This window comes from Aptenodytes patagonicus, chromosome 1 (genome assembly GCF_965638725.1).
Source record: "Aptenodytes patagonicus chromosome 1, bAptPat1.pri.cur, whole genome shotgun sequence".
NCBI classification, from domain to species: Eukaryota; Metazoa; Chordata; class Aves; order Sphenisciformes; family Spheniscidae; genus Aptenodytes; species Aptenodytes patagonicus.
In genome coordinates, this window is record NC_134949.1 from 90,950,371 (window position 1) to 91,011,318 (window position 60,948).

Genomic DNA, 60,948 nt, shown 5'->3' on the forward strand with positions numbered 1-60,948 from the left:
TAGATCCATCCACCAAACTAGGAGCCAGTTTTCAAGCAGTTCAACATCCCAGGCTGTTTTGATCCAGAGCTGTGGGTTAGCCTCTGCTTTATTGCTGGCCACTGCGTTACGGGAGCAGAAACTCTCACTAATTACTGACTGAGAGTATAAAGTTGCACCCTTCAGCAAGTACTCAGAAGCAAGGAGGTCACTATCATCCAGTCCTGGAGTGGATGATACAGTATGACGTGAGGCTCCACACGTGCTGCACCACAGCTGTTCTTGCCTGCTTGTCCCAAAAGCCAGTTAATGATACGGTTCATCATATAACAGGATCCCTGTTTGACATCCCTGCAGCACAGAACTTTGAATAAATGCCTACAAAAAGTAGAAATATCCATTTAGTCTCTGGATTAGCTCGTCCAACGATGCTGAGTCTATTGTGTCTCAAGGTCTCTTTTGGGAGAGCAACAGCACGGCTGGTAAGCAGCAGCAAGTCTGCTCGTTGTGGTCATGTTACGTCAACTGTCTCATCATGATTCTGCTGCCCTTGTCTGGGGCCCTTGCAAAAAAGATGGCTGCCTCACTCCAGCTCCATTTTTACTGGTGTTGTGAGAAGGTGCTCCTTATTTCTTCACTGTATGCATCTATCTGACAAGTCTATTTGACAACAGTCTTCCGTAGTGGTAGGGCTAACCCCACCATTTGTAACTTTGCCTCCTGTCATAAGGATGCATAATAGCAACTCCTGTGTCCCTGAATCACATATTACTTATTATATCTTGGCTTTTTGTATGTTAGAGTTCCCAGGGACTCTGATTCCCAGCATTTTTGTCAGCATTTTTCTTGTTTGTCAGTTTCCTATTGACCACGTGACAACCCACACTATTGTGGTACCACTTTGAACTGTAACAGTGCTGAGCATCCAGCCAAAACTGGCTCTGTGTCCTTCTTCAGTAAGTACTTTACTAGCCAATCCAATAGATTGGGGAGTACAGACGTTTTGGTGCCAGGTATATTGCATCCAAGAAAAATTGCTTTCGTGCACATGGAATCCTCATGATTGCTGACAGCTGTTTTTTGAATGGGACCTTTATACCTTTCCAGAGTCTGCAGTCTTTACGGGATGAGTTTTTGCTTCAGAGTCTTGTTCTCTTCAGCCTCCATAAACCTTAGGCACAGTTGGTGCCCAACACCTCTGATTCCTCATTTTGGGCATCTCACAGTTGTATTTGCCTGCCTTCCTGTTGGGATAACAGGAAGATGACTGGCACATTCGATGTGCTGTAACCTTGCTGCCATCCTCCTCTTACCACAGCCTGTTATCTGCTGTGGAGATTATCTGTGCTGGTGCCCCGTTGAAGTTCAGGCCTGAAATAAACAGCATCTTCCTCAATGTCTACAAATTTGATTACTCTAAGTCATACCCTTGGTGCTCAATACAGACCAGCCTTTCAACCCTTGCTCTATTTTTTCTCCCTGTGGTTTCACACAGACCCATATTTCTGTTCATATTTCAATTGCGGTAATCTTACCATATCACTCATGGTAACCCTACTATTTCTGTTACTTATCTCTAGATATTTGACAAGCTTCATCAGCTTCCTTGATGCCACTGGCCTCCTGATGCCAGCGTGAAACACCTTTGGCTCTTCTCTCTGATTTTTTCAGTTCCTGAATACCTTTGATGTATCCCTTTGAACATATTTTTCTTGCCTACCTGGCTGTGTTAACTTCTCTTTCAGGCACACCATTTCCATCATAAGAAACATACAGTTTTGCTTATTCAGCTGGAAACTCCAGCTTTTTCCAAAGTTGCTCCAAGCCATCAGTCATCTGTTCTTCCCCATATCAAAATACCACCTCTGCAGACCTAAGTATCTTTATACCACCAGCCTTGCTATTGTTTTCCTGGGAGGGGGGTAAGATGTAAAACACAGCCTGAATGACAGTTAAAGGAAGGGATGTTTCCCGGAAAGGGTGTTGAACACATGCCAACGTGCACTCTGTTTTTCTAAAGCCTTGTGCCGGAAGCCTGCTGATACATCAAGTTCAGGTAATAAATTTGAGGATCACAAAAAGTATCTCTGATGGCCCGCAGTAAAAAGTATTCCCTTTAGTTTATTTGTTTCACATCAGGAACTAAAGGAAGAATTTTATGTATTTCACCTATGACAGTGAATATATTTACTTCATTGACTTTCTCCTTGCTCAGTGACTCCTGAAGCTGTAAGTCTACCCAACTACAATTCTGGCCATTGGTGAAATGCAGAAGAAACTTCCCTGTGTGTGCCTCTCTGCTGTATTCCCACGATCTGTGCTCCGCGCTCTTTCTTGCGGTACTCGGCACCAAAGCAGCCCCACATGGTTAAGCACATTGCAAGGAAAACGCAGCTCAGGACTGCACACTCCTTTGCTCCGTAGGGATGGGTCATGCACAGTGGTCATGCATGCCAAGGATGGGCAGACAATCTGGCTGTTAAACTCTGACAAAACTCTATCGGGCAAGTGCAAATGAGATTTACCCTGGTTTTCTTTGGAGGCTCACAATCTGGCCAAACTGGGGCAGTTCTTCAGGATATGACAGAAGTCATATCCCCTGCAGTGGAGACCCTTTCGAGCCAAATTTCTAGTCGCTGCTCCACAGAAGCTTTAGATCTTCTCAAAGAAAGTCAAATTGCGAGTCAATTTTAAACTACAGATACATCTGTTTCTTTTTCTCTAGCCTCGTTCTGAGAAACTGCCTTTGAACTGCTTCAGATTAAACTCAGCTCTCCCAATCCAAACCACCAGAGACATCCACCACGGCAGATCTCAACCTTAAGGGTTACATTTGGCTAGGTTGTAAGAGACTGGGAACAGATTCTTATAATGCAACCAGCCTTGTCGAAAGCGTTGTCAAAAACTGCGTTTTCTTGTTTTCTACAAATAGCTGTTGCAGAAAGCAAATAGAGGAGCTGAAAGCAACCACCTATTGATCTATATCTATCTGCAATGCTAAGGGCCCTATTTCTGCCACAGTCACTTTTCTCTCTTCAGTAAACCAGCTACTACCACGATCCCTTCTCCTTTCAACCTTTGCATACACCCACCAGAGCATTAATCCCTAGAAATCACCTCTTGCGGTTGCTTGACGGATGAATCCAGCAGAGGCACGTCCCGCTAATACATCAGTAGCGTGCCGTTAGGCCAGGCTCAAGGGGTCTGCTTTTGAATGATAGACAAGAGAGCGGCCATAGCATGCACTCTACGTGTGAGATGGATCCCCTGTGAGACGAGGTGTAGAGAGGAGAGGGGATGTGCGGCTCATGCAAATTTTCTACATCAGATTAGCCCCCGGCTAACCTGTGCGCAGGTTGCTCCCAATTGCTAGGATTCAAAAAGAATGGGACACAAAGGAGCAGCGCTGGCCGGTCCTACGATTCCCACACCTTGTTTAGTTCTGCCCTGGAGAAGAATAACTGATGACCGCTGGAACCGAACGACTCCTGTCTGAAAGGAGAATGTGCCTGCCTCGCTTGGAGCAGGAGATGCCAGGGGAGGATTTCATCCATAAGGAAACAGCTCCACCTGTGTGATTGAAACAAGATGTGAGACACTTAGAAACATTTCTAAAGCTTACGTGAGCATAACCACTGCTTATACTCAATGCTTTTTTAATGTATTTATTGGCATTTCCATTGGCGTGAACAGATCAGCTTCAGCTTGTTCACTGTTTTTGATCTGTTTCATTTCTTTTGGCTCCCTCTCTTTGAGCCAGTGGGAGTCAGGCACCCCGCAGTTAGGCACCCGCACGCACGTCAATAAACTTGCTGGATTGGTAGGGGATGACGGACACATTTGGTGGGTTCTGCTGTGCGTCACTTCTGAAAACGAGGTAAAGCCACTACCACAGCACTAGAAATCTCACTTGAAATTACTGTTTCTGAAAATTTTGGCCAGGACCAGATTCTGTGTTTTGCAAAACTCTCTCTTCTCCTCCCCAAGACTGATTCTATTACTTTCCTGTGTTTATTGCAACCTGGGTGCAATCGGTTCTCATGGTGAATATCCCTTTAACAGTCCTACACCAATTACTCGTGTGCTACCTGCTCAATGGAAAAGAATCAGTGAATCTCATTTCTTCACTCGCCAAAGATTCCCCTGCTTTCCTTTCCATCGTTACATTTCTGGAAGCTCTTTTCCTCCTTTTTATTTTAGTCCTGGGTGTCCCCTGAGCTCCGTGATTGCATTTACAACAGACACAACGACATTATGAAGCATTAAACTAATGGCATTTGAGACCATTTTTCTCCCGTAAACCATTACGACATCCCTGGAACGGCTGGCAGAGGGCTGAGCACCAGTGCCGCCATCCAGGGCTGCATCCCTCTCTGCCACTCGGTACCCGCTTTGGGATTCGAGGTGCCATCTCTCGTGCTGCTCTCGCTGTAACAGTCCCCAAGAAAGCTGTTTTGATCTTCAGATGAGTTGTTTGGCACGACCATAATGACAAATACGTGAATGGGGGGTTAACCATGAATTGCAAAGTACCCATCGAATCCCCAAGGTGGAGAGGAATATATCTTCCTTCACACCCTTTTGATGTATAGTTAATTACACGAATCTGGAACTGTTACCATGTGCAAACACAGTGAAAATTGACTTTCTAAGCCATCCCTGGCCCCTCTGCATATGTCGCTCACTCTAGCCCAATACCGTGCTCTGTCGATACACACACAAATATATAATCAGTGCTGTTTTAGACTCTTTTTTGATAATCCAGCTTTATAAAATGTTAGAGGGATAGAACGGAATGTAGCATCCTTCAGGCCTGATGCAGTTTTTTTAAAAAGAAGAAAAAAACCCACTTATTTTATATTGGTTGTTCTTTCTCTTGCCTGAATAAAAGCTTTAGCACAGCTTGAAAGGGTTGCATGTGCTGAAATGTAGCCCAAGGATATGTGTTATTATCCATCCCCTCTTGACCAGCAGGGTCTCGGCTCTCTCTCCCTTTCAGCCTTTTGTTTGAACAGATGGGATTGGGGAACGAAGGGAAAGAAAGGCAGTCTGTTCTCATTAACTCTCCCAGTACACAAACACAAACCTGAGCACAAGGGGACCTACAGAACAGGACTGCTTCCACTCCATACACATCCACTGAGACCATATGTACCCGCACACAAAGGCAGACAGAAGACCCACATCGAGCCAGCTACTAGGCATTTACCAAGGATGACTCCTCACCAACTAATTAAAAATATTTTTTTTTTCCAAAAGCCCTCATAGGTCATTTCCTTTTTATTCAGCTGCACAATTTAAAAAATAACCTTCAACCTATGTGGTGTTGAGGCTGTTTTAAAAGAATGATTGTCATCAAATCAGCCTAAATCCTGAGCTGGGAGCATTTGTTGTGTCTTGGTCTGACATAAGCTATGTGAAGAGGTTTCAGGCTGAAACCTGCCAGACCAGGGACGAGGTTCACCCCACCCAGCCTCCTGGCAAGGGCCAAGGCTGCTTCTGGAAAAGGTGCTCAAAAACCTGCTGTCGGCCATGATGGACTACCTGTCTTTTGAGAACATCTCACAAACTCGGCGGCCAGGGTAGGCTGTAACACTTCAAAGCTGAGTTCTTCTGTTTCCATCATGGCTCATGCGTATTTTCCCATATTTACTGATAGAGCTCTTGGAAGCACCATTTAAACAAATATTTGATGCTTTTTTTGAATCGTGCATGGTCATTGGCCTCAGTGATCTCCTGTGGCAGTGAATGCCTGCATGGGCAGCATGTGGGGAAACATCTCCTTCCACCAAAGGTTGACTCCTCACTTTGGAGAAGGACAAGCAGCTCCAAGCTCTGCAGTCTGGTGGCTCACCACCCCGTGGCAGCTGAGTGGAGGTGACTGCCCGCAGCCCGTGACAAACCCAAAGCCACTTGAACTAGCTTGGCTTGCAAAGACAGGGAGGTGAGGTGGGTTCCTCAGCACCCTGCTGCACGCCACACATCCATCACGGATGTGGGGCACACACAGATGGCTACCGTGGCGCAGCTGACACATGGCAACTCATTAAGCCGACGTACTGCGGCCGCACGCCGGGCTCAGACAATGTTCAGAGCCACGGCAGAGCGGGTCTCTGCCCGAGCACAGCAAGCTCTTCCAGATACAAAGCTTCTCCTGCTTTCTTCCCTGGGTAGCGACCCCCACCGCAAGCGCTGAAAGGGTTTTTGGACAACTCGGGTCTTGCCGCCTCCTCCTTCCTCTCCAGGTCAGCTCCTGGCTCTGTTTGTGCTCACCTGCCCTCCCCAGTTCTAACGGGGTCAGGCCTGAAGGGAAGACGTGCCAGACGTCTGCAACTGCCTAACAAGGAGCCCCCAGATCAGAAGCATGACAGGCAGTTGGCCGCTCTGAAACAAGCACTGGCGAAAACGAGTAGAGTCAGGAACCAATTCCCCAAATAGGCTCCTTGGTTAAAGCCCTCGACTGATCTTTGTATTTGATCATATTTCCCCAGGAGCCTCACTATACCCTAACGAATATCATGTCTTTATTGAGCTGTCGGGTAACAAGGTGAGCGAAGCTCGAGAGTGGCTGTCTTCCAGCCGCAGTAGGCTGCTGTGAGCTGGAGACATGGCAGGCTCTTTCCTCAAGTGTATAAGGAAACACCCATGGATTATATGTCCAGCATCAGGTAGATCTATATTTCATTACAGCCTCAGGCATTTGACATGTAGTCTCAAGAAAAGAGAGCTGTCATTTTTTCCCCAGGTATTGTGAGCGTAGGGAACACAGACCAGAAAATGAAGTGGTTCTCCCCGCAGGGCTGTTTGCAGGAAGATCACAGGGGGGCCAAGGTGGAGAAGCATTTGTGCCTCTGCTCGCAAGCTCTCACGTGCTCTCTGGGCATGCAGAGGCAGGTTTCCATAGCCGCACACCTCCTTTGAACATCATCGCACCGACACAGGCGCTTCAGGTTATTGCCAGCAGATCAGCGGCTGGCACCTTCTGCCAATTTTTTTCCATGCACGGTTGCCCAGTTTCCACAATAAGAGCAGCAGGGGCAGGGCCCAAATGCAGCCCCCCCTGCTACCCAACTCGCACAGAGTGAGCTAAAGGCTTACAGGCAGCTCTGCGGGCAGTGGGTCCAGGTTGCACGTGAGCTATACCGTGAAGGTGGAGGCCCCCGCGCTAGCTCCATGGCAAGCCACCTCAGGCCCAACTGCTCTTATTAGCTGAAGCACAGCTTGTGTCCTGAAGCAGTACAGTCACTTCAGCGTGGTGCAGAGCACAGATAATAAACCTTGATCATCCCAAACCGGCAGCAAGCAGGCGCCGCGCAGCCCTCCTCGGATCACTGTCAGTGAAGGCAGTGCAAGCAGCATGGCGAAAGGAGCCAGGGCCTGGACACATCACTTGGTACAAAACAATGTCCAGCAGGAACCCCTGTCTGACTCTGCAGCACACCTCCCAGTGCTCCCAGCCCAGGACTGGGGTGACAGCGCACCAGTACCTGCAGTTAGCAACATTCCCCCTAAGGTCTGCCCGCACCTCACAAGCAATGAACATCAGCTTTAATTGCACAGCACTTTAGAGAGGCAACGGTTAGCAGAAGAGAGCAAACCACCAACCACCATTTTCAGCAGCCTGGAAGAACAACATCATTATCACTAGGCTGACGCTTTGCCCGTTAACACATCCGCATGGCACCAGGAAGAGAATATAGATCCTGCTCTTACAACCCCAGTCAGCCAACCAAGGAACACAGGCCCCCAAGCCTTCTGAAGCAAAACACTTGAAGTTTGGTCTCGGCAAACATAATATGGCTCAGCAGCTTTCACTCTTTCCAGCGAGGAATGGCAATACTTTCAGCCATTCAGTAAACAAACTGTTTACAAGGAAAGAAAATTTTAAAACCTGAACAATCCAGAAAATCAAAACTTAACAGTCAGAAGGTGACCAAGGGTCAGCTGAAGTCTAGGAGTATCAAGGTTCCCTAGTTTTCCTCTGTGGTTTTGGCAGAGGCAGTTCTACCTGTTCAACTTTGCTTTCACCCCATACCAGAAAAGCAGCCTGGAATTTGAAGTTTCCAATCTAACAAAAACCCTTTGCAAAGAAACGAGTTTCAGATCAATGAAAATATTTTGCTTCACCTTAAAAAAAAAAATGCCTAAGTGACAAGCTGCTTGAAAATGAAATATTGAAGCAGAGCATTTCAATAACTTGGAGGTGTTCCACCTTTACATTACCTGTGGGGGGAACAGTGCTTGCGTACAATCAAAAGGAGCTCCCAGTGCAGCTGCAAAGATAGCAAACGGCTTGGGCTGTGAGTTGTCCTGCTTCAGTTATGCTGTCGTAGGAAGATTGATCAAACTCCTCTCTGTGGGTATTTCCAAGATGTCCCAAAGCTATAAAGGTGAGCCTGATAAGTACAAAGCGATCCTACTCCTGGTACCTATACCTTTTCCCTATGCCGCTGCTACTAGCCAAGCTTGGAAACAGGATGCTGAAGGACAGCTCTTTGGTCCAATAAAGTTGTCACAAAATTGCATATGATGTTTTGCTCCGTCATGTACAAGAGAGTCTTTTTCAGACCATCTGTGCCTCAGAGCGCAGGGTAGCACTGTGCTGCTACCTGAGCTTGCAGTGCCATGGGAGAGATCAGCCTGTGCCAGGCTGTGTCCTGGTGCCACCAGACAACCACTGCTTGAGCTCCACCCTTTGACACTTGCTCGGGTTGGCAGCTGCCAGCGGCTGGATGAGCCCTGCCATACCCCATCTCTCCCATAATTTCAGATGCCTTGAACAGAAAATGGACAAACACCAGGGTACTGCCACCAGTGGGGCTCAGGGGGCCAAATCCCAAATGCCAGCTAGCAGTGGGGGGCCCACCAATCCCACCAGGAGCGCTCCTTGGGCCTGTATGATCTGTCAGTGTAGATATACCTGTTTATACCCATCTGAAAAGGACCAAAGGGTTACATGTGGAGGCCAAGCAGAGTGCCCTCATTGCAAATAACGTCATCCACATTCTGGACTACATTAGGAGGAAGGTGGCCAGCAGATTGAGAGAAGTTATTATCCCAATCTGCTCAGTGCTGGTGAGGCTGTGCCTACATATTTTGTCCTGTTTGGAGTCCTCCGGCTCCAGAGGGATGTCGAAAAACTTGGCAGCATCAACTGAGATGGCGAGGGGCCTGGAGCACGTAATCTGTGAGAAAAGGTTATAGGAGATGGGCTTGTACACTGGTGAAGAGAGACTACTAGGCAATATAATAGTAGCCTACACTTATTTCAAAGGGAGCTCCAAGGATGATGGAGATGAACTCTTATGCAGCCCTAGTCACCCACAGGCTGGGGAGACGATGCGGAGAGGCTGGAGGGAGAGTTCAATGTGACAGCTCCTAAAAACAGGCGGAGCCATTCAGGAGCCAGAGCCGCTGCAGGCAGAATGCGACTGCCCTCTCTCCTAAGGTTTCCTGGGATCAATAGCCAGAGGTCTCAGTTCAGGCCAAGGGTCAAGTGTTTTCATTGAGCTTCAGCAGTTGAGATAACTCCTCTGTGCAACAGAGGCTGCTCCAGAAATATCTCAGCTGTGTGGGGATGCTTTTAAACCGGTCCTAGCTCTAGTTTTGCACTATTTCCCTCCATCTCCCTGCATAATTCCCCTCCAAACGAATGTGGCACCATGACCATCCTAATCCATCTACAGTGTTTAAACTTCGATCACAGCGAATACAAAGGGGCTGGAGACAGCAAGTAAAACACCGTATGTTAATTAGCTTTGAAAATTGCACAAGTCCAAAGGCAAAATTTCCCTTCATCTGAACTCTGCAGAACTGCTGATACGGATGGAGCTCTGAATCTTGCATCTGACTGATCCCAGTGCTCCTATGTGGCAATCCCCTGTTGATGGGGGAGGATGGGCTGGCTGCTGGACTGCAACTGCTAGCTGCTGCCGGTTCCCAGTACTTCAGCTGTGTCCAGCCTGCCACTCGCTCTGTTGTCTCTGAAATAGCTGAAGCTGGGATGTTCAACTTGAAGGGACCTTCAGCGTTGCTGCTAGAACCAGTTTCTACCTGATAGCTCACTCTTGCTCCCAGTTACACGGAAAACCAAGGCAGCCAGTGTAGCTCTGACACAGACTGGCACAGACTGAGGCTTAGCTGCCAAGCTGTGAAAGAAAAGGGAAACTGGGGTGGGTAAGGAAGGCCAGATGAAGATGGGCTCCACCTCGCTCCTTGCTCCAGCGCCCAACTCCATGTCATCAGTAGTCACAAGAGCTCAGCTCCCCAGCAGCTACCTCTACAGCTGCGTGTTCAAGCCTTGCGTGTGAATGTGATTTAGGGTCCTCAAGAAAAACATGGTCCTTTGCTCTCAGATGGTGGGTGCACAGGGAGGACAGCAGAGAGGACAAGCAGCCCATCTTGCAATCCAAAATGAAATAAGAGGTCTCGGCAGTGGCAGCACTGGCAGGAGGAGCAGCAGCCCCTCCGTGCTGTCTGGACTATTTCCCCAAAGGGACGGCAAGGCCTGTGTAATCAGGCTCAGCTGGTAATCAGGCAAAGTCCAGACTAGCATAAAGACTAAATTATCCCCTAGTCCTTCCAGCTCAGGGGAAAGGATATTGATAGGGGAGGCGAGGACGGCTGCTGGACTGCAGCTGCCAGCAGCAGCCCACGCAGACAAACATCTTTCCACCTAACCTGCCCCTCGCCCCATTGTCATTCAAACAGCCGGCGCCTGGCGGGCAAAGGCCGCATGCAAATCCCGAGTGCCCTGCTCAGCCGCACACCAGCATAGCTGCGGGCACCCTGCGGCCCTCGGGGGGGAAATAACGCCATCTGCGCCTGCGAGCGCTGACGGAGAGCTGCCTGAAGACCCCAGCTTTCTCCTTTCTCCGGTTCTCTGTCTACAACAAGGGGGAGCGATGCCAGGCTGGCTGAGTCGGCATGAAACGTGGGCCCAGCAGACTAGGCTAAACCTGAGTCCAACTGGCCGCGTAACCTTGTTTCCATCAGTGCTGGAAAAGCGTGCAATATCCCACCGTGGGAAAGGTAAGGGCCTGCCTCGCTGCTGGATTCAACCTTGGGAGGCAGCTTTACCACACCTTTAAGCCCCGTTAGACCCATCCCTACCTGTTCAAAAATCACAGCCCTCAAAGTTACATGATCATCTTTAAATCACAAGATTTAAATTAAAAAAATAGGTTTCTGTGTGTGCTTTGGGTTGGGAGGGGAGCGAGCTTTTTTACACTCCGGTTTCTGAGCGTTTAAAACCCTGCCATGGATCATGACTTCAAGCTGCCCTCTGCAACTGCTGGGTTGGAGGAAACCCTGCGTTTTAAAAACGGAAAGCCAAGATCCACACTTCACACTAGCGGTCACCTCCAAGGTCCTCTGACTCTCGGCCACCCCTTCTCACACTGCAGCCGCCCCGCTGGCTGCGCAAATGCTGTTTGTGGGGACCACGCTGGGGCCCAGACCTCCGAGAAGGTCCTGGTTAAAATCCCACCCAACGAAACAAAGAGAAGGTCCTTCCTGAACCGGACCCGTTCTCCGATCCGGACCGTGGTTTAGCCCGGTGAAAGGCTGCCAGCACAGCTGAGGGAGCAGCCGTCACACAAACGGCGCTACGGGCCGGGCAGCTCCGGGCTGGCAAGGCAGGCGAGGAAGGACACGGCCCGCCACATGCGCCGCCGCCGCCGCCGCTGCTCCTCCCAGGCACGGGTTGACCCGCCGGCCCTCGCCGCACCCAAATTGGCGACTTCTAATTAATGAAGTCTCTTCTGGGGTGCCTTTTTGCGGCCGCTCAAGGCTGTACCCTCTCGCAGACCCGGTGCCCACTCGCAGAGGTCTAAATTAGGACCCAAACGGCCCAAACGCACGGCGGGGCGGGTTCGTGCCGCCGGCGGGCCGGGCTGCCGAGGCGGAGCGCGGGCTGCAGGCAGCCCCACGCGCGGGGCGGCGGCGCCACCTGGCGGCCGGCGGCGGCGCGGGGCGTCCCGGCGCTTCCGCGGGGGGCGGCGGCGCTTCCCGCGGCCGCGGGCGGGGCGGGGGGGGTGGTCTGCGGGGACGCGGGGGGCACGGGAGCGGCGGGTCAAGGGCCTTACGCTGCCGGAAAGGAGGGAGGGGGAAAATCGATGGCGTCTCTTTGTTCAGCAGCGATTTCCTGAGAGAAAGCGTATTTGTATTGCTGCATGGGTGAGAGCTCCCTGCGCAGCTGTCCGGGGGACTTTTGCATCGTTGGACAATTTAATCTAAAACTGATGGAATGGGGGGGGTCTCGAAAACGTGAAATAATGCCTACAGGCTTCGCGAGGAAGGGTGGCCGGGCACAGGTAGAAGGTGTGTTATTGGCCGTGTTACTGCGCTGCTCTGCGAGCTCAGCCCTTACTTGAGGTGATGTAGTCCACTCAGAAATGTGCATCTAGACAGACGTCTTCACGAAGCAGGGGTTTGTGTACATTGCCCCATGAGAAATCGGTGTCTACGTGTATGCTGACCAGGAACACCGCTTCGGCATCCTCATCCGTGTCCCTCACCATTTACTGCAGCAACTAAGGCAGCAACTCTCTCTGTCCTGTGCTTGTGCAGCACCTAGTGCCAGGTGTCTGCTCTCCGACCTGGGCTCCTCGAAGCTCTGGGAATGCAAGTGAGAGAGACTTATTTGCTGTTTTCCTGTTTAAGGAAGAAAACCCTATGGGTGATTTTCGGAACATGCCAAGGGCAGAGAAGTCAAGGACAGCAGGCTGCAGGGAGCAACAGGGCAACCTCACTTGGAGGACGCGGTCATCCCATCACCTACTTTGTCTGTGTCAGAGGAGACGGAGAGATCAGTCCCTGTCTCCTGCAGTGGCAGGCACACCACCATGCAGGTGACACGGGAGGCTATATCCCACCACCTAGGAGACTGGAGAGCCACCAGCTTCTGACAACTGAAGCAGAGTCACTTTTGAGCTTCAGAGTTTGGGTCCTAATTTAGACCTCTGCAAGTGGGCACTGGGTCTGCGAGAGGGTACAGCCTTGAACGGCCACAAAAAGGCACCCCAGACGAGACTTCATTAATTAGAAATCACCAATGTGTATATAGCTGGTAGTTTGCGAAAAACTGTTGATGACTGGATGTATACTTCTGACCAGCCTAGCCTGCCCATCACAAATCAGCCACTAATAGAAAAGAGAGAAGAATCCTGTTATAATTGCACTGTATCATTTGACAAGCTCTATCTAGCTAAATCTTGAAAGACCTTCAGGAGTTGGGCTCCGATCCAGGAAAACAGTGACCCACATGCGTAACTTCTAGCGCAAGGGCAGACCTAATGGGATGCAAAATTAAGCACAGGCCTAAGTGTTTTCGCTGGGTTCAGGGCTATACAGGCTAACACTTCAGAGAAGGTTAACATCTCGCAGCATGTCAGCATCAGCGGGGAGACGGATGGAGTGCTGCTTCCTAATTTTACTTATGCTAATAAATTCCTCACCCGTGTCCACTAATTTACAGGCAAAAAAAGCCAACCTACTGGGTAGCTGTAGATAGCAGCTGGTCATCGTGTTTGGTTCACTAGAGTTCAATAAGCGAAGCCTCTCGGGGCCTGAGGACCGTGGGCGTGTTCGCGCACTCCTGCACCCTCTCCCTGGGTATCGGGCTCACCGGGTTTCCTTCACAACGTTCCCAGTGGATGGGGGGAGTTTAGGGCCCGATACTCAAACAGTGGTCAAGCAGTGGTCTCCCAGCTCTCATCTGAGACACAGATTAAGTACAGAAAGGAAATTTTGGATAAAAATAAAAATAGTGCAATTAAAAATGTCAAAAGAAATATTTTCACTGTTTTATCTGAACAGTTCTGTCAAATTAAAACATAATTGTAAAGTCCTTTATGATATAGGATCTGTGCTTTCTGCCACTGGAGAGTTTTAGCTGGGTATTTTTCAATTAGCGCTTCAATTAATGTCATTGAGGGTCTGCCTGAGATATTCTTAGGTAGTCTTCCCCTTTTTGGCATGTGCAGTTATTTGGGTTCACGCTGACAGCGTAAATGATGCTGTTCAGCGACATACTTCTGTGTATGTTCACAACACATGGAAGTCAAGAGGACTTACTTAAGTCTTAAGTACTTGGGGTCTTCAGGAGATTTGAAAAATGTTAAATGAATCATTGAATCAGGCCCTGTCCTGAGTCATTTAGTTGCCTAAACCTCTGCTTTGTGGGTCTGATCTGGACAAACAGTAATCAGAACAAACTGTAGGAGCAACAAAAAAATAAAAGTTTCTCATCTTCACAAGACTAGCCTTAAATATGGAATTGCCTGTTTAAACCCTGAAAATCTGCTACTTGCAAATGAAATAGTGATCCAGAAATAACTGCAGCCTGAAATGGGTCTTTAAAAGGGCATTGCGTTCATAAATCTGCAGGGTTTAACTCAGACAAAATGGTAATATAAGTGGTCCAGAAAATGTCACTTTATGGCAAGGCAGGCATTTGTATCTTTGTCAAAACGTCCCAGATAGCATAAGGAAAGCTCCATAATCCTCCTGGGAATCTTTCCCTCTGTACTAGATTGAAATGGAAAGAAAGAAAAAAACAAACCACACAGAAAAAAAGGAAAGAAAAAAAAAAAAGACAAGAAAAAGGTCTTGACCAAGGAAGAATGGTTATATTTAGTAATTTAAAGCTACCTTTGTTTCCTGCTGTTGGCTGGTAAGAACTGAACACAAACTGCTGTGCTAGATCATTTTAGATCCTCTTTTCACATATGACATTTGCCTAACTGCACTAACAGTAACTCCAGCTCAAATTACTCTGTCCCTGCCCTGTATATCCACACCTGCTAATCTGGGGAGCTTTGTAGGAGCTTAGCTGCAGCCTTCAGCGTGCAGATGCTACACACAGCCCTGACGTGCAGCTCCCGAGAGGCGGAAGAGCCGAGTTTGCAGTGCTGGTTCCTGACACCGCGCACGTGCTGTGAGACAGAAGAGGACGAAGAACACCATCAACGTACAACCTCACTTCTTACCTAAAACCTGTCACATCCTCCAAGCTGACTTGTATCTCCTGCCCACCAAAATAACCCCCCATTCAGGGGTCTCCAGCCTTCACTAGGGCCACAGCGTTCAGTAAGGGACCTGTTGAGAGCAACGTCATAGTTTGCTCTCCCTGTCAAACCATGAGGAATATCTGAATGTTGGCCACAGGCTGGCATCTGGTGGTCTAATCTTCTCTTTGGTACAACTCTGCTTGGAGTGTGCCATGTTGTACAGCTGGCAGCCGAACAAGTAAGTTGGAAGTCATCTTTGATGAACTTAGAGGAGAAGGGTCCAAGCCATACCCAGTGCAGCAGCCATGCCCTAGTTTTTGAGATCCTCCTTACCAGCAGTGCCAACTAAAATGCACCTGAAGAAGAAAATTCTTCACCTGCCTGGAGACAGCCTGTCTCCCACGGGGATGTAGTGGCTCACACTTTCCCTGCACTACTAGAGAAAGCCACACACCTCCCAGAGCTTACACTAGAAATGAGGCACCGTATCTCCTACACACCCTCTTTGCCCCGTCCCCTTTCCCCCCTGAGACCGTTCTGCCGTGCCCCCCAACCAGCCACTCCCAGGTCCCATCTGCCGGTGGCTGGGAGGCCCCTTGGCACGTGGGGATGGAAACAGGAGCACACTCTCTGGAATGACTCCCCACGCCTGGGGGGAGAGCTGACCTCTGCAAGCTGGCACGCCGCAGTGGAGGCAAGCGTTATAAATACGAGCGAACTCAGCAGCCCTTTATGGAAGCCATGGCCCAGGCTGCAGCCTGGGGGTGCTGCCAGGTGGTGCTTAGCTAGAAATCCCAGGTTAGAAGGAAAGCAAAGCCATGCTCTGGCACAACACCCTGCTGGCCCCGGGCCTGGAGAGACACAGCTACTGCCTTTTCTCCAGGAGAGTGCTGGCTGCATGTTTTTAGGCGTGTTGGGCTTATTTTTTTGTGTGTCTCAGGGCAGGGCTGGTGCAGGAGGCTGCTGCTGGCGTCTCTTCCTTCTAGCAGGGCTCCTCTGAGCATTCAGCTTCAGCAGGTGGAGCCTCAGCCTCCACTTCCCAGCCTCCCACCATGAGGCTCAGAAGTGCTCTGTCCCAGGATGAGGAGACTCTTCAGCAACACAGGCCAGTGCCTCTTCAAGTGTGAGTGAAAATTTCTAAGGAGAGGTGCAAAAAGATTCAAAAGGAGCTGTGAAATGTTTCCTCTGGCCAAAAAGCTGCTAGCCACCCTTAATTGCAGGTAGCAGCTCATTTTCAGTGAGGCAGAAACATGCTGCTTCCCACCATCAGCTGCAACAGCAGTTTTCAGCCATCCCTAGAGCGAGGCGAGGTCTCCATCTTTTTGTTAACTTCAACCATATCATCATACAGTTTGTGATTTTCAGGTCCTTCTTTGGCTCTTGATGGCAGGTTTCATGCTATTACTCAAGCATTTCAGCTTCCATTTTTAAACAGAGAAGCTTTAATAGAGAAGCTTTTCCCTCTTTTGTGGCTACAGGTAGAAGCTTGAGCACAGGCACCCAGAAGCTGCCGTGCTGGGAGAAATATCACAAGCAAGACACTTCTCAGATCTCCTGGTTTCTAGGCTGACTTAACGATCTGAGGGAAGGGGATACCTGAGTCATTACTTCTGAATGCTTGGGAACACTGTGTAACTGTACTCCAGCTACATACCAATATCCATAGTGGGTTTGCTGCCAGTAGGGCTTGTTCACATGGAAGAATTTGAATTAAAAAATTGCCCGACATTAAAAAAAAAAAGGCATGCCCAAAGCATGCATAAAGGACTGCCTGTAAGACATTGGTACTGCCTGGAAAGATATTCACCCTAGAAATGCGTGTGCCTGATGGGTGCCAACAGACTTTTTAGAGAGATTCAGGGCTGGCCCAGACTGTACAAAGTCCCATTAGAGAAGAGGGAGGTCAAAATGGAGCAGAAATTCAAGAGAAGCAAATCCTTTCTGTCCCCTTACAAAATTAAGGAGCGTGCTAAGCTTGTCCAGCTCATCATCCGAAAGGAATGAGGTTCCCAGTGGCACAGTGAGCTCACCCCAGCACTTCCCGGCCCTGCCAGCTGCGCCCCGCCAGGCGTCACAGTCCAGGGCCGCTGCGGGCAGAGGGGGGAAGGTTTTGAGAGGCAGCACAGGAGGACGGGAGCAAAGGAGAGCTGAGCTGCCACTCCAGTGCAACAGGTGTAAATCTGCTGGGCACAGCTCCGTCAGCAGCAGCCGGCGCCACGCCGCTAAATTAAACACCCCTCCAATCATCAAGATGTTATTAAATACGCTGGTGCTCTCATGGCTAGGAGAAACCCGAGGTGCAAGTGGCATCCCAGACCTAGCCACCCCAACCCTGCCTGGTGCAGGATCCTTGTTTTAGACCCTGGCCCTGGAGGGCTGGGTGGAAGCAGCGCTGGTGGCTAATGCGTGCAAGGGCGCATGCAGGCAGGGACACAGACATATGCTCGGACATACCGATCATGGCCAAAGCTAGGCAGGAGTGATCTCACCTCCAAGAAAAAGGCAGGGGACCGATGGAAATGGCCAGACTGTATGTGCCCCAAGGGTTTCCAGAAGGGAACGCACTGTGTCAGACCATGTGGTTTATTTCTTTTACTTTATTATTAGTACTATTATACTAATTATAATTTATATTTATAATTAGTATTATAATTATTACTACATTATTAGTAATTGCTGGGGTGCCTGGGCCAGAGCTCAGCCTGCGCCCATTCACACCCCGGCTCTCGGGGGACCATCACAGGCCCATGCTTTCACACTGGCGCAGGGCTTGGCTCTGGATCACCAGGTCTTCATGGAGATCACCGAGAGCTCAGCTCTCAGCATCTCTCAGGGGAACATGCCTGGCCAGGTCTCTGAACCAGCTCTCCTGAAAATTCAGCCAGCAGCAGTTGTGTCCCCTTCTCCAGCTCTTCAGCATACCAAAATCTTCAGGAGCCCGGACCTGGCCCAGGCTCCCTGCCTGCCTAAAGCACTAATTCCCATCAGTCTAGTGTCTAAGCATCTTGCAACGTCATATGTTCCCCGGACCCCGCCGGCACGGTTCAGATGGAGAACTGAGACATGTAGGGATTTTTCCAAAGCCCCATGGGAAGCCTGTGGCAGTGGAAAACTCGAATGTCCATCTCCTACCCACAGCCACCTCCTGTCCCTCCTGAAGCACCTGTCCGCACCTTTCTCCCAGGGGGGAGATTATGCCTCTGTCTCAGGGGCAACTGCTTTAACTCGTCAGTTGTGACATCACAGCACAGGAAGGTGACACAGAACCAGGCAGGGTGGCAGTGACATGTCATGGGATTTGTCCTAGGGGAGAGTTTTTCAGTGTGTGGCACTGGAGTTTTTCTGAAGTAGTGTGTGTTAAAGGTATCTGGGGAAAAAAGGACCTCTCATCAGTCAGCTTAAAATTGTTATGCAGGGATCTGCACTGACACCAGAATGATTTTAGGAGTTTGTACATCAAAAAAAGGTTGAAAGCCCCAGCGCCAAATGCATGTCAGACCCCTCCTTGCTCCCAGGTCCCGCAGAAGAGAAGGTGGGCAGGAGCCCACTGCAGTCAGCAGCGTGGCTGGGTCTTGGCTCGGGCTGCTTTGTGTGGTGTGATCGGCAGAGCTCTGGGTCACGTCTGTAGGGTCCTGGCTCATTGCGATTACTGGCAAGGTGAAGATTTTACTAACCAGGCTATGGCTAAGTCACATCTCCCTGTTTTCGGGTTAGATAAAGCCAGAAGGCCAGATACTTGCTCAAAAGTCTCTTCCAGACACTAATTATTTGCTCAAACAAGGCTGCCTTCCTGTGGCTCCGAAAAGGCATTGCCTATCATCGGACCCAAACAGCCACAAACAGAGCTCCCCTGTGCCTGGCCCTGCAGAGGCAATGTCCTGCAAACGGCAGGCATGGGCTCCCGTTAAAGGCTCAGTGAATAAACCCGGGTCTGGCTTCTTTGGGCAGGGTGCCAGTTACTCCATCCTAGGAGAGAGGAGTTTTTGCAGCAAAAGCACAGGGAGCGATGGGACACCTAAGTGTAGCCCTGCATGCTTACCAAATATGATCAGGGCCTGCAGCTTATGAAATGGTCTTTCCTGGAACATTTTCAGATTAGGGTTTTTTTTACCATCTCTCTGCCCAGTCATTAGTAGGATCCAGGCTTCTTCTAACATGTCTAACACAATGCAGGTACAACCAGGCACAAAGCTGTTGCCCCAGCTAGGGTTCCTATAATGCCAATTTTAAGCTCTTCTTTCTTTAAAAATATCTGGGTGTATCAGAGGTAGCATCTGTTTGCTGGCTCCTGTATAACCACAGAAACAATGCAGAAAATCCTTGCATCCCAGTGCTACCTGCAGGAAGGCCCCCCCAGGGGAGCCCCTCTGCCCTTTCCAGGGTGGATTGCGTGTGGATATCGTACCCTGCTCCCACAGGCGGGCAGAGCTGCTAGCCCAGCCGGGAGGGGTAGGCAAGTCACTGCCTCTGTGTCCTGCTGCAGGCAAGCTGTAGCCTTTTCCAGTCCACCTGATGGGTCCCCCAGCCACCGCAGCAGGTTGCCTTCAGATGTCCCTTGTCAGACCTCTGCATGAAGAAGCAGCCTTGTCTGCTTCCAGCTTTTCTCCTTATGCTTTTCATTTTCACTTTATTGCTCTCCTTCACACCCATTTCCATCCATGCCAATGGGCCCATTTCCATTTGGCCCCAAGTGATGTCTAAGTTAAATCCTTTCCTGCTGTGTAGGGTTTATAAGCCCATTAGGAGGTAGCTATCCCAATCCTTCTGGGACAGTGCCGGTTTTGACCTTCTAAAGTACTTTCTGGCCTGTATAAGACACAGGTGCCGGACCAGCTCCCAAAGACAGAGAGGTGCAATGGTCCCCATAAGGTGGCACAGAGCAACTTTGCTCTGGGGGACGTGATGTCTAAAAACGACAAGACTTTTTTGAAATGTCTGCGTGGCTGAGAGTGAGTCAGGACTCCTGAGTCATCTCATTGACCTTCCCTTTACAACTTCTATATAATTTCATATAAGTGCTTTTGTCTGTGCTGCGTTTTATTTTCCTCATCAAAAACAGTGTCTGTGTGTCAGAAAACGGAAGGGTTTATAGCATCTTCTTATCACACGGCAGGTCTCAGGACACTTCAGTCAAAACATACAAAGCGCCATCCGGTGCTGCAAAGATCTCTGGCAGTTTAAAACAGGAAAAAAAGGGAGGGATTGCAAATTATACAACTTCTCTGCCTTGTACTTGCCATCACTGACATGACTTCATTGGAATACAGGCAATGTAAAGCACCATGAAGGACTTGTCACCTTTCAGGGCTGAAGGGATGGGAGAGAGAACTAGGTTTTCTCGCACTGCAGAGCTTTCCTCGAGATGATAGTGATCCCCTCGGTCTCCTTAGAAAGGTTCAGTGTGTCTCTGAGGCTCCCACCCTAATGACAGCAGTAAGCTGCAAATTATTATGAGCTGTGACCTTGCTCGGCTAGTTGGTGGCAAAAGGCATATTTTCTGAATATGCCTATCTTGCAAAACATACAAGGTCTTAGAAGCTTGAAAAGAGATTAGCTAAAGCAGAACCTTAAATCCTGAAGCCCTGGAAAAAAGGCTCACAAGCATTTGGATCAGCGGTGGCTGGGGACCTCTTTCACCACGTGAGATAGAAAGGACAATGAAGGTGAGAACGGCAGTGTGGCGTGCGGCTGCAGCGGCCAGGACGGAGAAGCAGCAAGTGTATATCCGTAATTTATAATACAAGTAGGAAAAAAATTCAACGAGAAGGAGATTTTTATTTATCCTACATCCCCACCCTGCATTTCTGCAAGCCTGAAGTGAAGGGCTGAGATTGTACAGCTTTGAGCACTTGTATTACCGTCGCTGGCTACCTATCCTCACAAAATTCAAAGAAACAAAGTAAATCCTACTTCAATGCATGTCAGGGGTGGTTTTGCAACCTAATTCCCTGGAGCCAGGATTTTGCTCAATGAATATACCCCAACGGGCCTAGAAGAATGGATCAAGCCATAGCAAGCTTTTCCCTTCATTCTCTCTTTCTTTGCCTGAAGTTTTGGGGCCAGTTCTGAAGGTGGTTTGAACAATGTGGGCACCTGACCAGGTCGGCGGGCATGGAACCCTATCATCTCATTTCTTAGAGAGCTTTCAGGTGGATGGCCCTGGGATGGTTAGCCAGGGAAAAGCATTGTACTGGTTTCTTGAGGCAGGACTAAGAGATGCAGTAGCAGAATGGCTGAAGGAGTCAATGGTTAAGGACTCAGAGTTGGAAGGTTGAGGCCTGCGATCAACTTATATCAGAGACTAACAGATGCCAGCTTTGCCAAGGAATGAGCTATTTGAGCTTAGGGGCAAGGACCCCAGGACACAGTGCTGACCATAACATTCCCTTGCATGGCACTGGCCACAGAAACAGATGTGTTGCAACCATGGGCAGCTAAATGGGATCAGGAAGACCTTGGACTATGCAGAAAGATAGCACAAAGTATTTGTAGTGAACCTGTGAATGCAAAATCCAAGACTTCACAGAGAAGCTCTTTGTCCCCCTCATCCTCCCCTCCTATGGGGAACTGCTATTGTTCCTACCCTATGGGGGAGGATCTGGCACACAGAGAAACCTTTTGTTAGTGTCCCGTAGAAATGGGCCTTTGGCAAAACTCAGGTTCCCCAAATCCATGAGGTCTACACACCGTCCTTCTCTGGACAGTGAGCCTGCCCCAAAATTCTCAATCTAAAACATTATCTGAGCGTGGATGGACAGCTTTGAACTCCCAAGGAGATTTGCGCCTGGGGCCAAGATGGGCATGTTTCAGTGTGCTGCTATCGGGACCCAGAGAGATGATGAAGAAAAAGACAAAATACCTAGGGCCTTTGTCAGGGTGTGGGAGAGTCTGTTTCAGTCCCAGCTCTGCTACTGGCACCCTACCGGCCCCTGGAGAAAAAAGCAGCTTTGTATCAGACTCAAGTACTTCTGTTCTGAACATCCCAAAACATGTGAATCCAGGATTTCAGATCTGTATCGGCAGGGTTACAAGGAGAACATCTGCTTTGACTAAAGTTCATTAGAATTAAGAAATTCAGGTGGTTGAGGCAGTTGTTCAGATTTTGAGGAATTCGTCCTGACTGTCTCCACGGGCTCATCCCTTTCTAAGTCAAACACACAAGTTCTGCCTCCTGGGAAGTGTACAGACATTTAAACCACATCTGACTTAGTGAACAAGGTATCTTGAATTTCAAATAGATGCAGCTAGAGCTGAAAGACCACAGAAAATGTCCACTGGATTTAGCACTAACAGTCCGACTGAGGTTTTGAGAGGAGAGACAAAGAGGTGGACTCTTCAGTGACCATGACATCCAGTGCTGGTCTGCTGGAGGAATTCCATTCAGAGCAGAGGTGAAGCCTAACAGTCACAGATCTTTGCTACTCATGCCATGGGCAGATAAAATAGATGTGTCTGGGGCTAACAAGGCAACACTTTTTGTGACTAAAAAGCCTTTTTATTCCTTTTTTTGATAGCAAAAAGAGGAGAAAATGAAAATTGGGTTGTGTCTATTTTTAGGCAGATTAAAAAGTTATTCCGACTAGAGAGAAAGCGCCTCAAAAATAGCTTAAGCGATATGAAAGTGGAGCAATTGCTGAAGATCTACAAGAATAAAAGGAGGGCAGGAGCCTGGGAAGCCAATTTTGAAGTAGCTGTGAACATTTCATTTTTACAGCCCTGTCTGATGTGTGTCTGCTTTAAAACATACTCTGACGCCAGCGGAAGCCTGCTCCTGCACCCCAAATCCATGGGGTCCTTCAAAGGCAACCAGCCAGCCTGATGTATGCCTGGTCATCCCACAAGCTCAGTTCCATGTTTTACAGCCTAAACATTCAGCAAAAGCCTAGCCAGCCATTGCCACCCACTGTGACACGTCTTGCGTCTCCCACTAAAAGCAATCAGATGTATCCAGGTTTGTCACGTCTCCCTCTAGAAATGACCGCCCCTGAAGGGTGCCTCAGTAGGGAGTGTATTTCTGAGGCTGTCTTGCTCTGGCTTCTACCCACATTCCTCAGGCTTCATCATTAGGACTTCAAGTTGCAGGCAAATGCTGAACTTCTGAAAAGGCATGAGCAGAAACTCAGAGGAGGCTTTGGAAATAAGACAGACTTGGAAACTATTGCCCACAGAGTTTCAGTCAGTATGTCGTGGGCTGTTCAGGTTGGAAGTGAACGCTGAGGGGGACATGTGCTCCTAAGTCACCCAGGAGATGGGTATAATTGCTAAGTAATGCTTGCCTTTCACCCCAAATATTGAAATATCCCAGCCATACAATGGGAACAACTGGTTGGGGCGAGAGTTGTGTGCACCAAGAAGGGACATCATCTCCTCAGTGTGGAAGGAGCAAGGCTGTGATGGGGCAACATGCAAGGAGGAGCATGCACTTGTCTGCACGTCACTTCAGCGGAGGGGGGGAGACCTGTCCCCCCCTGTCAAGCTCTTCTCTGCCAGCCCCTCAGCGTGCCTTCTCCAGTGGATCCGCGTCAGCCCCGGTGCTGGCTTGCAGCCAGCTGGCCTGCCTCCACCTGCCTGTCGCTGCCAGTCATGGGGCAGCGGTGACACCCCGGTCAGAGGAGGGGAAGAAGTGAAAGACTGTGCCACCGAACCATTCTCCCCCAGCAGCATGGCGCAGGCGACGCAGCAAAGCGGCAGCCAGTGCTGAGCTCCCGGGGAAGGGGGAACCAGTCACTGTTCCCGAGAAATGAAGAGAAGGAATATGTGGGACTGCTTGCTGTGAAATGCAACAGGGTTGTGTGAAACCCCCCCTCCGGACCAACAGGCAGGTCCCAGGAAGGGAGGCCAGCAGCCATGGTGGCATCTGTCCGTCATCTTGAGGAGAGCCCTGCCTCCTGCCCCAAGACACTGGCCTGGGCACGTGCCTCCTGCCCTTCGTCCCCCTTAGTACGATAGGGTTTTAACCACTCGCCAGCAAGGTATGGGGCTCAGGGACTGCTCTGGCCATGGGGAGGTTGCAACATAAGCTGCCCTCTGCTTTGGGATTACAGGTCCAAGAGCCAGCAATTCTCCTGGTACCCTGCAAGCAGAGAAGGTGCTTCAGAAAAGAACTTGAATGTCAGCCGGCAGCTCTGGCTGATGCCCCAGGCAGGAGGAGGAGGGAGTCCCATGAGCGCTCACCTCCTTTGCTGCTGAGGAAACGGGACTTTTCCTCTAGTGGTGCAGGTGAGTCCCTGAAACCGTTTAATCCGAGATCTGTTATCCAAAGCTTAATCACTGTGATGCCCAAGGGGTTACAAAGAGATATACCCTTATTAAAAAATGCAGTAAATACCTTCTATTTTTGTTAAGTCCTAGTAGGACAGGCTGTGCCTTGGTTCCCTCTACAAGTGAAGTCTGTCCCTTCACAAACCCTGCCTGCGTATTCCCAGCATCGACATCTTCCACTCCCTCCCTCTCGCTTGCTCCCTCTCTTTCAGATGATGCAGAGTGCCAGCAAGTCCCTCAATGGTGTCATATCTGTCCTTTTTATTCATTGCAGGGTTTATTTTTAGCCTGAAACAACTGCTTCCTAAAAATGGAGTTCCTAATGACACGGGAGCTGGACACAGCTATGTAAGGTATCCAGGGCTTGGCCTGACAGCTTCTCCTGTCTGTCTCTTTGTTGTGAGCCCAGGACAGCAGAGTTTGCTGCTCCCCACCAGCCTTGCAGAGTTTGGGCTGATCACTAGGAAGGGAGCAGAAAGAGAAACTCGGTTCGAACTTCACCTGGAGCCTTTGGTCTCCCCCTCTTCCCAAATTAAGAAGGAGAGGGACGTTTACCTGCCCTCTGCTGCACTACAAGGGCTCCCCTATGAAGGCGACTTGCTGGATCCTGGCAGGTTTTTACCTGCTTTTCTGCTGCAAAGCAGAAGAGGGACTGAATTTCCCCACCTACGATGGGAAAGACCGAGTGATTGACCTGAACGAGAAGAACTACAAGCAGGCCTTGAAGAAGTACGACATGCTCTGCCTGCTCTTCCACGAGCCTGTGAGCTCTGACAAGGTCTCCCAGAAGCAGTTCCAGATGACAGAGATGGTCCTGGAGGTAAGCACCGCTGCATGTCCCAGCAGGGGTCAATACCACAGTATTTGGAGCTGTGGAGAGGAGCCACGGGATGGGACAGTCAAAGGGTCTTATGCAGGGGGGGATTGAGCACCCAAAAGCTTGGGTTTGTTTACTTGGTTTTGAGTTAGCCCCTGAGTTCTGCGAAGCCCAGGAAAAAGCCTCTTTTGTGCTCCTCTGAGTTGTTTGCTGGGAAATAGTCTTTCTGGGTTGCGTGTCAGAAACCCAGGCAATAGCGAGTAACCTCGCAAACCTCAGCAACGTGAACTCAGCTCATTTGAACTTTCCCAAATCTCAGCACAGACCTGAGTCCGTAGCTTGAAATTTTTAGATCCTTTCTCATTCTGTGCAAGCCAGTATCCCCCTTGTATTCTGGATTCAGTCCCATTTTCTATCCCACTAGGAGCAATCAGCCAAGAAGCCTTACCAAACTGTGCTGCAAACGGGCGTCCTAGCTCCCCATCCCAAAAGCTCTCCACTGGTGCAGCATTAAATCCCTTTTTGGTTTTCTGACACTTGGTTGCCTGCTTGGAATCAGTCTGTAGCTGCTTGTTAATGCAACAATTCACTTTTGTGCTGGAAAAAGAGTGTTGTTAATTCTTTGGTGAAAGAATGATTAATTAATCCTCAGTAAAATAAATCATGGTAAAAATTACAAAGTAGATTCATAGCATTCTTTCTTGTAGTGTAACTGTAATCTAGGGAATCATTCAGCGGCAAGCCTGGATTGTTAGGTGCTCGTTTCCAACCAGGGGCTTACAAATATTCCCTCTTAACTAAAAGACACGTTTGGAAAGAAAGTGAGAATTGCACAAGAAACACATAAGCTTTATTTATCAGATCCAGAGAGAAAATGCATTGCACCCCTAGGAATATAGCAAATGTGAATTAGAAAATACGCTTGCTGAGGTCCTGCAAAAGTCCAATGTCAAGTTCAAAGTCTACTGACCTCCTCAGCAAGCCTGACAACAAGAAAGACTCAAAAACTAACCAGTTTTTACTCATCTGTCAGGAAACAGTAACTTGCTCCAGGTGAGCGATCAAATAACATTTGGCAAAGCAAAAAAAAAAATGCTGGAACTCCAGTTGAAGTGTTTATGGTTGGTAGTATAATTGCATTGTTATTTAATAGGATAGCTATTTCGTGCTTGACAGATTCAGGCAGTTACTAGATACATATTTATAGAAACTTGACAGAAGCAGGTACCTGTTGTGTACTATCAGTTTTACTCCCCATGACACCTATACCCATGTTAACAATTAGCCACATCAAGGGTGTGATGGCTACAATACAATCTGACTTAAAGCTTTTATTTTGCAGGGTTTGATTCAGCAGTGAGTACATTAGTTTAGGACTCTGGTGATCTGGTTTCCAGTTGCTTCTCTGGCATGGACTTCTTATGTGACCTTGGGCAAGAGATTGAGGATTAGATCTGCAGCAGACTTTACATAATTGTAGTGCTCCAGTCCACTAATGCTCAGCTACCAGCTAACCGTGCCACGCAGCAACTGGCACTTGTGGCTTTGACCTCAAAATTTCCCAAGCACTTGCAGTGCTGATTCAGTGCATGTCTTGAAGTTTCACAGTCCCCCTCCTAGACTGGGAACTGCAGCAGCAGCAATCTGACAGCCCAAGCACAAGAGCAATCTGCAGACTGAGCACTCCTTTGCCTCTGTCACCTGAGGGAATTAAATGGGGAGAAGGTCTCAGAAGGCAAGAGACAGTATCCTGCATAGGACACAGCCCAGCAAGGTGCTGGTGCTCCCAATTTCTGTACTAACTCAACCATGGGAGCACTTGTGAAAGGAGTGGGCAAAGCAGGTTTTAATCTGCTGCCTCTTGTGACAGCACCTCCCTCACCTCAAGCCGTAACATGTTGTGGGGATCACTCTCAATCTTCACTGCCAGAGCTCATCCAGCTGTGGGACTTCACCACATGTTCACCGGGCCAGGGAGAGGGAAACAAATGGCTGCAGTGGCTGCATGGCTGAGGTGTGGAGCCATTCACCTGGGAGATGAACTGCCTGGGATTGGTCTCCCTGGAGGCAGTCAGCAGCCGAACCCAGCTCTCCTGTAATTTGAGCAAGTACACGGAGGAGTGAGCTGCTGGGTAGGCACAGGAGCAGTGGCAGAGCCTCTCCTTCCAGCCAAACCTGGGAAAAGTTCACTCAGGAAGGCTTTATGTATCTAATTTCAGTAGAGGGTTTAGGGCTCTGACTGCTGAAGGTCCTTTACACCTGAAATAAGGTATATAAGAGGCAAACACTCCAGCCCTCAGTTTTCCCTGCTTGCTAGCTTGGGGGTTCCTGGCATAGGGCGCTGCCTGTGATAAGATGCCTTTCTGGAGCACCTCATGTTTTTCCGTCTTACTATACTGAGAATTTACCTGCTGACTCACAACAAGACGTGCTGCTTCCACAGCCTGGAAAACATCATAACCTTAGCCTCCCTTCCATAAAATGGCACTGGTCTCCATCATTAGGAATAATAGGGAGCCTTCATCCAGAACACAGGCAGGTATGGAGCTAAGCAAAGATCTGAGCTGCATGGTTGTGTCCTATTGCCTGATGAACATGAGTGTGTGTGCATATGGGAGGGAATGGGCTTAATGGATGTTAAGTCCAGAAAACCCCCAAATAGTCCACCCTTTCTGTTTCTCCCACATGCACCTTATAAGAAATCTATAATTCCAAAGACCAAAGACCTGAAGAAATATCTTAGACACCAAGAAAAGAACAAGAGACATCCAATGCCCAGGTTCCAGCAAATTCACTAGGAGAAACTCCCCAATATGCCCGGGTAGTAGACGGCATGGCAAGCATGGCAAACAAACAGAAGTCCCAGTTCCTTCTTCACTCTAGATCCAGACCCTGCTTTAGGCTTCAGCACGTGAAAAAAGCCACAGCTACAAAGCGCTCAAGGGCAAGATGAGCGTAGACAAATGCTCCTCTGACCCATGAATTAATTGTCCTTTGACCACGAGCACGATTTCCCTGAAATATGTAGCCTGTGGTCAGTAACAAGCTCTGACTGGGGCTTCTCCCGTGAGTGAGGAGTCCATGAGGCTCTCTCTCACCTGGGTCCTTTGGTGTCTGATAGGGATTGAGCTCATGTGGTGACATTTCCTTCTTTCAGGGCACTTCAGTCTCTTTTCTTCCAAGTCCCTGCTTTTCAGGAAGCTTGCAATAGCTTTATTATGCCTGAGATCCCTCCCTCCAGAAAATTCGGCCAAAAAGGGCTAACAGCTAGAAAAATTTTTAGGGGAGGCAGCTGACAGACAGACCTGGGGGAGAGAGAAGAGAATCACAAGGGTCTCACATCCTTAGGAAATCAAGCTGACAAACTCACAGCACGTGAGTAAATTTAAGCACATATTTAAGGACTTTACCAAACATAACTACAAACAGCAGACTGAGAAGAAAGTGATATGATAAGAAAAATTTCCTTCCCAGGACAAAAGCCCAGCATGCAGGACTGACTGACACTGGCAAAAGCTCAGGGTGCACACCAGCTATCTTCGTAATGATGCCATCGTTAAGCTGATATTACAGTGGGACAGCACACAGGGTCTTCAGCTGCCCGCACCCAGGCATACTGGGAACTGTGACCAGATTGCCATGCAGCCCAGAGTCCCTTTCCAGTTTAGAAAGGGAATGGAGGTGAAGACCACCACGAAGCAGTCCTGACAGCTCCTGCCACCTACGCTGTTGGGTGCTACCTGGTGAGGACAGGGTCTGGGGACAACCGAGCCCCTCTGGGAGCAACAGCAGCTTCTTTGGACCATCCTTTGTGCATGGCAACAGCTCCAAGGATGGCAGTGCCAGCCCCTCAGGTCAGGGTGGGAAAGCTGGGGGCTGTTGGGTTAGTCTGTCAGGAAAATAGTCAAAGCAATGTTTGGAGATGCAGCTGCCTACTGCTTTCTGGCTAGGGTGGAAAAGGGTTGGGGAAGGATTGTAATAAGACAACCCAAGGCAGAGACAGCATGAGCTGTTCACAGCTGCTTCACAGCTCAGGTTAAAGGGCTCTTCTCTTTTGCTTGCCGTTCCCCTATGACTCCACTCTGCACCACTGACTACTGAAAAGCACCTGCAGCTTGAGTGGGCAAAAGCCTCCATACAGGGCAATGCCAGAGGTTGAACCAGGCAGTCCCAGAGCTAACAGTAGCTATTCCTACTCTGTGGTGATGTTTACAAGAGCCCTACATGCCCCATCAGGTGAGCACAGTGAAGAAGCAGATGAAACAGCTGGACACAAGGCTTCACAATAAGTATTTAACAGACAAGTTAGAAAAAAAGCTACTTGTCTTGAAAGGTCTCAGCTTTAATGAAGAAGGGGCAAAAAAGGACAAGACCAAAGCAGTGAAGCTGAGAAATATCTGTTCTGCTTTTCTTCTCCTCCATAGCTCCCCTGCCATATTTCGTCCTGTCTCATACCACCACTTCTCAGACCTTCTCCCCTCTCCCTTTCATCTCTGAATCTCCTAAATATTGGGATAGTTTTGCCCTCCCGTGGGCCAGCCCCTGTCTCTAGGAATCATGTAACAAGAATAACGAGCAGTGTGGTTAGAGGATTTCCTTTTGCACTTGAGAAGCTCTCTCCAGCAACTGAGATTGTCTCACTACCATAGCAGGCTGCCTGCAATGGCAGACCATCATCTCCCTTACCCTCTCCCCTGCTGAAACTCGCTCAGTCCTGGCTCCCCTGTCATTCTTCCCTTGTCATCTGTGTGCATGTGTAATATCCTTAAAAAAAAGAGGTTTGTCAAGCCCAGATATTTTAGGCCCTTCAATGCAACAGTGTCCCTGGGCTGAAAATTCATGGAGAACTGCCCTAGCACAAACCAGTCTGATCAGAGGTAAGAGAAGAGGGACATCGTACTCCCCTTTCCACATGAGGTCTAGGATCAGCCCGGCCTCTAGCAATAAATGGCAGAACAAAGTGAAACTCCTTAACATATTTGGCCAATTCTGTTACACAAGGGAAAAATTCTCCTACGAACCTGGGAATATACATCCATGAGATTACGTTGCATGAGATCCTCCCAGTGCCCAACCAGAGCCAGTAGCTACCTGTGGTGTGAGAGGGAAAGATAGATTTTGAATCCAGTAAAAGGCGAGGGTTAAACTGGGTGTAAAGTCTACCTCCCAGTTCACTTGAGAGCAAAGATTTATTTTCAAGTGTTGAAACTACTGCAGCTTCCAGCTCAGGATGGAAAAACTGGTGCAAGATAGCTGGTTTTGGGGTAGTTCCACCCACATGGTCTTGAAATCTCTTGAGAGCAGATGTTCCCATGAGAGTTCAGAGCCATGTAATATATAGCAAAAAGTCTTTCTCTGCTTCTGATGCAACACAGAAAAAAGGTTTACAAGTTTAGGTCTGTGTAGTTCAACCCAGAAATTCATAGGAACCAAGAGACGAGATTCTAGTTTATCCCCATCTCTAGGTAGAGTGTATATATATATAAATAAAAAAACAAGCCCTTTCTTTAAGCACCCTTCTCTGTTTGTTTCACGGACTCAGATTTCAGTCTTTTTCTTTGAAAATGGGCATGTTCATGAGACAGTGCCTTAACACAATTTCCTGGGCTGGGTAGACACGTTATACAAGACATATTCACTGAGTGTCACAGAAACTGTCAGGTCTTTGGGTCCCTACAGAACAAGTCCTCAGGGTGAGACACGAGGCACACCTGGCTGGATAGGTATTTGCAGAAGCCTACAGTGCAAGTGCCTTGTGCATACCCGTAATAAAAGAGGAGTTTTGGTTTCCATGGCTACTAAAGCAGTGGCTTCCACTACAGATAAGTCAATGCAAAAATAAGGAAGGAAGGGAAAGAAAAGGAAAAAGTGTGCACTGATTACTTTGCCCTTTGAGACCCTGTAAGTAGGTCTCAATTCATCAACAGCCAGCAGAGCACTGATTTTTAGCAGTAGCACTTAGGAGGATTTCACTCACTGACATGCCAGTCACGAAAACAAGTTACAGAGAGCTCCCCGTTTCGCAGATGGGCACGTTGACATCCAGGGACAAGTATGTGATTTCGTCTTTCTGTGTAACAGTGGCAGAAACAATTTCCAAGGCTGCTTTACCTGTTATTGCCCAGTTTCTTTCTTTGAAGTCCCTCTGTCAGTTCCCAGCAGTGAGTTTGGACTGGCTGCATGAGCAGCATCTAGCATAAGACCCTGCTTTCAATGCCATACTGCTCTTTGAAAGGCATCTTTCTCAGCTGCTGAAGTATGATTGGAGAGATGTGTATTGACAGCAGTTCTCAGAGCAGAGACCAGCTGTAATCCCAGGATCTAACGAAAACCAAGCTGGTTTCATCCAGAGACCCAACTTTTATGCAAATGTCACCTGGAGACGTGGCAGACCCCTGTGAGCTTGGGTTCGCTTGCTGACACAGTGCAAGGCCAAGTCTGCTTAGGTTTTGTAGGTTTTCTTGGCCCTGAAGCAAGGAGCTCTTCTCACTGTCCAGCTGTTGCAGACAACCTCTGTAGGTGCCGTGCAAGACCTTAAGCTGCACGGAGACTCCTTCTGTGTCACTCCTCCCTTCAGAAATGCCATTGAGGAAAAACGTTGAAAAGCCCATCCCCTTAGGTCTCGGCCATCCTGCCACACTAGTCAGCTTCCCCAAAAAGTGCCAGCGAGGGTTCCCAGTGCCTTCCTGCTGGGCTGGTTCCCGGGAGGCAGGGTCTCACTCTTGTATAATGCGGTGCCTTTGCCCCATCCTGAGTGGGGGGCCTCAAAAGGATTAGCTTGAGCTCACACTCGCCTACTCAGTGGACATGTATGGTGTTTACAGTTATCTTTTCATGTTCTCCACCCCAGACCTTGACATTTCTCAGGAGCCTGCCTGCGGGCTGGGGTAGCTGTTGCCATGCTTGCCCACTGTAACCTTACTCCAGAGCTTGGTCTGCCAGTGCCCTTCATCTAAAACCAGACTAATCAAAGCCTGTGACTGCCCTTCCTTCATGCCTGAGCTTCATTTGTGGGGAGAATGGAAAGGGGATACGATAATTCTCTTTAAACACCCAAGAGGGAGAAGAGCTATTTAAGCACAAAGCCTAAGGACAAATGGGCTATGAATAAACCAAGTCTGGAAACTAGGAAGTCCCTAATCACCAGAGGAGGAAGACCTCTAGGGAAAAACAGCCCAATGAGTTTTAAATGGACATTGACCAGGTTGTGACAGAGATTGAATGACATGGTCCCGGGTTTGATGACCAAAGATGTCCTTTGCAGCCTCTGTCCCTAAATAACAGGCACCCAGGCAAGGAATGCATGGCCTAGGGAAGAAGTGACTTAGCAAGGTCCAAGTTCTCCTTTTTTATTTTCCTTTGCACATTGGGATTTACCTACATACATGAGACAAAACCTTGCCCAAGGAAATAGAACAAGCAGCGATGGCAAAGAACTAAATTCCCAGGGGGGCCGCAGAGCAGGCATTCGCTCCTCCCCTCCCCGGCACCCCGAGACATCCAGCGCTCCCTCCTAAGCAGTGCTGATGGTGCTCATTCCTGCACGCTCTCTGGCACAGCTTTGGCGAAGGCCAGCTGCTGTACATGATACGTCCGTTTTCTGGGAACCCTGTCCGGCCCTGGCAGCAGACGGACTGCCATCAGCTAGCAGACCTCTGACACCTCGAACCCTGTTCAAAGGGGGCTACATGTTTTTAAAGCTTTCCTCAGTTCTTATTTCTCTCTGCTCACTCCTTGGGTAAAATGCCTTTCTTGTCTCAAGAACCCCTCCGTTCCCCCAGAGCCCCTCCTCCCTGATCCTTCCTGCGGATGCAGGGTGGGAGCTCCCGGCTCTTGCCTGCAGCATCCCGGGCTGCCCGGGGTTTCAGAAGTGCTGGCTCACACCCACTCGGTCAGAAACTCAAGAAATCTGGCTTGTTCCTGGGAGTTGGAGGCATAGGAATGACATGAGCAATGGTCTGCGGAGGTGAACGGGCTGAATATCAAGCATGCTTCCCTCCTCCAGCACCTACTGAAAGGAGCCAGCTTGTGCCCTGCATGGGCTTCACGGTGGCATCCAGCCTTCGGTTTCAAAGCAGCCTCTCTGAGGCCAGAAAGACAACAAGGCAGCAATGGCCTCACTTTTGTTGAGGACCCAGACTGCGCCTCCGGTCTCCTTTTTGTCGAAGGGGAGTTTAGTGGGTGGCCCCCGGGCACCGTCCTAGACCCCACAACCTGGGTCAGTACATGCATGCATGCATGCACACATGCATGCCCTGGGCTGTCCTCGGCGTGCAAGCTGCCCAGCTGAGTCGGCAAAACATCTGTGATGCAGCGCCAGCGAGGACTGGCCGGGAGCAGCGGCAGGTGGCCCCTGCACCCGTGGGCGCTCGGTGGCATGGGCATTGGCCCCGGTTAGCTCACGGCTGGGGAGGCTGCGCTTTGGCTTACAGCTCGCTAAAATTAGGGATGCTTGGTGCGGATAAAAATACTAACTATGTGAAACCTTTAGGGAGGCAGCCAAAGAGCACATTGTATGTCTGACTGGGCTGAGCTGCTGCGCAGCAATTAAAGCCCTGGAGCGGCATTCTTGGAGCATTACCTGTGAAAGCCACCTCCACGGGAGTGACCTTTGGGTGTTCCATATTTGGGGACTAGCCTTTTAGTCCGAGGAGCAGCAACCCCCTGGGAGGGCAGGTTCAACAATAAACAGCCTCTCCGGGCAACTCAGGTGGTGGAAAAGGGCAGGAAGGTGGGACCAACACGGTCTCCCCTGGTCCCGCTGCCAGCAGAGTGGCTTCTTTAGTGGCAGCTGCTCAGCAGGCTTCTGCCCCTTCCCTTTGACCACCACCATGCTTCAGGACCTGTAATTAGCCAGCCCAAATTATGGAAGAACCCAAAATGTTGCTGGTGGGGTATGCAAGGGGATGCTAGAGGAGACAGTACAGCATTCGGAAGGAGAGGTATCCCCCTCTGCTCTCCAACAAACTGCCCACCAGCTCGAACAACAGAGAAGCCAACCGTAGTGTGAAGGCATGAGTCCTGCATAAGGATTCAAAGCTTTTGGGGAAATACCCCAGAATTTTGCCATATCCTCCTGCTGTTTCTGAAAATAAAAACCTAACATTTTGGGATATAAAATCATTACATCAACCAGGTTCTGACCATCAACATAAACTGCAGCTTTAAAGAGAGTAGGAGAGAAACAGCGGAGAAGTGTAGATTACTTGAAGGACATTCCCTCATTGTCTCCTGTTGCTCTCCTCCTTGCATTGCTTGATTTTTGTTCTTCCATCACTGTCAGCTAGGGAAACAGAAAGCTCCCCATGCTTAAGAGAAGTTTACTCATGACGGCTCTCACAGAGACCCAAACGTCCCCACTGCCCTGCCTCCCAGCCTGAGCGGCTGGGGAAGATGAGCCTTACTGTCTGTGGGAGCTCCAGGCAGGTGCTAGAGAAGTGGGAAGAAAATCCAGGCCACAAAGCCATAATGTCACTCCACGATGAAAAACTGACCATGCTGACGCATCCACCCCTCCCGCCCCCATTTGTAACCCTCTCTGCTGGATTTTGTCTGCCATTTAGCAGCAATACTGACCAAATGCAAGGTTCGGCACAATCACTATTGTTTGCAGCTGGAATAGAATCGTGGCCGGGCAGCCTGTCACCTTTATACTGGTGACACTTCTGCTGCTCTATAACTTAGGATTTCAGAATGACCCTGTGGGACTTCTTAAATCTCCTGAAAGCTTCCCAGCATCACACCTAAGTTCAGATGGGTATGGTAGGTGTGAAGCTGAGATGTTCTGGCAGGGAGTTGTTTCTTTCCATCCCCGTTATTCAGATTGCCTGTAACTGTTGACACCATCCAAGGTGAGGTGGTGCTTGCTTACTTGATGATACTCAAGCTTCACTTTGGGCTGGCACATCTCACACATCCCAGAGAGCCATGCGTTCCCTCATGCTTACCCAAATCCAAGTATGGCTATTAGCTGAGGGAAGTGGGAAAAAGGAGGAGTGCTCCCAAACTCGCACCTCCTTTTCCCAAGGCGGCACAGGACACAGCTTGCGATCCTGTGGCTAGAAAGTGTGCATTGCAAAGTCTTCATGCACATGAGAGGAAGGCTGCAAAATGTGCATGGGATACGAGCTTACAAGCTACTGGGATCTTTGCTCACGCTCTCAGCCAGCTCTGCCTGCTCAAAGCTCCTGCTGTACCTCAGGGACTGCATGACCAGTTAGGTCCAGTTCTTCCAGCGCAGTTTCTCCCCTCCATCTCCCCATGCAGCTTTTGAAGCTAAATTACTCACTATAGAGGCTGACACAAAGGCAAGGGCTCTGGCTGGCCAAGATTTCAAGCAGTATGAATTTAAAGGGAGGAGGAGGAGGGGGAGGAGGAGGGGCTGTGTTCTTACATTACAGCCGCCCCTGTCCCAAGGTCCTGAGCCAAGAGGATTGTCAAGATTAGAAACATTATCTGCATTCAAATCCCACTAGCATTATGGAATCAGAAAATATTGTAAGGAGATATATAAATGCTTGATACTGTAATGAGCAGGGGGCAACTAGCCAAGCTGCTGTGCCTCTAGCACAACTCTATATTTTGCTGCCTTATGGGGTTCAAATACAGGTGTGGGAATACGTCCTCACCTAAGCACTGCTCAGACTCACCTGCTGCAGTGGAAAGCAGGGAAAGCAAGGGCAGGAGCAACGTCCAGACCCTGCAAAACTTGCAGTTGAAAAAGCCACTGTAAATACTGACACCCTGCAAAGGTCTCCTGCCTCCAGGCGCTGCCACAGTGGAAAGAGCTCCCGAGAGTCTCATGTTGCATAAAGATTTCCCCAGTGCAGGACCCCAGTGCTCTGTGGATGGGCACAGGCTGTACCTCTCACCTCATTATCTTATTAGCATGAAAGTCCCAGCAAAGGAGGCAGGCTGCCCACTTAGCTCTCAGCTGTCCCCGCAGGCGCATGCATACGCTGTACACACGCGCTCTCCTATATACGCACATTGTTGCACATCTTCTCTCAGGGTGAGCCTCTTCAGAGGAACATTGCCAAACACTTGTACCCACGGTACATACACCTTCTAGAGACAGTCTCACTAGACACAGTCACACAAGCCCTGCCACACCGACAGGCACACATCCAGCATTACTGTGACCTTTTTTGCCTCCCGAGCCCTAATGAAGTGCACACTCCCACAGTCTCACACAAAGAGGCTTTCATCCCATCACCCACGTTTTCTTGACATGTTTACTCTTTCCCAGCATCTCCCATGCTCACAGCTACACAGCTGCACCCACACCCCTCCAAAGAGCTATCTTGCGTACGCTGCATGCTGACATACATTACTCCTGATCAATGCCTTCTCTCTTGCAAACATCCCTGCTCACGCCCCGCTCACGCTACTTGTCTGTAGCAGGTGTTGCAGCTTTTCTGCGCATTTCTGGGCTTCTTCAAACACCCCCAAAAAACTCTAACCATCTCCTGTGTGCAGGAGTCAAGAACTATCGGGCTTAAACTGCCTTGACTTCATCTGGCACATGGCTAACATAGCTGTAAGTAGCTAGATCAAGTATGGACTGGACTGGACATGACTGGACAGTCTTCTTCCCTTGGGCTTTCTGTGTTTTACCTCTGGTCACAGTGCAGCCAGAGCCTCAAGCATTGACTCTGAGGAACCTCTTGCTGGTCTACACAACTGCCAACAAGTGGGGACTTGCTGACCGTGTCCCCTAAAGCTGATGATCCTACAGGCTCCATCCCTTTGTCCAGTAAATGCAGATCCCCATAATGGGGAACAGAAAACAGCTTCTCCCACCACCACCCGCTTGCAGATGTCTAGGGAGCTCACAAGAGGAGTCCATCTCTCCCTGCATTATTGGGTATCAGCTGCTCTCAGGTGCTCTAACATGGATGACCGTGACCTGAGCCAGGAGATGAGATGCCAGATGAGTCAGACCAGTGCTCAGATGCTTTATCAATGGATGTGCAAATATGGACCAGTGCTCTGCCCCATTCAGGCAGTATCCCCTGTAAGCATGAGCCCTGAACGTGCAGCCTCACCTTTATTTCAAAGCACTGAGATAGAACAAGGAAAGAGCGGTGAGACTGTGTGTTTTCTGCATAACACGGAGCACCCCTTTTGCGTCACATGGCAGCTTTTCCCCCTAAAGACAACAGGCCAGTAGCCGCAGGGGGATTAAGGTTGCAGTGATGCTGTGATGGTTAGTGGAGAATACATCCTTCTGGAGGGCTTTGGGACAGGCCTTGGTACATGTATTTGGTGGAAGGGAGAAGACAACCATGTTCTCCATCACTCCCCTTCACCCAAGCAAGGTTCCTGATCCCCAGGGTGCCCGCAGTCTCCCCCAGGATTTCGGGGAAGGGCTGGGCACTGCCAGCATGGGGAGCTGGTTGGCCCCATGATGCCCTGGTGTGCAGGCAAGGGGGCTGCTCCACCGCTTTTGCTCCCCAATGCCTTTAATCGCCACTTGCTCTCGCAGCGGCCGGGCACAGGCGGAGGCTATTTATAGCATGGAGCCAAGGGGCCGCGCGGCTGCAGGGGCAGCGCCACTGGGTGACATTCAAGCCGGCTTTGAGGCCAGGGGGGTGGTACCAAAATGGGTCCTGGGGGAGGATGATCCTCATAAATCAATCCACCATCCCTCTAGCCGCGGCTTTTCTTCTGCCTCGCTCCAGCCTCCCACAGCTGAGTGCAGGCAGCTGTGCCCTAATAGGGACATTCCTGTCCTGGAGGCCCCTGACACCTCATCCCCATTGTCCCTCCCATCCGGCAGGGTTGGGAAGGGGGACAGCAAGAAGACCATCAGCATCAGAGGCATTCGTAGAGCAGGATGGGAGAGGGAGGAGAAGGGGGTTCTTACAGCTGCTTGGTGGTCTCAGAGCATCATTACTACCTTGTAGGGTCTCTGGCATGCTTGTGGTGGGGCTAAGTCAGTGATCTGGTAAGTGGGCTCATTTCCCAGGGTGACTGCATCTCTACGGAGCCCATCTGGAATTCACAGGGTCTCACTCGGGGCCACTTCCACCGCAGGGCACTTGCAGAGTGTCTCTCCTTTCCTCACATATCTATTTTCACAAAACAGGCAGGAACTTGATACCTTCAAGAGGCCCCTTCATCAAAAATGGTGGGAACAGGGGCCAGTGGTTTCTGAAGCTACAAGGAGGCAAACACGAGCATGGCTGGGATTAGCCTCCTTTCCTTAGGAAAAAGAGGAGACCAGGAACTGGGGGGTGACTGAAGCCTGGATAGGAGACATGACTTAAAGCATTTCACAGGAGAAGGGACCGCTTTTGCAAAGCCAGGAGTCCCTCTGCTTTATTTTGCTGGGAGCCTGCTTTAGCCATCCCATCACATGTACGAAGGAAACAGTGCCCAGCATCCCCTCCAGTTTGCAGCCACTGCTGCCTGGCGCCAAGCACTTCCAGAGTTAAAATATCCGTGGTGCCCACATGTCACACTCCCCCGCAGGAGGCCACCAAGGCACAAGGGAGGAGACAGCTTTTGCTTTGTGTTGATGGCACAGGCCTTTCTCCCAGCCGTGCCCACTGCTTTGGTGTCCCCGATTCAGCTGGGAGCCCTCTCCTGATGTCCGAGTGTCAAACAGCAGTTAGCAGCATGTGGTATTGCCAGCAAACTCGGTGCTGCGACATAGTGGGAAGAAACCCAACCCTTGTGACCTCCGGGCAGCGTTATCTCAGCAGGGAGGCAGCATGTGATGCATCCCACCCATTGGTGCTGCCTGAAAGCAGAATATGGGTCACTTGTGTCTGTCGTGCAATGCTAGCAGGGTATGATGCCCTTTAGCTACCCTGCGGTGTTAATGCCGCTAACGTTGGGCTCTCTGGTTCCTCCCACAGCTGGCAGCTCAGGTCCTGGAGCCCAGAAGCATTGGCTTCGGGATGGTGGACTCCAAGAAGGATGCCAAACTTGCTAAAAAGCTAGGTGAGTCCCATATCTGATATCTCTGGAATAGCTTGGAGAGGGTGTTGGAGTGATGCCTGACAGACAGCCCCAGAGAGGACAGCCAAATCCTTGTCACCAGGATGGGGAGGGTGATGATGGCAATTGCACACTGACCACCTGCCCACCCCAACATGGGCAGGATCAAGCCGGGGGGTGAGGATGAGAGGGGTGAGCCAACACCCTTCCAGCAAAAAGCTTCCTGGCTGAGAGTGCCAAAACCAAACCAAACCAAGTGAAAAAGAAAGCCAATTCATGCCGTAGCGATGACAGGGTGGATGCTCACAGCTTGCTGAGCAGAAACCGTAGATAGGTGTCATGAAGTAACTCCCTGGTCTTCCAGCACAGAGACAGGTCTGACACAGCGGCGCAGAACCAAAACCTACAGGGACATCACATAGGCCCCAAAATGTCACCAGCCCCATGGCAGAGTGACCCCCAGCCTCTAATGGAGGAGCCACAGCCTTGCAATGGTTTGGCAGCCAGGTGTCAACCCTTCCTGACTTGCTCCCCAGAGCAGAAGAGGAAATCTCCTGTAAAGGTGAAACGCTGCTGCATTGCTCACCCCTGGAAACAGCTGCCTTCCAGAGGCTGGTGATTCCTTCATATTTTAGCCCACAAAGCAATATGGAAATACTATGGCACATAAATACAACAGCACATAAATATACCACTAGACTTAAGGTCAGAGACTGTTTAAGCATTCTGGGCTGTATAGTGGACTGTAGTTTTCTTTCCTAACTTAGAGGCTAAGTGTGCTGGTGGAAGCTAAACTAAAGGTGAGAGCTTCTGCCTCTCCAAGAAGGAACAAACTACCAACCACCTTGACCCATGGCACCCTGCCATCATGCATTGCAGGACCTTAGTGCTGCTGATTTTGGAGCCTTCACTGAGACGCTGTGGCAACCAGTCCTCAGTCCAGTGATATACCATTCAAATCTGCCAGCCTGCCATCTGTGGCATCTCTACCATAGGTTTATAACCCTTTTGCCAAGGCTAGCTAAGCTGCAGAGAGTTTGAAGCTCACTTTGGCTTCCAGCTCACTGTTTATGTTGACATAGTTCAGCCTTCTCCAGGCAGAGAGCACAGCCCGCATCAAAATCTATTTTCCATCTAGCGTCAAGTTGTTCAAGTTTGGGATGTCAGTTAAAGCCCAGTACTATTTACTGCAAAATTATTATAGATAGCAAAACTAAAACAAGTTCCCGGTACAGAATTTTTCCAACTGAGGCCAAACTGTGACCTGAACAAAAAAGTTCCACAGTTGGGAAGAAGCAAGAACAAGTTCTGGCTGAGGTCTGTCCCTATGCCATGAAACATCAGTCAAGAGATTGCTCATGTTGTTTCTAACTGGATCAACTCAGCAAACTGGCAATTGCATTTTCCCAGGAGGCGTTGCTAGAATAACAAGCAAGATACACTGTAGTAAAAATGCTTTTAGTGACGTTGACCACATTATGTTTCCTGTCTCCTTCTTGCAGGCTTAGTTGAAGAGGGAAGTCTCTATGTCTTTAAGGAGGAGCGGTTGATTGAATTTGATGGGGAACTGGCCACAGATGTCTTGGTGGAATTCCTCTTGGATGTAAGCACAGATAAGCTCAGAGCTAGATAAAGCCTCTCAAAGCAGACCTTGCAAATACTCCCTTTGCTAAAAAACACGGGTTTATCTTTATTTGAAGTGCCATCCCTGTTTGCTACACGCTGGTAGAGATGACATTTGCAAGCTTCCCAAATACTTGTCTGACCATGAGTTCCCAGGAAAGCTGGTACCTTTATATGCCACCAATCACTTACATCTTAAAGACATTTTGCCCTCTTTCATGTTTATGGAGTATTTGGAAGCAAGCAACAATCCCACATAACTAACTGCTAGTCACCCACCTCAGTTAGCAAGTTGGCATGCAAACACTGCCATTTGCAAAATCTTTCACTCTTTTTTTTTTTTTTTAAGAAGAGTTATTTTCAAAAAACATCCAAGAAATAGCATTCCCATAAGGCAACTAAAAGCAGCTCAATTCATTGAAAAAGGTATATGCTGCAAACTATTTGCCCATTTCTAGACACAACCGCACAAACAACGTAGTGTACTACTGCCTCTTCAGTGAACTTACTTACCAAATTGCACTGCCATGAGTTAGAGAAGAGCCTAGGACTTAGTGCTCTCAGGTCATTTTGTACATGGGTGCAAATACGTACTCACCCTTGCACCTAAATGCAAGAGAGATGCTGACTCCCTCATCAACGTATTACGCTTCTCTTTACATTTTATTCCAACAGCCCAGAAACATGGTCTTTGCTTTGTAGTGAAAACATTTTGCAGTGGCTTGGCTTTCCTTTGAAATGAGGCTCCCTTTATAAGCAGCCGTGCAATAATGCAGATAAGGGAGGTAAGGCAAGCGGCGGAGCCAGCAGGGTTTATTTCCCAGGGTGGCAGGTTGCCTAAACAGTGACCTGCGGTGCAGAAGTGCCAGTGGCAAGAGGCACGTCTGGGGAAGAGAAACAGCTCCCTAGGACCTCAGCTCTCCTACGGCAATGCGTCTGTGGCTGCATGCATCAGGTACTGTGGCAAAAACACATATAAGTGGCTTCAGGGACAGAAGCGGGTGTCTTGCCCCGCCCAGGAGGGCCAGAGGCAGGGCAGGGCTTTGCTGCGACCCCAGCAGCGGTGGGATCCCTGGTTCCCGTGGCTCAGGCCACTACGGCAGCAGGGAGCTGCCCACGCTGCTCTGGGCACAGCAGAGACGCAGCCACACGCCGGAGCATGACTCGCAAGGGGTGCAGCGTAAGGCACTTTGTGAGGTTTTGTTTGCTGTGCTTTGTGGTATGCTGCTGAAAAAACATGTTCTGTGAACAAAGGAAGAGAGGAAGGATTTCTGTTTGTGTGTTTTTCACTCAAGAGGGAAAATACCCAACAAAGCAGGGAAATAAAAACAAACACATCTGTGGTGCCTCGCAGCCTGCTCTCAAAGGAAAGCAAACCCAGAGGTCCTCTACTCCTCTGTAGGCTGTACAGTGGCCTGCCTGCATTTTTTTTTTTTTCTAGTGAAGCCACAACCTGATTTACACCAGTATTGCTGGGCAAAATAATCAGACCAAATCTTTTCACCAGCAGTGGCTAGTTAAGAAAACAGAAACAAATTTTATACTAATGACAGGCTGAAGCAGCAGATAGGTCTTCCAGCTTCCTCATCAAGACTGTGACATGTCTGGGGCCAAAGCATGGGTTTAACCCATTCTGCATAGGAGAATCAGCCAGGAAAATTCACATCCAGACTTTCCACTGCTCCAAAACATCGTCTGGCCACACTCTAGCATGCTGGTTTTAATATTTTCTGAAAGCAAGTTCTTTGCAGTAACCTCTTCCAGCAAATTACAGTTAAAAACAAATACATCCGTCGTTCACAGAACCTCACAGTCTCCATACCAGCCCCTTTCAATTGCTCTCCCTTCTTCTCAGCCACTCTAAAGCCAGTTGCGATTGCTACCCCTTATCTCACATCACAGCAGGTCTCTCAGCATCCATTTGCATTACCCAGACCTCTCTCATCTTCTCTCTTGATGCTTCAACCTATGCAGTGAACCTGCTAACAGCTCCCTCTGAAGGTGACCTGCATCTCTTGGTTCCTCACATTAAGGCAGAGAGCACTAAGTAGGATTTCCAGCAGCAGAGAAATTGGGTGACCTCTTTCTCCCCACTTAGGCTGCTAGTGACACACCCTGCCAGGCATAGGCTGGTGCTGCAAATCATTGCGTTATCAAATGCATTTGTCATGGCAGCTGCTAGAAGACCCCGTGGAGATCCTAAGCAGCAAGCTGGAGCTTCAGGCCTTTGACCAAATCGATGACGAAATCAAACTCATTGGCTACTTCAAAGGAGAAGACTCTGAACGTAAGATGAATATGTTCCTCATGGGGCTTGGAGCCTGGCTGGGGGTGCTGGGGGCCAGGCATTGGTTCTTCTGCATGAACATTAAGGGTGTGGGGGTATATGGCAGGCTGTGACAGTGCCAAAGTTCCTGGAGGATGAGATGGGGTTGCAGGCAAGTTTCTGCTGTTGCTATGCATGAGCCCATTCCTACACCAACAGCGGTGACCCTTCTGCAAGGTGTCTGCTAGCAAGAGAAGAGGGTGATTATCCAGGGTTTCCTGAAGAAAAGTAAGTCTACCTCACCCAAAATCACCGGAGGTTACAGTTACACTGGGTGAGCACCTAAAGGGAGCAAAACTCCCCCTCTTATGAGCAGTGAGCCCAAGAGGTCAAAGAAAGAGGGAGGGAGGCAAAGGGAAAGAGGGGGACACACATTAAATACTAACCTGGCAAACGTACAGCAGCAGTAAGCAGGACGCCTTAGGGCAGCCTGGCAGAGGCACTGACCTGTTTCTCCTCGCTGAACCCCAAGACTGAGAAGAGGCTGGTGCCATGCCCTGAGGGATGTGCAACTCAGGGACCATTCCAGGCAAAACCATCAGCTTTCACAAGTCCTGAGAAACCCTCACCCAAGACTCTCCCCGGCAAGCCCCAGCAGTCTCCTCTGCCAGCCCCGAGTGCTCCCCCTGCTCTCCGGGCAGCGCTGGCAGCGTGCACCCCACACTTGCAAGGCTTGCCTTTAGCAAAAAGACAGGTATTCTTACCTGAATGAGCAACGTATCACCTGGTCTGCTGCACCGCAACAGCCCATCCACCTCTCCCTTCAGCTTTCTCACCCGCTCAAAATGAGCTGCAGGGCAGCTTGGGCAGGCCTGTGCCCCTAACGCTGTTCAGTGATAAGTATTTTGAAGAAAGGTGGGAAATACCTGTTGTAAAGAGCTCCCACCAGGCTGAGAGCATCCTTCCTGACCCCAGCTGAGGACCTGATACCAGTAACAGTAAAAACATACCTCGTTCCTGCCCCTTCCTCCTGCAGCAGGAGGAGCGTGCCTAATCATGCTCGGTGACTGTTTAGGGAATGGCAGCAATCATGAATGCTGGAGCAACTCCATGTATTTCCCAGGCTGGACTACTGCTTGTGCAAGCGGGCAGCTGCAAACACCCTTATCAACAGGCTGGAGTTGTAAGCCCTGGACCTGCTTCACAGGGCTGCTGATTTCAGCCCCAGTTAAGCATGGCATGCCAGGATCTGTAGTTTTCCTGAGCACTATGGGGCTGCACAACATGTGTCGTGTTCACTCCACATGAAATGGTCCTTGTTTGTAAACGCTGGAAGGGTGGAAGAAACACAGTGCCGTCATCTGATGTATTTTGCAGTAATTTATGTTTGTTCTTCCCTAGTGCCGTCTGTGCTGATCAGAGCGTGGCCAGCTGCCTGTGAAATCTTTTCTTCATTCCCCTTTTCTCTTTCTAGATTACAAAGCATTTGAAGAAGCCGCCGAACACTTCCAGCCGTACATCAAGTTCTTTGCCACCTTCGACAAAGGGGTAAGCATCCACGGACCTCACCATGGGAGCTCACAGCCTCTACCACCTGTTTTCCAGAAGCTCAGGATGCTCCCAGATTTAATATCTGGCTCCAGCTTCTCATTTTCAGCGTTCCTGTAATTTGTGGTATTGTTGTCCGCATTTGGATTTGGCCCTGTCGCAAGATAAAAGGCCATTGTTGCAGCATGGAGGCACGTCCTGGTCTGGGTTCAGAAGCCAGCCCCATTAGGTTTGCAGGACCTTGACTCTGGCCTTGCTCTGCCCCAGTGCTTGAGACCAGTAGTGTAGAGAGCATCAGTGGTTTTTTTAACCAAGGAAAGATCCATTCACATTTTGTTGGCCACCCCTAAGAGTGCATGCTCTGAAAGAGCGTAAGCACCTTGACCTCAGCTCTGCCACCGGGAGAGACTCTGGGTAGGCAAAGAGGCACGTCAGGCTCACTCACCTCTGACCATCTGCACTGCAACAGGTTGCCAAGAAGCTAGGTCTGAAGATGAATGAGGTGGACTTCTATGAACCGTTTATGGATGAGCCTGTTCACATCCCTGATAAGCCTTACACAGAAGAGGAGCTGGTTGAATTTGTGAAGGAGCACAGAAGGTACGTAGCATGCAGGACACTCCTGGCCCTGGGAAGCGGGTAAAGGTGTCTGTCATCGCAGGCTTGCCCCTCTAGGGCATCCCTCTCAGTAAAAATTAGGATGACGACCACCTTTTGGTGATTTGCTGACCCAGGTTTGAGATTTTAGCTGGTCTTTTCCTACTCCCTGAGGTGCAAGTATCTGTGCTGCAATCAGCGCCCAGCACCATGGGCCTGTGACAACACAGCTTCCCTCCTCCTCCTCCCTGGTTAGTCCTCCCTCAAAGAGCAGGGAGGCTTGCAGGCAGCAGAGAGTGGAAACCTTGCCCTACTTGCCCATGCTTTTAATTTAGGTCTGTACAGAAGATGATCTTCTCCAAGGCCTCTCAATCCAAAACCAAATTCTGTCCAGTCCCCTCCTTCCCCAAAACAGCTTCACTACTGGGTATATCCCTCTCCTGATATCAGCTATGTCTGTAGGCAGGTTCTGAGCTCAGACCAAGCTCGGAGGAACTGTGATGGACTAAGAGTCTCCTGCTGACCACAGGCACAGAGAGGAAACCACTGCTGTTATGGCTGTCTTAGTCCTCATCTGCAAAGGTGCTGAGCACCTACAATGTTTGATCAAGTCAGCGGGGGCTGTGGATGCTCCGTGCTTTCTGTGATCAGGTTTATTGCACAGTTGTTTAGGGACTCCGCCACCAACAGTCTGGAAGCGACTGGAAAGGCTGATCACATGTAAAAGCACAGGGTTAAATATAAGGGCACAACTACCTATGAGGTGCTGTATTTTTCCACCCTTAAAAATACAGCACAGGATAGTCACGCAGGCTATCTGCTGCAACTGCATTTCCCAGCAGCCATTCAAGGGACCAGAAAAGAGTTCAAGAAAAGCAGGGCCATTGATACTGTTAGGGGAGCCCAAATCAGGCTGAGCTGGAGGTTTGTGTTCACACACAGAGGGTTCAGAGACAGGAGATCATCTCCAGAGTCCGTGAGTCAGCAGACTTGGAAACAGATCTTTGCTTTTTCTGAAATATGAAGGGGTCCTCTATCTCCTATGTACTCGCAGGTCACTTTGCTGACCTCCTGGACTTCCTGACCTCAGTCCTTCCCATCTTTCTTCCCAAGCTCTCTCTGTCAGGCAACAGCATCAGGAGGCTGATTAAACACAGTCAGCTAAGTGCTAGCCTAATAAGGCAAGCTCTCCACCAGCACAAAATTGCAGTGGAAACCCCCCAGGTCTTACATATTTCAAGATGCTATGTTGTGCTTCGTAGGAGCAAGGGGTCAGGCCATATATTTTGCAAGTGCTAAGGCTCAGAAGGGAATTAAAAGGAATCTCATTAAATTGGATGCCTGAAATCCCAAACCTGCCAAGGTGCTGTCATGCCTGGGGTGACAGTGATATGTTCCCAGCAGTTAATACTGAGTCTCTCGGAGCAGAAGTGCTTCTTCCTGCCTTGCCACCAGTAAAGGACCTAAAGCCAAAGGCTGGAAGTGGAATTAGTCAGACACAGAGATGATCAGGCCTGTAGAGAAAAACAAAGCGACCTCAGCAGCTGCCACGTGCTGGTTCCCTGTAGACAACTTGGCAGGATCTTCTGCTCTGCAGGAAGGTGTAGAGGACCACTTGCCTCCTCCCCCTCACGCAGCAGACTTTCTCACTTCACCCCAGCTGGCAGGCACAGGCTACCCCTCCGCTGAGGTGCAAAGCCCCTCTGCCACCTCTCCATCCTGCAGAAGGAGTCCCGTCACATCACTGGGGAAAGCTCCCAGTGCTCAGCAGTGCCCAGGCTCTTTGGCATGCTTTAAACAGCCCTTCCAAAAAGGGCTCCCCGCTGCACTGCCCAGGCAGGCTTCATCACCTCTTCCTCCAGGCCTGCGTGGAAATTGGGACTGGCTGAGCTCTCACTGCAGCCTCAAGACAGGAGCTGAAGCGGGTGCCCAGAAGGAGCCCGTACGTAGCCTCCTGGCTGATGCTTCCCTGGGCAGCTGCAGGCAGTGGTGGGAAAGTTCTCTACCTCTCCTGAGCAGGTCAGGAAGCCGGTGTTCAGCACAGTGGGCTGATTCATCCAAGGTCAATAGGTGTCCAGCTGGGGATGGTGGCTGGGTGCCGTGACTCCAAGGTCTCAGCCCAGATTTTGCTCTCAGTTGCACAAATACAAATTACGTGGTAGTTTCTCTGCCTGCAGCAAGAGGCCTCTGGATTTATGCCTGTTTCACATGCAAAATGCTGGGGGTGGACACCCCCCCCCCCCCCGTTCTCTGTAATTGTGGTGTAGTGATGTGGGGGCTGAATTCTGCTCCCTCTTATTCACCTAAACCCCACTTACCTTGCTCCTCCATCATTGGGGAGTAACCAGAGTAAATGCTGAGTAACTCCACAACAATTGGTACACGTGGGTGTGATCAAATCCTTCCCACTGAGTTTCCGTTCTCCAAGAGCTGCCCCCCAGAGAACAGCTAGGGAAAGCATCTTGAAAGCCAGGTACAAGTACATAATATGCATTCACCTGATATAACCTCCAGTTTCTGACAATCAGCAATGAGGAGACTTGCTGGGTCAAAAATTGTATTCCTGATCTTGTGCTTAGTGGCTATTTCTTCAATTTCTATAGTAATTTTTTACCTCATTTCTATTTTGATGCTGGAAGTATCCAATTGTAATGAGTTCAGTGGCTGAATTATGCATTGCATCAAAAGAGCATTCCTATTTGTTCAGTTTATACCTGCTACCTAATAATTTCACTGTGTGCCTACTAGCTCTTGCGTTATGAGGAACAATGACTAACCATTCCCTGTTTCTTTTTTTTTTTACCACTCCCGATTTTTTAGACCCCCTGCCAATATCCTCTTTGTTGACCTCTTTTACAAGATAAAGAGTTCTCATCTAGTTAATCTCCCCCAAACAGAGGTTATTCCATACCTTTGTTCACCACTGCCATGTTTCCATATCCCTTTTTCAGTTGTCCCATATAATTTCTGTGATGGGATGACTAGAACCACAAATACATTCACTGTGGAGGTGCATAGTGTAGTTGTCCATTGCTACAACGGTATGATGTGTTTTTCCAACTGTTTCTAACCTTATTTTTGCCTTTTGCCTTTGGAGCTGATGCTTTCTCAATTTGTGACACCTGGGCCCCTTTCCTGAGAGGCAATAATTAATTATAACTAATTTAGAACCATTGTTGCACCTGTATAATCAGGGTTGTTTTTCTGCAAGTGCATTACTTCCTACGTCTATCATGCAGACACTCAAGTCTCAGGAGATCCCTCTGTATCTCCTCATAGTCAGGCCTGCGTTGGTCATCTGAAGAATTGGATATGATAAGGAAATGCTGCCATATTCCTATTTCCCGTCTTTTTCAGATTATGTGAGAATATGTTATGCATATGATCATGTTAAAGCATATGCTATGAATCTTAATTGGTTAATTCCCTCTGTCGTGAAAACTGACTATTCATCTCCACCCTTCATCTTCCAACGTCACTAATCCACAGGAGGAGCTCTCCTCTGATCTAACTGCAGCTTAGTTTCTCTGAGACCTTGTCCAATCGTCCTCTGAAGGCAGTTCACTACATTGACCTTTGCCCACTTGTTGACTTGCTCTGGGGATTCCAGCAGATCCACGGCCCTGATTTTCCTCTTAAAGGCTGTGCATCTCTTATCCTATCACGTTATATTCCTTCAAATGTTTGTTAACTCTACTTTTTCTGGTAGCATAGTGCCTATAAGGAAATCATTCTTCCAGATCTGTGGCTCCTCAGGTCCTTTAGGAACCTCTAAAAAATGCTCCTTGTTTCCACTGCTCTGGTAGCGAGGCAAACCGAAGCGACAGGTTACACATCTCATTGATGCCACCTGGTCCTGGCAACATGCTGCTACTCCCTTTGCCAATTTCTTCCAGGACCTCATCGACCGACACTTCTCTTTGCAACAGCTGCTGGGGCTGGTCTGCCATGGAGACCTGCTCTGCTGGGGGAACCTCCCTGAACACCCGATGCCAGAGTGAGCAGAGATGCAAAGGATTACTTGTGCTTGTCTGCTATGGCCTTGTGTTCCTTGGGTGCCCCTTTAACACCCCAGTCACCTCGCAGCCTGCCAGGCTCTCTGACAGGCTTCCTGCTATGGACGTGTCTGAAAACATTTACTATCTTTTTTTTTTTTTTGTCCTTTATGAACTACTTCTCAAAAAAATTTGCTTTGGCCAGTCTTATGGTTTAAATTTTCTCGCCTGCGGTTATTATGATCTAAAATTCTTGACAGAGGTTATTCTGTCTTCTTTGCTTCAGCAGAGTTTGAAAGGATTTTTATGGTGGAATTATGCTGGGGTAAAACCAGAAGAAAAAGGGAACAAAGCCCTGTAGGAATGTCCCAAGGACTGCAATACACAAGTGAATGGGTCACCTCGTGCTCTCAGCACGGACAGAACAATCTGCCATGTGTAGGACCGATTCAACAGCATACCCCAGCACAGAGAGGCATCTCATGTTCCCAAGCACAAATAGCATCTGCAGTGACTCCAGTGGGGGCAAGGACAGGGTTTTATCACCATAAATAAAAGCATAAGTTGACCTACTGTGCCCCCATGCTTGCATTCAAAATGTGGTGGCTGACGGTGCTGACTCCAGCCACCAACCAAACATGCCACAGTGACCTTTTCCATGATGCTGGCAGCGTCATGTGTGATGGTGCTGGACATGTCCTCAAAGAGCATTTCTGTCTTCCTTTTAGGGCCACCTTGAGGAAACTGCGTCCAGAGGACATGTTTGAGACGTGGGTAAGCACGCGCGGGTGGGAAGCCTTGCGTCCCCTGCTAGTTTCCAACAAGAAACCACTGCTCAAAAGCTCTAGCCTCTGGCTGGGCAAAACATTATCTTCCCTTCCTTGCAAAGCCACTTTCCCTCCTCTGGGAAGACGGGAAAGCCTTGGCTATGATGCCCAGTGCCTGAGTTCAAATGGTGTGCTCAAATGCTTTGCTCAACAGTGGAGGACAGCTGAGCTGGGTCCTGTTTGCTCCACAGAGAGAACAGGGGAAGCTAACCAAGTGTGCCAGGTGGGTCTTGAGCCTCTGTAGTGGCCATGATATAGCTATGGAGAGCATCCTTCCCAAGGATGCTCTATCTTATCTAACGGGCATCAGTGCTGGTGGTGGGTTGACTTCAGTGGCCTGCCCGCTGGGCGAGCTACAGAGGTTGTACCGAATGGATGACTCATGGAAATTGTACCAGAGCAGATGTACAATTCAAAATGCAAGCAAGGGCAGGCAGTTCAGTTAATTATATAGATTATGGAGCAAATCATGTATTGATTTCACTTCTCACGGTGTGAGCAAGGTGCAAGTCAGCGATTGTGAAGAACTAACCAGCAGTTTGGCACCAATCACAGGCAGAGGACTCTCCTGGCCTGCAAGTGTGGGGGAAAAGGGGAAGAAAAATCGTGTATAACAAATTATCCCTTCACTGTGAATGTGTATGATGTTAATAGCCACTCAGGGACCTTCAAGTGCCAGCTGAATGCTGAAAAACAAAGCTGAACAGGTGCTTTACAGATGCTAAGGAAGATGCAGTCATTCCTCCAGAAAGCTCGGCATATTTATAACAGCATTCAGTTGTCTCCTTGCTTGGCTGTGTAACATGAAACGCTGCAGGACTCCGAAGCACCAAAAACCTTGGGAGTCTTTAATACAACAAGGCAAGAGGTAATAAAACTGAATCAGGAGTTATGAGTCACTTAGGCATGATAGCTTTTCATTTTATTTTGAAATACAGATTCTGTATAGAAGATAGCTTCCTAGAGCCACTGAAGTCCCTCAAAGGTTTTCATGGGGCTTCAGTGGGACCCAAATTTCACATACAGTGGTTTTGCTTTTATACTGAATATATTCTAACATAGCCTCAGGAAAAGCGTGAATTGTCAGCCTTGGGATGTTTGCTTTACCAGCAGCCTGGGAACGCAGAGCTTGCCTCTGCTATAATCAAGGGACTCGTACCTACAGGTGACAATGGGCTGGATTCCGATCTCGCTACAAGTTCAGAACATCCCCAATGCCTTCACTGGAGTTACTCCAGTTTTGTTTGCTGCCTTGGAGGTCAGAATATAGCTGTATTATATAGCTATATATATAATTATATATCACATATATTTATTTTTTTTTATTTTGCTGTCTGACAATGCTGTGGGCAAATATGGAGAAAAAGCAACAGTGCAGATTTTGCCAGCTGTAAGTGGTCTGAATCCCAAGTAAATCTGCCTAGAATGCCTGGTGAAAACATATTCCCTGAAGACGCCAGCAAAGGCCCAGCATCTGCTATTGTTTTTAAAGATAATGTTTTCCACTTAATCTTTCAGGTTTTTTTTCCTTTCAGTTTTTGATGGTGGCTTTGTCACCTCTGGGCTCAGAAGGGAAAAGAAATTAGCATTTAGATGGGAATTTTTTCTCGCATTAAAACCAATTGAAATGGAAACCGGGACCGGCAGCGGGTGAGGAAGGCGAAGCCTATCCGTGAGATAATTCAGAGATGACATTCATAGCAGGCGGATGATGAACTGGCCAGCAGATCCATTGGCCTTTGCCAATATGATTACCCATTACTCACGTGTCTCATGGAGAAAAGCAGTCCACCAGGCTGTCATTTCTGTCCTCCACTCATTGGAGCCCCGAAATGAGCCTCCCACTCAATTCCCCTTGCTGCTCATGGAGACCCTCACCTAAAGCAGAGACCCTTCACCTCCTGAAAGGTGTCCAAGTGAGCCACCTCGCCTCTCATGTTGTGAGGAAACCTCCTTTGCTGGCCCCAAAGGAGCATGTTTGGGGTCTGAGCATGGTGGCAGATATTTGTTTCCCCGCAAACCATCCCCTGGCAGCTGCAAATTTATGAGGGTAGGTGGCCTCAGGCATGGAGGGTGAGCCCATATTCCCATGCTAGAGAGCCCGTGGCCTTCTCTGCAGGCAAGGTTTTGCCATCATGGTGCCCACCTCATTTTTAGCTGAAGGGTTTCAGCAACGCTACCCAAACTACCTGCTTCAGCGCCTAATACCTCCACGACTCGGCCTCACCTCAGCTCCCATTTCTGGTGTCTCAGTGGGGCTCCAGTCAAGCCTCCCTTTGCAATCATCCTGTTCATTTGAAGGCATCCCACCGCTTCTCATCCCCAGCAACCGCCCGGACTCTGTCCTCCCTCCCTGACCCATCAGTAATAGTTTTGTTTTTTCCAGGAGGATGACATGGAGGGAATCCACATTGTGGCCTTTGCCGAAGAAGACGACCCAGGTAGGAGGCCAGTTTCCTCCTTGCGTGACTCTCCGTCACTCAAGACGGTGTAGTTTCATGTGCTTTGTTTGCATTGTGGAGCCCCATGCCCCAATGGGGAGCCCCAGCCTGCCGGGATGGGGAGCCGGGATGCTTCCAGGTGTTTATGCTAGCGGGTATGCTAGCCAGGATTCAAATTCTGGATATAAATGGATGGATGGATGGAAAAAAAAAGTCATCCCCTCCACCCCAGCGTCAGGATCTGCTCCCTAACTCTGTGTCCATCTTGCTGTGTGTCTCCGGGAAAGTGCTGAGGGCTGGGTGTGCGAAGTGCATGCGGGATACCTGTGGGCATCAGCTCCTGAAAAGCCGTGGCACTGGTGCTTCTCAGCGCCATCAGCGTGCCGAAAAGCTTCAGCTTCTCCGGGGCTCAGTTCCTCCCTCGCCACAAGAAAATAGTGACATTGTTCCGCTCCACGGAAGGATTACGAGGCTTAATTCATGTGTAACTAATTTCAATACCAGGGGAGGATGCTTGAAATTAAAAGCCTTATTATCAGCAGAAAGAGCCAGGAGACAGCATTTTAATGAGAACTATAAACAACTCCTGTGTGCATAGAGGGGTGAGGGAAGTTGAAAACCCTGCAAGCGAGAAGTGCCTGTGCGTTTGCAGGAAAGGGCTGCAGCGGTTCATGTGTCATTTCAGATGGTTTTGAGTTCCTGGAAATCCTGAAGCAGGTTGCCAGGGACAACACCGATAATCCCGACCTGAGCATTGTCTGGATTGACCCCGACGACTTTCCTCTGGTGAGTGGCAGGGTCTCCTTGTCTTTCTTGGTTTAATTCATGGATGGGGGTGGGTGTGTGCACGAGCGCAGGAATTGCCCCAGCACATGCACAGGATATACAGGATGGGAAATGGGAACATGGCTGATCCCTGAGAGCTGCTCGTTCAGGTCTGCCTCCCACGAAGGTGGCATCTTGGGAACATCCCCAGAGCCTGCACTTTCCTTTGCCATGTGCAGCGGCCCAAGCGTGCGTTCAGCCTCTCTTCTCTCCCGTGCACTCACCGATGCACGCTCCCCGTGCCACAGCCCAGCCGGCTGAATTAATGCAATGGGGTATTGCAAATGCCCTGTCTGAGCTTTGTTTCTCTCTCCTGCAGCTGATCACTTACTGGGAGAAGACCTTCAAGATTGACCTGTTCAGACCACAGATCGGGGTGGTGAACGTCACAGACGTGAGTAGCATATGCCCAGAAAATCCAGCGATCCCAAGATTAGGGTGCTAGAAAGGACGGGATCTGAGGTCCACTGGAATCAGTGGGATTTCTGCTGTTAAGTGGAAGTAGACCAGGCTTTTTCTCTGGGAAAAAGTGTAAAGACCTCACCATTCCCACATGCAGCTGGGTTCATAAGACCTCCAACATAAGGCCTCAGGGCTTCAGTCTGAGCATCCTTCTGCTGCCGAGTCGCACACAAGCCACGTTTGCTGAGGACAGGACCAGCCCCTATGGTCTGAGCTTCAGGGCTTTGCCTGGTTTTGTTTTCAGGGTCTCACATTTCCACCCCAACCCACAGCATGCACCATTGCGCCCTGCTCTGACTGAACCTGGGTGGGCTTGTGGGGGAAAAGCGTGTGTGTAGGGGGGTGCTGTGCCTAGGGGAGGAGAAGAGGAGAAAAAGGAGAGTGTTTTTGCAGCAGAAGCAGAATCGCCCAGCTTGAGTGTAGGAGGGAAAGATGGTCCCCAACAGAAGACAAGGAGAAACTGCACAGCTTGGAAAAAAACAAATAAATACACAGCCTTAATAAGAGTACAACATAACCTGGTAACAGAGGGATCCTGCTGGGGTGAAGAAGGTATACTGGGGTTCATCCAGGCCCTCCTCCTCCTCAGCCACTGCCATGCAGGTGGTGCTGGAGGGATTTGGGTGGGAAGAGGAGAGGTGTCCGCCCCATGCCCGGTGGCAGTGAAGGCTTTCCACGCTGTCCCGCAGCTGGCAGCGCTGCAGAGGGAGAGCTGCACAGGCAGGTGCTGCTTTGGCACGGCTGCGGTGGTGGTGGTGGTACCCACAGCATCCACAGCTGTGCTGTTGGGCCAGCTTTCTAGCAGCTACTGTTTTCACCACAGTTGCCTTCAAGCCAGCAAGCCATGGGACCGATGTCAAGTTGCCCACCCACTGTGAGCTTTTAAGGCAGGTGGGAGAGGGACCCATCTGGCCCCCACCAGCAGAGATCTGGGGACAGCTGCTGAGTACAATGTAATGTGCATCACAGCCCTGACACGGCTATGGAGAGAAACCATTTTTCCTCTTTCTGACAATAACAGTCCAGATGATCAGAGAGCACGTAACATGGCGCGCTCCAGCCTGGCTCGCTTATTACCTTAGTTTATTTTTGACGGTTAAGTGCTGGGTGTTTTAATCTCTTTAAAATGAACCTGTGTGGGTATGTAAGTGTCTCTGGAAGCAGAATCTCTCCACTGCAGAAGTGTTTGTAATTTGGTGCTTGACTTCATGTTTGAAATTTCAGCTGTATGGGAACCTGATGTTTCATTAGAAGAGAGCAGAGAGGGACTTAGAGTTGGGACAACTGTCCGGGGCTGGGTGCTGGTCCTGGCTCCACCACTGACCTTGCTCACGGCCCCCACATCCTCTCTCCTGTACCTCCCCAGAAAAAGAGGGACAGCGAGGGAGTACTAGACAATTGTGCCTCCTGTTATAACAAATGCTGCAGGACCATAAGATGGGAGAAGTGGTAGGGAAGGCAAAGCGATGGTGTTATGAAGAAAGAGGAGGCCCTGGATCTTGCCCATCCCATTGAGGGGAATGAGAGGGAAGCACACAGGCTGGCCTGGGACTTACGGAGCAGATGCGGCGCTGGCTGGATGTGAGCAATACTTTACCTGTAATAGAGCAGCATCTGCCAGACCATGGGACAGACACCTAAAGAGTGGGGACCCAGTGAGTTAAGGCTTGTTAGCAGAATTGTTAAAGGAGAGACAAAAGGAAAGAGGGCCAAAATAGCATCTGTCACCTAAAATCATGAGAGAAATTAACAGACAAGCCAGAAATAGAGCCCAAGTCTTCCAGTCTTTTGCCCTTATTACTAGCCCCCAGTATCTCTCTTCATTATATTTACTGCAGCTGGCCGTGTTTAAGTTATATCAAAGCTACATTAAACACCTATCAATGAAAATTCATGGAAGTAGGATTATCAGTGGCAAGAGAATCATACAGAAAGCAGTACTAGGCAGGAACATATGCCTTATTATCCAACAGTCACTCAGAGACGTGTAAAAAATCATGCATTATCTAGCTTTGATAAAGTAAATGTTTCAGGTTGTTGATTATAGTATTTGCAGGTTTTATTTCATTCCTCTTAAGTCTGTTTTCTGTTCCTCAAGAGAGAGATTTAAGAAAGTTCTAGGTTGGCGGGTGACATCTAAAACAAACACTGAGCTCATTTCGTTATTTCAGTGTTACATCACTGCACTCAGCCAAGTTACACAGGTACAAAGTGGGGCTTACACAACGGAGTAAAAATAAACACTGCTGTTGGCTTCGGTGGACATAACACCTGTGACCCCATTGCTTCTCTAAAAACCTGCCAATACAAACACCAGAGCTCCCAGTGGCCCCCACTGGCCTGTCACATCGTAGTGGCTCAGGACTAGGACCATGATGTGCTACAAAATATTGCTGCTTTATGTGCACAGCATCTTTTCTAGGTGCAATGGGCCCACTCCTGTTCCCCTTATTTAAAGATGTCACTTTTTGCTGCACGAACAGTCCTGAGGTCAGGAACAAGATCATTTACATGAAGCAAAAGCTGCATGCCTCTCCATGGCTCTTTTTTATTACAGTTTTAGTGTTTTAAGAGGAAAATATTGTAAGGCAGAAACAGTTTCCCTGAGCAGAAATTGGTCTGACTTTCTAGCAAGCCATACAACAAAGAGAATTAGGTACCACAGACAGGGAAAGAAGTGGGGCACATTTGCAAAAGCCGGTAGTTATCTTCTAACATATGAAAAGCACTTGCTTCTGCAACATCAAATGCTGACCGAGATAACCTCACAGCACCTCTGCGAATAGGAGGCTGATCCTATTTTATGGAGGGGAGACAGTGAAGGGAAAGGAGCTTACCCAGGCATTTACCCAAGGAACCTATAGCAAAGCAGGGATAAAACCTTTCATTTCCATGTCTCAGAGACCATGTAAGTTATGCTTCCTGTCCCTGGCTAATAGCTGCAATTTAGGCAACATCTTCTTACTGCATTTTAGACAGCATCTTCTTACTGAATCGTCCCATTCCCTCCAGTTTGTGGAATTAATGCAGACAGCTGGAGAGAAAAAGCAGGGGGCACCTGTAGTCCAGGGCATTCGTGTTTTTCACCATTCTTCAGCTGGAGTATGGTTGAGATGATCTGAGGAAAGGCTCTTCCAAGAGGAGCAACCGCTATCACATGTGGAGAGTCCAGAGCAACATCCTGAGGCAAAGGTGATGGTAAAAGAGGCTGGGGAGAAGGGGTGCTGAGAGCAGGGTTTCCTAAAGGAAGAGGTGCCAGAAGGGCTCTGGAAGGAGAGAGGGAAACGCTGTGATGTCCTGTGAACTGGGGCGATGTGGGGGAGCTGGCATAGGTCTCTTTATGCTCTCTTTATGTAGACTTGGAGTCTACAGAACTGGCCAGATGGGGTGAGGACAATGCATCAGGTGGACGATGCTCTTGCTCACAGGTGTAGGCACTGCAGGAGAGGAACGGGCAGCGGGCACACATCTAACCCAGGGCAAACAGTACCACACACTCATGTAAACCCATTGCCCAGTCCCACTGCCCCTAGTCAGAAGCAACAGCACTTCAGGGGGAAGTGGTAATCCCAACGTGTGGGCAGAGAGACACTGTGGCTGAGCCTACCCACAGGCTGTGGCAGAGAGGGAGCTAATGCCACCACCACCCCTGCATCCCACCTGTGGTCCAACCCTTACCCCCACAACAGCAGCAAACCTGATCTCTTCCCTGTGTCTTGAGGGTGGCTAATCCACCATCACCTGTCCCCGCAGGCTGACAGCGTCTGGATGGACATCAGAGATGACGATGACCTGCCCTCGGCCGAGGAGCTGGAGGACTGGATAGAGGACGTGCTTTCTGGGAAGATAAATACCGAAGATGATGATGATGACGACGATGATGATGACGACGATGATGACGACGATGATGATGACGATGACGATGATGATGACGACGATGACGACTAATTGTGACTCTGTGCAGTTTGACTTGTGGGGGCTGAGAGGCCTCCCCCCGCAGCAGGTCCCTCCATCGGAAGACCTGTGTTTGAGCGTCAGCAAGCACCGCTGCTCCTCTTTCCCCCCTGCCCCGCTCCCCCTGCCCCTGCCCTTGCAGGGACCCCCCGGCCTGATTCTCAGCGGTGCTGAGCCACTGGGACTGCCCCTGGGGCAGGCGGCACCTGCAGGCACCCAGCACCGCTGTAAATCATGCCTCCTTAGTAAGGACAATAGGAATCTGCAGGGAATCTGCCCCCAGTGCCCCAGGGCAGGAGGAAAGTGCCTGCCTGCTCGCTGCCAGAGGGACACAGGGAGCCAATTTGTATTCTCCATGCTCATCGGCCCAGCACTTAACATCCAAAGACCAAATCTCACTTCAAGACATAGGGAAGGCCACTGTAAAGTTTAGTCCTTTTATTAAACACAATGCCCTTTGCAGCTACTCTGCCAAGACCACTCAATCCTGCAAGTTCTGCTGCGGGAGTCTATAGCTACTCATTAACACGCTACGAGCAGCAAAAGGCTTTGGGAGGGGAGGAAGGTTTTAGGGATGCTGTTTAAGTTTTCAGTGATTCCATATAATGACAGGATATTCTTGTCTGGCAGCACAATGCAAAACCAAACACCATGGTCCCTGTCTGAACCTCTTTCTTCTTGAAAGCTCAGGCCAAAGATAGGGTAAGTGCAGGTGGTCTGATATGGGACATCAAAGCTTGCGAGTTCCTGAACTGCTGGAAAGGCTGATCCAGGTCTGAGCCCAAACTCTCGAGGCTGAAGATCACGGCACTGAGCCAAACTGTTGGTCTTAACCCCAAAGAAACACCAAAGCAGACCCCGGGCCAGTTCCAAACATCTGCAGCCAGGTCTGGGCTGGGCCTACCTTGCCTTTCAGGTGAACCCCAGCGGGATTGAAGGTGGTGCACATGAGAGAGACAGCACACTCCTGCCAGTGGAAACATTCATAGGGGCCCACCCTGAAGCCCATGACCTTCCAGCTTTAGCTGACTTTTAATCCAAAACCTACATAGCATCTTTTCCCATGACCAAGATGTTGGGAGGGAACACATCTGTCCAACTATATTAGATGCTGGATAATGAGAGTTGGGCAATGAGCAGTGAAAGGATTCAAGCTGTTTGGCTTTTAAGTACTCAATTGCACAGTTACTCCCTGCTTAGAGACTCGGATGTCCCATGGTAGCCCGCGAGAAGCCTCTTTTGACTGCAGACTGAGAAGTTGCTCAGGGCACCAGTTCACAGTCAAGGGGGTCACTCACAAAGCAAAGGGTCAGCAACTCAGTCCCGGCGAGTGCAGCACCATCCATGTGCAGGTCACTGCAACAGTGTTAGGTCTCCCTGCTTTCCCATGCCAGCAGATTTCAATTGTCTTAGCTTATTAGGTTTGACAATAGTGCAATGAATGGAGAGCTTGGAGATAGTTTTATCTTTATAAATACATTTATAAATATGTTCTCCAGTCGTTCAGACTTGTTAGCATAGGTAACACGTCCTCTCTTGCTACAGAGGAAAATCATTGTTCTGACCTTTCTTGTACTGGCTTATGTCAGAGGTAAGTGATGTTAGGAGAAATAACAGTGTGAGGGACAGGAGAATCGGAGCTCATTAAATGAATGCAAATCAGCCTGATGAGAAACAAGGTTTACACACTATATATTTCCTTTATCAGATGAACTGCAAAGCAAGATTTTATAGATTTTTTTTTCCTGCCTGTTGATCAGTCTCTTTGACTCTCTCTACATTAGCTGAAATAGAAATTTGAAACTACTGGTATAAAAAAGCTGAAGTACTGATATATTCCTACGTGTGCCATATCCCCTTGGTGGAAAGTGCCAGCATGAACAATATGCAGCTGGATATCTATATATCTCTATGCATATGAATGAATACTGTGTGCTTATATGGTATATGACTGTAGGCCACGTTAGCTCCTCATTAAACATCAAACACTCAACCTGTGCTTTTCAGGCACAGGTCTATTCTTATTAGACGAATAGACAGGACAGCGAAGCCCCTAGGTCAACTATTGTCTTTTATATACTTGCCCTTTCTTGCTTCTTTATGATGGATAAGCACTGCCTGGAAGACTTGAACCAAGTGAGTTTGCAGAGACCATCCGCCTGGTCACACTGGGGTTAAGAACAACTCAGCCCCATCCCAGAGGACCTGGTGGAGACTTTCAGAAGGCTCGAAATGCAGAGTGCTCTCAGCCCGGAGATCCCCTCCTCTCCTTCACCCACCCCTCTCTCCTGGCTGGAGGGGTGCCCAGCACCCTCCATCTGCTCTTTCCTTTCAGCTGTTTTCTCGAGAGGTTTGCTGGAGGACCCCGGCTCAGAGGGAGAGGGAGGAAGCAGGACTCAAGGTCTCATTGATGCACATTGGTAAGGAGCGAGAACAGGCAAAACTACCAGTTTAGTAGTCTCCTAGTCTGTGATTAAGGGACAAACGCTGCTTATGTTACTCACCTCAGCAAAGTATTTGTTTACCTCGGGGCTATTCCCAGGAGTAAAACACGCACAGTTTCACCCTGCATAAGGCAACAGCCTGCACAGGCCCTGCAGCTCCAGATCAGTCACCGCAAAGTGCCATGACTTTCTATAAACATGAAGAGTAAATGAAAAGTTGCTCTACTGCCTTTCCCAACTAGCACTGTCTCCGGACATCCTGATTGCCTGGGTACTCTCCATGTAACTCCCCTCCTGCTGTGGATGCCCATCTATTCTGATGTGCCCCTCTCTAGACACTCCGAGAGGCACAGCTTACACAGGCAGAGCAGGCAGACCCTGCAAACAGCACTACGGATGTGTTCAAGTGCACAGGTGTTTCACAGGCACGTACACATTTTGGTGCATCGAGCAACAGAGCTCTGGGGGAAGAAAATAATTAATGTAGTGGTGCTTAGGCTTACACAGAGACCAGCGAGGCTGAGCTCATACTGGGGCTGGTGGCAGTAGTTTATGGAGAGTTTCCCTTGAGTTACGAGAGAAAGGGCTAATCCTATGGCTGCCACTCCTTCATGGTGCCAGCACAGTCCTTGATGGGGCCACCCTTTCCCTCTTCCCTCAGCCCCCCATTACAGTTTTCATGGCTCTCTTTGCCCATGAATGTGAACTTTTTATCTTCAGCTTATGGGATAAACGCATAAAAAGTTAAGAAAACAATGCAGCAGAGGAAGGATTGCAGCAATGAAGACGACCAGGCAGCAAAGCCTCTCCCATTCACCCACGAGGCCTCGTCTGCCCTAAGTTCATAGTGACTGAACCACTGAATGAGGTAATACCCCTTGTGAAGAAGATGGCAGCTTGAATTTGAGTGTCTTCCTTGCAGGGACAGGTAAGATACCAGCATGTGGAGGT

The 60,948-nt window shown here is 49.3% G+C and overlaps 1 protein-coding gene across 1 annotated transcript; it reads left to right on the top strand.

The window, feature by feature from the left end:
- Positions 1–24,593: 24,593 nt before the first annotated feature.
- On the top strand, positions 24,594–59,551 carry CASQ2 (calsequestrin 2). The gene is made up of 11 exons (XM_076348703.1): positions 24,594–25,071; positions 38,934–39,018; positions 40,518–40,618; positions 42,814–42,925; positions 44,379–44,452; positions 44,922–45,052; positions 49,773–49,818; positions 52,258–52,312; positions 52,998–53,098; positions 53,457–53,531; positions 57,353–59,551. Exons 1-11 carry the CDS (start codon positions 24,838–24,840, stop codon positions 57,545–57,547), a joined length of 1,209 nt encoding a protein of 402 aa, XP_076204818.1. The 5' UTR covers positions 24,594–24,837; the 3' UTR covers positions 57,548–59,551.
- Positions 59,552–60,948: the final 1,397 nt, after the last annotated feature.

Coding starts and splice junctions, on each gene's coding strand:
- CASQ2 (XM_076348703.1), top strand. CDS start 24,838: ATGAAGGCGACTTGCTGGATCCTGGCAGGTTTTTACCTGCTTTTCTGC. Junction 39,019..40,517: donor CAAACTTGCTAAAAAGCTAG/GTGAGTCCCATA, acceptor TCCTTCTTGCAG/GCTTAGTTGAAGAGGGAAGT. Junction 53,532..57,352: donor GGGTGGTGAACGTCACAGAC/GTGAGTAGCATA, acceptor CTGTCCCCGCAG/GCTGACAGCGTCTGGATGGA.